This window comes from Catharus ustulatus, chromosome 26, assembly GCF_009819885.2.
Source record: "Catharus ustulatus isolate bCatUst1 chromosome 26, bCatUst1.pri.v2, whole genome shotgun sequence".
NCBI classification, from domain to species: domain Eukaryota; kingdom Metazoa; phylum Chordata; class Aves; order Passeriformes; family Turdidae; genus Catharus; species Catharus ustulatus.
This window is the reverse complement of record NC_046246.1, coordinates 1-61242: the sequence shown is the minus strand read 5'-3', so window position 1 is coordinate 61242 and position 61242 is coordinate 1. Positions and strand designations below refer to the sequence as shown.

At 48.2% G+C, this 61242-nt stretch overlaps 1 protein-coding gene and 1 long non-coding RNA gene across 9 annotated transcripts; both read right to left on the bottom strand.

Annotated features, from left to right (window-relative positions):
• Positions 1-32393: 32393 nt before the first annotated feature.
• On the bottom strand, positions 32394-35962 carry LOC117007552. 8 transcript variants are annotated; one of them, XR_004420165.2, is made up of 4 exons: positions 35787-35962; positions 34663-34785; positions 33526-33608; positions 32394-32844 (listed from the first exon to the last, which is right to left on the bottom strand). It is a non-coding gene; the product is annotated as an uncharacterized LOC117007552 (long non-coding RNA). The 8 variants fall into 8 exon arrangements; XR_004420166.2 differs by having other exon boundaries at positions 35807-35962; XR_004420167.2 differs by having other exon boundaries at positions 35819-35962.
• A 575-nt stretch (positions 35963-36537) lies between these two features.
• On the bottom strand, positions 36538-53586 carry LOC117007550 (potassium/sodium hyperpolarization-activated cyclic nucleotide-gated channel 4-like). Its single transcript, XM_033080799.1, has 9 exons — positions 53330-53586; positions 53001-53069; positions 50714-50850; positions 47041-47120; positions 45478-45532; positions 39217-39291; positions 38637-38743; positions 37127-38277; positions 36538-37048 (listed from the first exon to the last, which is right to left on the bottom strand). Exons 1-8 carry the CDS (start codon positions 53360-53362, stop codon positions 38192-38194), a joined length of 642 nt encoding a protein of 213 aa, XP_032936690.1. The 5' UTR covers positions 53363-53586; the 3' UTR covers positions 36538-37048; positions 37127-38191.
• Between the last annotated feature and the right edge of the window lie 7656 nt (positions 53587-61242).

Here is a 61242-nt window from a genome sequence, read left to right as displayed (position 1 = left end):
GAACTGCAGCCCACTCTGTGCCCTGACACTGGTGGCAGCAGCCTCAGGAAGCCAAGGGAGGCTGTAGAATTTGATTTGCTGGAGATGTTGGAGGCCAGACTTGATGACTGGGCATGCTTTAGGCATAGTAAATCCCAGTTCCTAAAGGGAGATTGGACTAAATGACCCACCAGCAGCTCCTGGCCTCCTGGAAGTTCCAGAAATATGGTCTGAGCTGTGCTGGCACGAGCAATTCCAGGCTGGAAGAATGAGAGGGGTTGTGAATCCTGCATTGTTTCAGGCCAGAATTGATGGCTTTGACTTTTAACTCACTTGCAGCAGGATCAGGGATGGGCTCTGTTCTGGTTTCCAGCTGGGAGCCCAGCAGCTAGTGACCCACATTCCCTGGGGTCACTCCACTAGCTGTGATGGTGCTCCATGAATGCCATGGCAGCTCACCACACCAGGCAGCATGGGCGTTTGTGCGAGAACAAAAGAGTAAACAACGGAAACTGTGATTAATTAGTGCAGCTAATTAGCAATGTACTTGGCCTGGGCTGGAACTTGGTGAGGTGCCAAAATCAGAGGAGAAGCCACAGGAGGAACTCTGGAACCACTTTGGGAAGGGAGCAGGGAAGGGGAGAGGATGCTTTCCCAGCACCTCTCTGCAACGTGCCACACAGACAAGTCAGCCTGGGACTATCACTGGCCTTACACCTTGCAGGTGCTGCTGTTGCCATCCCCAGCAGCATCCTCCCATTCCCTGATGCTGCCTGTACTGACAGATCACTTCCCCAGCCACAATCAGCATCAGGAACTGGGTGTTGCACCAGTGCTGCAGGTGTTAATAACTGAGCCCTAGTCAGGGTCGGTGGGGTTGCCTTGCCCTTGAAATAGAATCCTGCTGCCTATCTTTCCCTACACTGCCCAACCACCTTTTTCTTTGCTCTCCATTTGCAAATTAGCGCAAGGACCACGATCAGCAAACAAATTTGCAGCAAGCTCATGGCGGGCTTGGAGATTTGGAAGAATCCTTGGCAAGTATTTGCCAGCCTCCACCGCAAACCTCATGAATACTTTTCATGACAGAGAGGTGCTGAGCTTAGCTGCCAACTTGGGGTAGGATGGCAGACCTCGGGTAGGGGATGGCTGCTAAAAAATACCTGAGCCAAGAGGTGTTTTTAACTTGCTTTCACCCCTCCTGTCCCCTGCCCTCACCATGTGCCTAAATGCCATTTGCTCAGCAAGGTCTGAGGCAGTGCCCTTTGGAGTAATTGGGAAATGTGGCCCCTTTTCTGAGGACAGGACAGTCTATTTTTCAAGGTGCCATGACATAATAATTAATTTGTTAAACACTGACTGCTCAAAACTGTTTGAGATGCAAAAAGAGGGTGTGAGTTCTGCCTTGGGGACTGTCCTGGGGTGACGTTATGGTGGCTTGTATCCCCAGTCGTGTGTTCTGTTTAAGCGAAAGTTTGTTTTGTCTACTTACCAGTTGGCTCCCCTCCCCCATCGTCTGTGCTTGGGAGGCTAGCTCTGCTGGCTCAGGCTGCTTGCTGGCTTTGCTTGCTTTTGCTTGCTTTTGCTTGCTTTTGCTTAGCTTTACTTCACTTGCTAGCTTTAGTTTTGCTTTTGTTTATTAGTTAGGCAGTCCAATCTCTTTCCCTGGACTGTTTTTTTGTTCTTTCCCCCCTTTCCTTTCTGTATACCTTCTGAACCTGTTTGGACCAGACCTGGAACACCGAAGAACACTGGGACCCTGCAATTTGAGATCTGCAGCAGCCATTCTCAACGCCAGAGACTGATAACACCCGCAAGAGAGATTTTCTGAGTTTGTCACCCTCTCACACCAGTGAAAGAGTTTTTTTGTCATCCAGGGTTGTTCATTTTCTTCTCTTGTGTTGGGGAGTGTTTTGTTTAATTAATAAACAGGTTTTTTCCACTTTTCCTCTGAGGAAATTCTTCCCGAACCCAGTGGTGGGGGAGGAGTCTTGGGGGATTTGGTTTTTTTTCTGGGGGCTCCTCTTGGAGGTTTTCCCTAAATTTGCCCTAAACTAGGACAGGGACCTCACCACTAAATAAATGTATTAAATCAAACTCTTGCTGGAGAGGAGAGTGCTGCATGTGAAGGTGAAGCTGGTTAGAGGACGGGTGGATGTACCACCCCCATCAGCAAAGGGTCTTGCTTCCCTCTCAGTTTTGAATTCGGGAGGAGTGACCACAGATCAGCAGGTCAAGGATCTGCTTTCTCTCAGCATTTCCTAGGTGTCAGTGGAACCCCTTGACTTGTGAGCAATGGCGAGAGCTCCCCTTTTCTTGTGAGACCCTTGGCTGGGCCTGTTGAGCTGGGGGGTCCTTCCCTTGCATGTTCATGGCTGGTGCATCAGCATGGGCCAGGTGAGCTTGTGACTTCTCTCCTTCCCCACTAGTGATGCTGGAAGCATGTAGCACCCTCTGGGAAATTGCTCCCAAGAATCACCCTGTGCCTGGCAGGAGCCACTCAGGGGGTGCTGGACCCCTTCAGCTGTCCACATCTGCTTAGTGTCAGATCTCCTTGATGATGGGGAGGAGGGGAAATAAGAGCACTACAGAAAAATATCAATGTAGTAAGTTCTTCCCCTTTCTAACTTCCAAGTCAGCCTTTCTGTGGGGTAGGATTTGCTTGGTGTGTGCTTGAGGCTGTGTGTTTCCAGACTGACACCTTCTTTGCTTCCCACCCACAGCCCCCTGTGCTCTTTTGGGATCCAAGGTCCATGCTCCTGGTGGCATGGGGCCTCGGGTATCTCGCACTGAAGCATCAGGAAGGGATGGGTGTAAATCTGGAGAGCACAAGCTGCCGTCCGCATTCCTCAGATCAGCGATCTGGTGTGTGCTGTGCGATCCAAGGGTGGGGAGCGCACCTGTCCGCACGTCCCAGTGAGCTCCTGTTGGTGCTGCTGATGAAGAGGATGATGGCGTGGCATCCTGGCAGCCTGAAAGCCATCCTGGTAGGGTGGCTGGGCTCTGACAGCTCCATCCCATCTTGCTGGGCCAGGCACTGGGGGATGCTACTCCTGGTGCATCACGTGCACGAGGGGCATCTTCCCAGCGCTCTCCATGGCTGCTCCTGTGCTGTTCCTACTCCCCATGGCTGCTCCTGTGCTGCTCCTGCTTCCCATGGCTGCTCCCATGCTGCTTGGCTCTGGCAGCGTGCAGCTCTGCCCTTCTCCTGGCAAAGCCAGTGGCTTATTGAAATGTGACTTTTGCCTGGTGAGGAGACAGGGAAACTTGTGAGGAGCAAAAACTAGAGAAGTCCAAGGGGTGAGATTTAAATGCCTACAAGATTAGAGCTTTTTTCCTTTCATTCTGGGAAGAGAAGATTTGGGAAGCCTCCACTTGCTAAGTATTCCCCCAGAAGAGGCTGAAACAGATTTTAAGTTAAGCACTTTGTAAGTCTCTTGGTACCAGTAGAAGTAGTGCTCTCCACGGTGTCCTCATCTGCCTGGTAGCCTCATGGCAAGGAGCATCCCCTTGGAAATGGGTGTTTCTGGGGTCCTTCTGTCCCCCATCCCTTGGGTGGACAGGAGTATTTTTGCACCTCTGGCACCCAGGGGAGGAGTACTAGGCCCTCCCAGTGCTAAACACAAGATGCTCTGCTGTGTCCCCCAGGGCGAGGAGGAGGAGGAAGAAGAAGCCAGTGAGGGATGGGATGGGATGGGATGGGATGGGATGGGATGGGATGGGATGGGATGGGATGGGATGGGATGGGATGGGATGGGATGGGATGGGATGGGATGGACCTAGGGTGCCCCGGGGGACTTGCTTGTTTCTGCTAATTAGCAGTGTAACCAGCCGTGCACAGCCCGAGGCTCCTGGCAGATAATTGCCGTGCTTGGTGCTGGGAAGGGAACAGAAGGACTCGCTGTCCACAGGGACTTGAAAACTTCCCCATTCTTGAACAGATTTGGGAAAGGTAACTCAAAAAGAATAATATGGGTATTTATTTCAAGGGAGCAATTTCTGCCAGGCAAGCAGGCCAATTTGTTACTGAGGTGACACATTTGGTTTTAGCTGTAAGAATCAAGATTTTTTTGGCTTTTCTCCTTTTTCAGTCCCTAGGGCAGGGTTGGCTAAGTCGTAGGGAAGCTGGGGGTCTGCATGGGAACAGGCTTGGAGTTCTGGCGTCCTCCTGACCGAGCATTTATAAGCTTATGGGTGTTTCATGGAGCAGGGGGAGAAAAATAAATGTGGGAGTGCCCCCAGTCAACTCATTGCAGCTCGGTGAGGTTTCCATTGGGCCGGGGCATCATGCCATCCCTGTGCTGTGTGTGGCTGTGCAGACACCGCCCCAGGGCTGCCGGGGGGGCCCCGGGGCTGGTTGCTCTGCTGTCCTGGGGACAGCTTCCCCGAGCTGCCCGCGGGTCCCTGCCAGCAGTGCCAGGGCTGTGCTGGGCAGTGCTGTCCCTTGTGTGCTCCCTGTGCCTGATGGGTGGGATCGCTGCCAGCCAAGGAGCATCTGTGCTCTCCTCACACCTCTCGTCGGGGCCAGGGACCTCATTAGCTGCCTCCATCTCCTCTCTCCTCTGTTTATCTCCAGTTTTTCAAAGGTTTGCCTGATTTTTTTTTTTATTATGTCTTTTTTTTTTTTTTCCTGGCTTGAAGGGAGAAATGATTGTGTGAGTCATGACAGGGCCTGACAGCTCCCTGTGTGCCCCGCCAGGCTCTACTGAAATCGGGGCTGGGGGGCAGGGCTGCAGTGACAGCTGCCCAGACAGGTCCTGTTGCAGGGGGACAGGGGGTGGGGAGTGGGGAGCAGCCTTTCCCCCTCATCACCCATTAACCCTTTGGTCTGTGGTGCTTGGCAGTGGGTCTGGCAAAGCTCAGGCCTCCAAGGAGGGACTGCAGGCAGATTTGTGATTCTCCTTGACAGAGCAGAGGGAATGTCATGACACTGGGTGGCAGGAGAGCAGCAGGGTGGGAACAGTTTGAGCTGAAAGCACAGTGTAGCCAGCCCTGCTTCTGTCCACTCTCTGTAGGGAGTTTGGGGCCATGCTGAGCTAAAGGAAAACTCTTGGCCACATGCAAGTCCAGAAATAGGCTGAAATGACAGGTTTGTCCCCATTCCAGTGCACTCAGGATGTCTGCTTCCACACAGAATGGGGTCCCAGGCTGGTGCTCCCCATGGCATCTCCCTGCTGAAGGAGCACAACCACTATGTACCGAGCACAGAAAGGATGCAGGGGATGGCAATTCCACCTCCTTGGTTAGGGCTGGGGGTGCCAAACTGCATCTCTCCATCTGCCAGCCCTGCCTTGTTGGCAGCCTCAGTCCCCCTTCCTCCACACCGCATCTCCCTCTGGAAAACCAGCAGTAACTCTTAGTGCTGCCTCACAGATCATTACTCTGGAAACCTCAGGGAGAAGGGTGCTTGCCCATGGTCCTGTGTGGCCAGTGCCATCCTCTGCAGCACATCGTCACCCTGGAACTGCTGACATAGAGGGCAGGGCCATCCTCACTTCTTCCTCACTGCTCTGGGATGATCCACAGCTTTTTATAGCCCGTGCTTCCCAGTAGGCTCACCAGCTGACCTGGATACAGCCACATCGCATTTGGGCTGAGCTCCCCTGCTCCCTCCTTGTGCTGGGGTGGTCTGGCTTGTCAGTGCTCGTAGGCACCCTGGGTTGCTCTCACAAAGACAGAGGCATCCGTCATCCTGCTCTTGCGTCAAGCATTTCCAGTCCAGGCTGGGTAATAGCGATTGCTGCGAGCCCGCACCACCGGATCTCTGCTCCACGGGGATCCCTTGTCTTTAGCAGGTGCTTTTTCTCCCAGATGCTATTCTGCATAGAGGAAACAGGGATAAATTAGCATCCCTGGCATTTCTGGCTTTCCCCACTCCTTGCCTGTCAGCTTCCCCTCCCTTCTCTGTTTGAAGAGATTCAGGTTATCCCTGGAATTAGGAGTCCCTGAATTGCAGTGAAAGAGCATTTAAACTGCTTACCATCGATTAGATGGAATAGTTGGGGTTTGGTTTGTGCCCCAGCCCTGTCCTCAGCTTTGGATGGGTGTTCACAGCACATTACTCCTTCTTTCAAGGCCTTTGCCATCATGGGCTACTCTTCCCTGCACAGGTGGGTCTGGGACCCTGGGGACTGCTCCCCACTTTGCACCCCACCAGCAGCCAGCTGCTCTCAACACAGAGACCTTGCAGGAAGGCATTTCATTTAGCTGGCTTCGTTTATCGCAGCGCTCCGACTGGGATTAGACACAGATAAGACGATCAATAAATCCTCCTCTTGGCTGAGATGTGCCGTGAATTTTTTGGGAAAAGGTAGTGAAAGCAGGGCACCCATTCAAAGGCAGCAAGACTGACTGGAGGTGAGGGAGGGGACAGCTAGTACTTCGAGGTGGTGGCACAGAGGGGACCCCACCACGATCCCGTTGACAGTTTGTAGGAAGACGTCTGTGTGTGGTAGAGGAGAAAAGCAAACCCTCGCTGCCGCTGCGGCTGGTGTAATTGTACTGCCTGAGAAAGTAGGTCAGGCTGTGCTGCAGAACCCCCAGTGCAGCGGGACTCCCACCTCTCCCCAGATCCCCTCAGCTCTGCTCACAGCCCAGCACAGCCAGCCCAGCACCAAAGGCAGACGCTGTGGGGCTGGGTTGGCAGCAGCCCCTCACCCCGGTGTCTCTGGGGGGCTCTTTGGTCCTGCTCTGGTGGCTCTGGGTGAGGGTGGCAGTGTGAGTTCTGTGCAAGAGGAGAGGCAGAACTGGTGGGAGGACAATGGGAGGGAGAGGAAGCTGTGCTGCATCTCCCTTGCCTGCATCCTTCAGCTGCTTTCCTGTCTCCAGTGAGGATTTGGCTGCAGGAGGGATGTAGGATGCAACCCCAACACCAGAAAGGAGCAGCTGTTTCTCCATCTCCCAAGAATTTTGGGGTCTCCCACTAGCTGCATTTGGCTGGGTCTTGTGCCTTTCCTGTGCCCATGCCCACTCCCAGCAGGGCTTTCCAGAGGGCAGCACCCCCAGCCCGTGCCCTCTGCCCCTGTGGGCACTGTCCAGGAATGTCCTCGCAGCAGAAAGTGCCGGAGAGAGCCCAGGGCCAAAGAGTCCTGCAGTGCACTGCTTCTTTAGTGCATTGAAATATTTCCAGTGCTGCAGTGGGCCGATGGGTGTTTCCTCATCCCACCCCAAAAGAAGCGGATGGTTGGATATGATTTGAGAATTTTTCTCAAGTTGAGCCTGGTAGGGGGTTATTTACAGGGAGAAGCTGTCTCAATAAATACCCCAGTGCCTCCCCCAGGGTCCGTGCATGTTTCAACACTCTTGGGCTTTCTCGACACTCCTCAGATGTAAAGAAATCCCTAGGCAGTCTTTTCCTTGCTGGAAGCTGGAATTCCAGCCCATTGCAGAGTGTGCCATGGATCTAGAGGGCAATTACCGAGGCTGCCAGGGTGCTGCTCCTGCTGTGCCTCCCAAGGGAGCTGTGCAGGGCCAGGGTCAAGGCCCAGCAGCTGGGTGGGCTCCCAGAGCACACAGCAAAGGTTGCTTTGCTGCATATTCTCCAGCTGGAAGCAGAGGGAAGTAGGGAAGGGAGTCCCTGACAGGATCCTGGAATGCTTGTGGCTGGGAAGCCTGCCTATGGTTCCATCCAGGGTTAGGATGTCATGAGGGAAAAGCACCTCTGCTGCACTGAAGACATAAATGAGACCATAGGAGGACAACAAATGGAGTTTATTTGACATGGATTTTATTCAACAAGAAATGGGAGCTAGGGACATAGAAATATTTACTATTTCTTCATCTTCGTCTGTCTCCTTCTTTCCCTTCTTCTTTGTCTTCTTCTTAATTGCTTCTACTACTCTTTCTTCTTCATCTTACTCTTAGTCTTCTTATTCTTCTAATTCTATTCTTCTTATTCTTCTAATTCTTCTATTCTTCTTATTCTTCTAATTCTATTCTTCTTCTAATTCTTCTATTCTTCTAATTCTTCTATTCTTCTTATTCTTCTAATTCTTCTATTCTTCTAATTCTCCTATTCTTCTATTCTTCTAAATTATCTTATTCACTTGTTATACTTATCCTTATCATTCTTACACTTTTTATATTCTTATATTAATAACTATTTTTTCATTTACCACTACTACTATTTCTTATTCTTCATCATCTCTCAAATGTTGGAAGATTGCACTGGTACCCAGTGTGCCCCATGGGTGCTGTTTGTGGCCACAGCGGTGACTCTGGGTGTTGGGGAGAAGGCCCTGGGCAGTCTAGGCTGCGGAGTCATGGCCAGGCCAAGGTTGCCTGTGTGTCTCCCTGGGGCCCCGCGCAGTCCCCGGGCCAGCCGCCATCTGCAGGGGGCCTGGTGCTGGCAGACACTACTCCTGTGTCTGAGGCCTCAGGCAGGGCCAGCAGAAGAGCGCCCGCAGCGCCCGCAGGGCCCGCAGCGCCTGTCTGAGGCGGCCGGGCCCTTTGCTGGGGGCAGCCGGCTGCTGCCTGGGGGCCTGGGGAGCTGAAGGGCCAGGGGACCCCTGCTGGGCCATGGAGGCTACGTCATTCAGGAAGAGAAGCGAGCCTTTGGGTGACTCTGGTGCCTGGCCCTCAACCCACGCGTCCCGAGGGAAAGGCACGGTCAGCCCATCTGCCGCGAGAGTCCTGCCGTCTACTTCACGGAGCTCAAGGACGCTGAGTTTGTCCCAGTCATCCTCCTCCTGCGGCAAGGGAATGTCCCCGAAGCTGAAGACGCTCAGCTCCGAATCGGAGGAGCTGCTGTTGTCTCCCTCCCAGTTCATGAGTGCTTTCTGGCACAGCTCTGCTTCAAAGCAGTCTTCCCAGTTGGACTGGCTTTGGCAGGTGCTGGCCTCTCCGTCGGACTGCTCTCCTTCCTCCTCGCCTTGGCTGACCGTCTCGGTGTAGCACTCCCAGTCATCATCATACTCAGCTGGGGTGCCCTCCTCACTCCCTCCCTCTTCCTGGAGTGACTCCTCCTCTGCCTCCTCCTGCTGCTCACTGGGGGTCTGGTTTCCCAGTGAGCTGGGTGAGGGGCTGGGGGTGCAGCTGGAGCTATGTAGGGCAGGGAATGGTGCCCCTGCTGATAGCACCACCTTTTCCCATTCGGGCTCCTCTACCGGTGGCATACCTCCGTGCTGCACCCGCACAGCCACCATCTGGTGGTACAAATCCCCTGCTTTGCCTGGGGACGCTGGCTTCACTGATATCACATGTACCACTGGGTACAATCCACAGCGTCCCCATGGGGAGGGCTTGACATCAGTGTCATCTTCTGTGAGGGCAAAGGGCCCCTCCTTCTCCTCAGTGTCTGACTGAGGCCAGACTGAGGCACCCACCGCCCCCACCAAGGGCCCACTGAGGGCCTGGTCTCCCCCCCAGCTGGGCAGGGGGCTGGGTGGCTGGGAGGAGTTCGGGTTTGCCATGCCGTCTTCCATTGCTGAGGTCCTGCAGGACGGACAGATCCCAAGAGCTGCTTCCTTATGAAAGCGTGGCTCTCACAGGACTGGACACCCCAGGGCTCTGCACCTCTTCTATAACCCTCAGCCAGGGTGGGGCTCTCTGATGTCACAAAGGTCTCTGGACTCCACATGTCCCGCATCACCAAGTGTCACAAAGGGCCACACCCGGTGTCCCTTCAGCAGCTGAGCCCATTGGAAGTTCCATGGAGCAGCCCCCCTCCACCCTCTCCCCCTCCACCCGCTCCCCCCCCGGACTTGGGCACTTGTAGCCCTTGGTGTGCCCAGCCCCCACCCCCAGTGCCCACTGTGCCACAGTCCCCCTTGACAGCCTGACCCCCACCCTGCAGAGCCCTGCCTCTGGAGAGTGGGCTCCTCTGGGCACGAGCCTTTGGCCAGATGGCTGCAGCCAGGGACTTGTGGCTCCATGTGCAGCTGCAGGCTGGGGATGAGGGGTGTCCCTCAGGGCTCTGCTTTGTCTCTGGGGCTCTTGTGGCTTCCCCAAGGACACAGGCAGTGAATCAAACTCCCCCTCAGCACGTCCCCTCAGCCAGGCCATGCACACGGCAAACCTGAGAAACCTCAAGAGGTCCCACAAGGCCGAGTGCCAGGTGCTGCACCTGGCCCAGGGCAATTCCTGAGTCCTGGATTCATCCAGGCCAGAAGAGGCCTTCAGACCTGTCAGTTTGGTGCCACACCTCCAGAACAGCATTTGGCTGGGTCTTGGGCCTTTCCTGTGCCCATGCCCATGCAAAGCTCAGGGACATGCCCCCTCCACCCCTACTTCCCTTCTGGGACTGTTTTCTGCATCGTCAGAAGGATTTGGGGAGGAAGAAAAAATGTTTAAAGGCAGAGGCTAATGCCTAAATCTGCAGGGATTTTGGGTGTCTCACATGGATTTCAAAGCCTCCTCAGAGGGGAAGGGGGAGCAGGACAGGACAAATGATGGGGTTCCTGTGGACAGGGCTCGGGCAACACTGGCTCAGGAGGATGACTCTTTCCATTATCACTTCCAAAAAGGTTTCTTGGTTGCTGAGGAGAGGGGAAAAGTAGGATATGTTTTCAAGACAGAGGTGTTCCAAGTGCAAATCCAGAGTGTATCTCTGGCACAGCACTGTGCTGTAGCTGTAGGAACCCATTGGGAGATGGAAGGGAACTTTGGAATTGCCTTTGCCACTGGACACAGCTGAGCTGTCGCTCCTCAGCACTTTGTGGGGAGGGATGCTGTGGGGCTGGATCACAGCCACAGGAGCATGGCTTGCTGTAGCTGGAGGCCTGGGACTGCCACGCTCAGGGAGGTGACAGCCCCACGCTAACGTGGCTCTGGTGACACCAGTGCCATGACCCAGAGGTGGGCAGGGACACTGTGTCCTCCAGCAAGGACCTGACTGATCTGAGAGGGCGGGTGGTGAAGATACAGTGAGCTGAGTGAGGAATAGAGTGTGTACATCACAGACAGGTCTGGGCTTTATTGATTTTCAATGAAAGGCTGTGTCATGAATTTTTCTTTCCCACTGTATTTGCTGGAAAGTTGCATCTCGTCTCCAAGCATTAACCACTAACTAGAGAGCTCATTTTTCGCCCCCCAGGAGATGCCCTGGGGGAGGCAGGTTTGCATGTGGTCTTTTTAAGTGTGTGATGGATGCAGCAGCTTTACTAATCCAACAGCAGAAAAGAAAGCTGGAATTAGCAGTGGAAAATGTTATGTCCAGCAGTTCAAGTGACTTACTGCCAAGGGAATGCGCGTGTGATGCATCTTATTTGATGGGCTGCTCCAGGATCCATCTGGGAATGGTGTCCTGCTGTCCCCGAGAGGGACAGGGCATCATCTGGGTGTTGTCACTGCTTTTGCTGGTTTGCCTTTCCTCTCAGTGACAGAAGGACTCTCAAAAACAGGGAACATATTCCCTATGGTAAAACCCTTTTGGAAGCTCCTGTTGCATCCTGCTTTTAAACTGGTGTTCAGAATTTGGAGCTTCTCTTTAATCTTGACATCATTGTTTTTAAACATTAAAGAACATTTGGGAATGAGTATAGCATGAGATGTTTTAGGAGACATTTCTCCCTATCTTCAGAAACTCTTACAGATCTTCTTTGCTTCCTTATGAATGTGTTGAGGACTTAGGGGAAAATGTTGAAACCAGCTGAGGGATTTAAAAACAGATAATCAATGGAGAAAGCTGGAGAGGCTTAGGATGGGTTTGTCTGGAAAAAAGGGTAATAGAGAGGAGGTGTTTGGCTAGAAAAGAGGTGATGGAGAGATGTTTTACCAGGTTTAAGGCAGCACCGTGTAGCGAGATGTGCAGCGACAGCAGCTTGTGTCCTCACAGGGAGAGGCTGGGAAGCCTTGCAGAGTTGGGAACTTGGTTGGAAGTGCCCTGGAAGGGTTAATTCTGGTGCCTGGATATAACTGGATGCACTGAAGCTGAAGTGGAGCAGCATGCAAATCTATCCACTTTCATAAACTGCTTAATTAGGCAAATGTTAATGAGACATTAATTACTGTTGTGCCGGCAAATCCCACGGAATGGAGATTATGTTTCTCTTCAAACAGTCTTAATTATAACTTGTGCTTAATTCCACTGTCTTGCTTGGGATGGAGCTGGGTAGGGAGGATGAGCACCAGCTCCCATGGCTGTCCACCTGCAGGGCATCTCCCATCCTTGCCCATGCCATGGTGGTGGCTCTGGGAGATTGGGGATGGAGCCAAGGGTGGCTTGGGGACACTGGCTGTGAGCAAAGCATCTCCTTGTGCTTGGGTCCAGCCGGGCAGCAAACCCTTTGTGGACAAAACCTTTTGTCCTTTGTGGGCTTGAGAAGCCTTTTTGAAGTCCCTACTGGTGCTCCTTGCACTCCAGGGATGCCACATTACTCTGGTCTGGAGGTGCCTGCCCCAGACTGGTCAGACTGGGGTAGGGAACATCAGCATCCAGCATGTGCCTTGTCCCCTTGTTATAGGTAATAACCGAATCAAGCCGAATTAAATAGTAAACCAGCAATTTTTATTTTTGCGACCGAAAATACGGTCCTGGGAAGCCACAAGCAAAAACAACAGTACCGAGCCTGGGAAATCCGTGCTGGGTGACACACACGCTGATCTGACCTCTATCACATCAGATCCCCCTGTGTTCACACTGCCATCCCGGGGAGCCCAGCTTTTATACAGTTTTTTCTGGCCTGAGGCGAGAGTTTCCTTTGTTTCTGCTGCAGATTCTCACATTTAGATTAAATCCTTTTTCTGGTGCTGCCCTGGACAAAGGTCCTTCCTGTGTGTTGATGAAGGCTGTGTCTGCTCCATATTGATGTGTAATTTTCCTCGGGAGTGCTTACGGGAACCAGTGGAGGTGATCGGCTATGTGGTACTTGGCAGGTCTTTTATCGATGATCTTTTCCTGTCCGTTGTGGAGATCGCTGGGCTAGGTTGATATGCTAATTAGGGCCGTTGTCTATGGCCCCGGGTGCTTGGTGTTTAAGAGGTTCTTTTTATTTTATTTTATTTTATTTTATTTTATTTTATTTTATTTTATTTTATTTTATTTTATTTTATTTTATTTCATACAACCTTCTTATATTATATAAACACGAATTATAACAACATATGCATGGTCCCTCTGCCCAGTGACCCTGGCTGAGGCTGTCCTGCTCAGGGCAGCTTTGCAAAGACAGACAGAGCTTTCCTGGCTGCCATTTAGTAGCTCTAGCTTTTCAAGGAGGAGGGGATTTTGTTTTTGCTGCCAGATTTGGGGCAGACCAGGCAGGATCTCCTCAGCCTGGATTTCAGATTGTCTTACAGCAATCCTGCCCGGAGGCAGAGGACGGGTAAGGGTGGTGAAAAGGGTGGTACTCCCCATATCCCGCTCACAGGGTCCCTAGAGGTCCTCACACCCCCTAGTGTCCAATCCCACTTGTACTGCCTACCTGTGCGGCACAAGCCCCGAATAAGTAACCTAATTTCCTCCGTAGGCTCGGAGGAGGGGAACTCTGCCTATCCCCCTAGGAGACGCCTCTTTCATTCCCTAGGTCTTAGTAGGCCTCACCCACTTCCCCCTGTTCCTGGCCGGCCCCCTTATGGGAGTCTGGAACCGCAGTACTGAGGGTCCACACTCACTTTGGGAGGCCGAGCTTCCGGCCCCCGTCTCACTCACGGACCACTCGCTCGCCTCCTAAACCCGCCACCAGTCTCTTACCGATCCCAGCACTCCTCTGTGTCGCAGGTCCCAAGCTGTCCTCTTGGGTCCGGCTCAGCCAGCTGTCTCCTGGAGGCCCAATAGGGCGGGTGGCGCCATCCTGTCCTCGGTCCTCTTCAGGTGCGGCCTGTCCGGACTGAGCCCCCAGGCTGTTACAAACGGGCCAGGAGACCTGCTCCTTTGTACGGCCTTTATTAGAGGTCAGCTTTGGGTGGGGAACCTGAGGGGCTGCGCACACCACTGCTGTTCCCTTTGGACGACGCGAAGGAGGAAGAGTGCAGCTTTGCCCTAAGACAGAGCTGAGGCCTTCCGTCCTCACGGGGTCTGTAGGAAGACTGTTCTGGCTCATAGTCAAGGGCGAGGTCATGTTGGTAGGGTGCTCTTCAGGTCATAGTGACGGAACAAAACAACGATGATAAATTCGTGTTCTGAGCTGTTTTCTCAACCTGGGAACACTATTTTCAGTTCCAGATGTCATTTTGGGCTTGTTCTTTTAAGAGGTTTTTAGCGCCAAATAGTGTCTCAGTGTCCTTTGCACTCCTTTCATTGGCCTACAGCTCGATAATGTCACCCTCCTCACAGACACCATTTTACGGGAGCAGCAGAGGGATTACCCGGAAAGGAAAGGGCATATAGGTGAGATAGTTGGGGACCAAAACATTAACCGCATATGGTAAATATTAACAACAATTACATTTAACTGGGTAAACATACACAAACGATTCATCAACAGCTCACCCACAACCCTGTATATGGCTGTGAGAATAATGACACTGAGCTATCCCTGAATAGGCTGTATGAGAAAGTTCAGTAAAGTAACACAAGCAAGCGGATGGGAAAGAACCATAAAGTTACAACAGTAAGCGGATGAAAAGGTACATTAATGTAGCAAATAAGCAAATAGACATGCAGGGAAAGTATAGCAAAGTAGCAAATAGATAGAATGAATGTGACTAGACTAGGGTGCTAGACTGCTTGAGCCAAGGGGTGGGGAAGATGCCGTAAAAGCGCGTGAAACCAATCAGTAAATAATAAGTAGTATGTGGATAGTGCTTAATAACCAACTGTACACTTTCTAGACTCGTGTGATCATTGCAAGAACCCTGTAAAACCCTATAAGTATGTATGCTTTAAAGCAATAAAGCCAGCCTTTCAAGGTTCACCCATGCCTCCATGAGGATTCTGTGATTACTCGGCTTAGATCTCCTGCTGTCCGGAAAACTCCTCTTTTTCCCCAAAACTTCGAGGAGACGGAACACACCAGAATCCTACTCCCGCAATCCCGCTCACAATTCTCTGACCTTTTTGCATAATTACAACCATTTTTAATTTCTAGGGGACAGGAAACACAGCCCCAGAACATCAGAAGAAGCTCACAGATTTGGGGGTTGCAGGGGGCACCCCAAAACCTCAGTCTTGCAATTCCCTGATCCCAGAATTCCGTGATCCCACTCAGGATCCACCAGCCTCATTGCATAATTTTAACATTTTTAATTACAGTAATTTCACAATTATAAGCCGCACCATTTTGACTAAAATTTTGATCCTTACCTGGAAATGCGGCTTAATATCAGGAATGGCTAATATATGAAAAAGTTCTGAAATTTCCAAACCCGGAAGTGTGAGCTGAAGTGCCGAGCCGAGCACCAGCCAGTAAAACCCAGGATTGTGCGATGGTTACAAATTGGTTACCCTGTTGCGTGGTAGGTGGAGGCGGGCTCCGTACTGACAGCGCAGGGTGGGGAGGCAGGGGGTTCCCTCCTGCCGACCCCGCGGCAGGGGGCGAGGTGGGGGGCTCTGTCCCCACTTGCCGCCATGGGAGGGGGCAGGCTCCATCTCCGCCTGCCACCATCGCAGCGGGAGGAGGCGGGCTCCTTCCTTGCCTGCCACCACCGCCGTGGGAGGGGGCAGGCTTCGCCCCTGCCTGCCGCTGTTGCTGTGGGAGAGGGTGAGCTCCCTCCCCGCCAGCCGCCGCGGGAGGGGGCGGGTTCCATCCCTGCCTGCATGGCCACCACAAGAGCGGGTGGGCTCTGTCTCTGCTTGCTCTGTCCCCGCCTGCTGCCGCGGGGCAGCGCCGGGCTGAGGCGAGCGAGACCAGCGGCGGCGGCAGTGGGGGTCGGCCCTGAGTGGCCCCGCCGAGCTGGGCCACCTGACCCTGTCGGCAGCCCCAAGTGGGCCGAGCCCTCACGGCCCGAGTTGAGCCAGTAAACCCCGTGATCCCGCAATTCTATTACTAATTGGCAACTTTGTTGCACGCAGGTCCTTCGCTGCGAACGACAGTGCGGCTTATAATCAGGTGCGGCTTATGTATGGACAAAGACCTAAAGGTTGCCGACACCTGGAGGTGCGGCTTATTATCAGGTGCGGCTTGTAATCGTGAAATTACTGTACTTAAAATGGTTGTCTGCCTGCCAGAGCAGTGTCACCTCTCACGCATCCCTCCACCCAACCATCTCCTCCTCGCATCTCGCCAGGCAATCACTACCTCATGCCCAAGGGGACCATCAACTCATTCTCCAGCCATCTGACCTGCAGCTGAACCCCTGAATGCTTTTTGGTGAACAAGAGTCAACAAGATTTAACAAATGTGAAAATGGTCCTTATTCTGTCCCCCATGTTTTCTGCATGATTTTTTTTATTTTGGGTTTCCTGCCATGTAACAATAAAACAAAATGTAATAAATTTTTCAAAAACAAAAAATGGTTATACTGTGTTGATATGTATTTGGCCTGAATTGCCCTGTATTGTTTTGTATTTGTGTTTGCTACCACTCTGTATGTAAATTGTACTTTTACCTGTGCGTATATGGATTGCATTTGTACTTGTATTGCCTTCCAGTTAGGAACTGTATTGATTTCTTTACAGAAAAAAAAGCAAATTCAAGAAACACAGATGTTTAGCATTGTACAGCCTTGTGTTTCTATATATTGTTATTTCTGTGTGTTTTCCTGAAGCATAAATAAAAAAAGTAATTAATGAAAATTGAATAAACCTTAATAAAGATATTCCCCCACCCATTTTGGCTCCTGACTTTCTTTGGTATGGTTTAGTCTTTTTTCTATGTCTCCTCTGTGTCCTCTTTGTCTTCATTCTCTTCAATTTTTCCTTCCTTCTCATTTCTTATTTTGTCTGGCTTTTTGTGATATTTGTTACTTTGCTTCTCACTTTACTTTTCAGTCTGTTCCTCACTTTACTTTTCTTTATATCTCGCACATAAACTGTGCCAGGACAATGAGCTTGCCCAGAGCTTCCACTGGCACGTGGAAACTTGTATTTGGACCACATTGATCAAGGGGCAGTCCTCTTTCCTTTACAGCCTGCAAAGCACTGTCAGATTGCCGTGCTCTCTGCAGCGTCCTTCTCAGCTGCGAGTCTCACCATACACATTACAGACTCACAAGGAACAAAGCTCTGGAGAGACGTCTTGCACAGAAAAATGTGCCACAACAAAAACATGTTCTTCATGTTCCCTTTTCATCGCCCAGATTGTGGCGCTGTGTTGGAAGTCTTGGACATAGAAAAATTAATGCAGCAAGTGCTTCTCTCCGGGCACATTTCACTGAAGTGACAGCTCCAAGGCCAGTTTGGACTCTGAGAAACACAGAGTATGATTGGCCTCACAGTTGAGGAAAAGCCATGCATAGCACACTATGGATATGTGCAGTACAGACACTGAAAAGCAGCAAAGCTGAATGCCATCCCTGGGCCTCAGCTCTGTCCAGATGACATAAGGCGAAGAATGAAGCCGAGAGCTTCTTTCATGTGTGGGTAGTGCACCGCATTGCAAAAGCCCAGCAGCAGCTCATTCACAGTCAGAGTCATCTGAAAATACTCTTGCTGCTTCAACCTGTATATTGCCACATTGAACTCCCCCACACAGCCTAGAGATACGCACTTTCATACACCTTCAGGGTTTCACATCTGCTCCAAGCAGCTATAGCTCCAGAGAGAAGTAAGCATTAAACAGAAAGCATTCCTAAATCACTCGCTTCTCTAAGCAGCCTTTAAACTGCACACAACAGACTGCAGCTCTGCACCTTCCTCCTCAAATAGATGTGCCATCACATTTTTCCCTCTTGCACCTCTTTTGCCAAAGTCCAGAAGCTGCTGCCATCAATGAGGCTCTTGAAGAAAAAGCCAGTGCTGGGCTGCACCTTCCCCTTGCTGCATGTCCACCACACCAAACACACTTCTGCACTATGTACTTACCCTTACGGCATCTTCTGACATCAAAGGTTTTGAATCTTGACATCTAAAGCTAAATGGGAATGACATCTAAAGCATAGGGCTCACATTGGAATATGTATGAGCACAGGTAGTGTCGCAGACCTTCCCCCTTGTAACTTGATTTTGGCAGGCAATCCAGTGGCAGTAACTCTCCTCTCGCAGCCTGCGTGCACTGCAAACACGACCACAGTGCTCCACAGGTTTGTTCTCAGCCTTCTGAAGCATCATGAAGCATCATGCCTTTTCCTTCTCCCAGAGTGCAAACCGTCCACCTACTTCTTGCGCAGGTCACTTTTTTGTTGGAAAGAACATGGACACGTTGGTCTCTGCAAATTTGACATTTGCGTGACCTTACTTGAAACTGAGCAGAAAATTGCAGAGCAGCAGAGTGACACTGCAGTTCATACGATGGAATAGGAAAGAGAATTACATTTGTGGAACGAATATATCTTTTGTCACTGTAAAAAATTTGTTTTCATATTCAGACTGCAAGAGAGACAGAATGTAATGGTACGTAGAAGTGAGAAGGAAAGTGCATGGCCCAGGTGTGTTTTGACAGTAGCAGTGCACTAGACTGCTTCTGTGCCAGCACAGTGTGTTCTTTGTGAGAAGTAGATGGATGTTTCGCACTCTGGGAGAATGAAAGGGTGTGAAGTTACCTTAAGGAGTAGAATGAAGCCACAGAGCACAGGGCTTGCATGTGAAGTGTATGGGCTGGAAGAGGAGCATGGCTGCACACTTGCTTGCCTGCCAAATTCAAGTTTGCAGTCATAAAAGAGGAAGTGCAACAAAAGGTATTCGTGCTGGCATATATTCTTATCCAAGCCCTAGGGGAAAACAATCCCATTTAATGAGACTCCGAGATCCAGAGAACACGATGGTAGATGCAGTGGAGAAGTACAGAGTGCAGTGGCAAGTTTGATGCAGATGACAAGGGGAAGGTGCAGCTCAGCACTGACTTTTTCTTCTAGGACTTTTTATAACGCAGCAGTTGCTGTATGTTGGAAGAAGACCTGCAAAAGTGGGAAAATACGATGGTACATATATGTCAGAAGGACAGTGCATAGTCCCAGTGTGCTGGGTGCAGTTTAAAGGCTACTAGAGAAAGAAGGAATGTCTTCTGTCCTGGCACTTCTTTCTCTGTGAGATACATCTGCTTAGACTCAGTAACACTAAAGGTGTGTGAAGGTGATTGTGCTGCGAATATCAGGTTTCCCAGGGAAGAGGGAAGGTCAGAAAATGCTTTCTCTCCTGGCAAATCTTTCAATCTGAACTGCAGCTGGAAATGTTTTCCTGTAGCAATGGACTCTGTCACCTTAGGAAAATGCGATGATGCAATATAGAGAGTTGAGAAAGAAAGTGTGAATCTGTAGTTTGGTCTAGTTTCAACAGGACAAAGGGAAGATGAAGGCCAACATTGGTTCTGTGTTCTCAAACTCCTTTGGGAGCAGCTGCTGGATGTTTGGAAGGTGTTTGGGTGAGTGAGAGTGAGAGGGTGAGATAGATACATAGAGTTTGAGGGAAAGTGTGTATGTCCAGGGAGTCTGATGTAGTTCAGTTGGTGTGAATTGCACGTTGAGCAGCTGATCACACAGAAAAAGTGGTAAAACAAAAAGGCAATACTGGAATTGCCTTTTCTTTCGCAGTCTATAAAGTGCACAGCCAACAATGAAACGATTCCTCCTCCTTCCCTGCTGCATGCAGGAGCACATTCTGTCTGTCCCCAAGAGCCAGGATCCACAGCAGAGCTCTTTCCCGCACTGCTCCCGCACGAGTGGAAGCGGGCCAGGAAAGGTCTCAGCTTTCTCCTGGGCATTGTCGGCACTCATCAAAACAACCCCACCATGGCGCTGTCAACTCACAATAGAAAGACTCGTGCCGAGCCCAGCTCGAAACCCCCAGCTAGTGCAGAGCCAAGCTGCAAAACGTCCCTGCTCTCAAATCTACAGCGTCAGCACTTCCTCTTCCAAATGCATACTTTTCTTTGCACCACACTCGAAGGAAAACATGAACTCCATTGCCCTAATAAATCTCTTCACTCTCTCAGAGTCTGGTCGCTAACTTGAAAACATCTGGCAAAACCAGAGCTCGCGAAAGTGCCAGGTGAGAAAGATCTTGCTGCCTACACTTCCAGCTGCACCCTTCAAACTACTAGCACACACCCAGCTTTCCTTCTCAGCTCTAGGGATCAGCCTAAGCCTTCAGTCTCACAGAGTCAGGATCCAAACAGAACGGCACCAGGGACTGCTCACACTCTAAAGCTACCAGGACAAAAAGCTCAACAGCTTGGCGTCTGCATTCCCACTGACAGTTCAACTGCTCCAACCCAGACACCTGCCTTTTGGAAAAAACTTAAATTCACTAAATTCACCCAGGTTGTACATTTAAATTTGCTTATTTTTACCAAAGAGAGGAACTAGAAGCCCATCTCAAAAGAAATGGCATCCCCTCCTCCAAAATGCAAACCATCTGGGGACTGATCCCATACCAAGGTGGCAGAACACTGTTACTGAGCATTACATGCCCAGGGCACTAGATCTGCTGCACACCAAGACTCAGCATAGCTGCTTACCTTGTCCAAAGGATGTGTGCTGCCAGAATTTCAAGAAGGCCCCCTATGAGAAGGGGAAACCACATGCTAAATTAAATCTTTCAGGACACCACCTTTCACAGAATGATACTGACTCCATAATTGTACAAATTGAGGCAGTGCTCCAACACCAAATACGCCAGGACAGAAAGTTGCCAGGACAGGAAGTCTGACTTGCATTAGGGAGCTTCTTATCCACACATGAAACACCGGGGTTTTGTGCTTTCCTTTCCATGAAAAAGCATTGCCATTCTCACAGAGGATCTTACCAAGTGAAAGTTGCATACCACCTGCAGTATTGCATTCGTCCAGCAACTGCTCTTGCATAGAGCACAGAATGCTTTTGCATAGGACAGAAATGTCTTGCTGGACTATTCCTCCCCTTGGTACCTCATTTGGTCTTGCCTTCAGTACCTTGCCTAGCTTTCCCCTAATTTTTTACCTTTGTTATTTCCCTTGCCTATGTCTGCCTTGCTTTGCCTGTCTGGCTGCATGGGACCTCCTCTGGGCTCTCTCTGATGTGCTCCCAAAACACTGTGGATACTGGACAGTCTTAAGAGTCCTTGAGGGACCAGGCAGGGCAGGACAAGGCCAGAAAATGTCTCAAAAAAGAGATCTTGAATTCTAGGTGGGGAAGGCTGAGGAAGGTAATGCAAGGCAAGGAATGGTCTCAAGGGCAAGGTAAGTCAAGTGGTGGCTTGGCAAGGCAAGGCAAGGGAGAGCTCGGCAAGGCAATGAGAGTCCTAGAAGGAGTAGGAAATTAAAGGGTGGACCTGGATAAATGGGTAAGGAAGTCAAGTGGGGAATGGTTGAGTGAGTCAATGCAAGGCAGTGGAGAAAAGACAGGCTGAGGGAAGGTTGCAGGGCAGCAAGGCAGTGCAAGGTGTGGGAGAACATGTGAGCAGTGGGCTCTACCAGCCAGCTGTGGTAGCAGGAGCAGGGCATTGCGAGTGGCACAGCAGGGGTGTGTGTATGTGCAGGGGTTTGTGTGTGTGCTGGGGGGTGTGTATGTGCAGGGATGTGTGTGTGTGCAGGGGTGTGTGTGTGTGCAGGGGTGTGTGTGTGTGCAAGGGATGTGTGTATGTGCAGGAGTGTGTGTGTGTGCAGGGGTGTGTGTATGTGCAGGGGTGTGTGTATGTGCAGGGGTGTGTGTATGTGCAGGGGTGTGTGTATGTGCAGGGGTGTGTGTGTGTGCAGGGGTGTGTGTGTGTGCAGGGTGTGTGTGTGTGCAGGGGTGTGTGTGTGTGCATGGGGTGTGTGTATGTGCAGGGGTGTGTGTGTGTGCAGGGGTGTGTGTGTGTGCAGGGGTGTGTGTATGTGCAGGGGTGTGTGTGTGTGCAGGGGTGTGTGTGTGTGCTGGTGTGTGTGTGTGTGTGTGCAGGGGTGTGTGTGTGTGCAGGGGTGTGTGTTCGTGCAGGGGTGTGTGTGTGTGCAGGGGTGTGTGTATGTGCAGGGGTGTGTGTGTGCAGGGATGTGTGTAGTGTGCAGGGGTGTGTGTATGTGCAGGGGTGTGTGTGTGTGCAGGGATGTGTGTATGTGCAGGGATGTGTGTGTGTGCAGGGGTGTGTATGTGCAGGGGTGTGTGTGTGTGCTGGGGGGTGTGTATGTGCAGGGAGTGTGTGTGTGCAGGGGTGTGTGTGTGTGCTGGGGGTGTGTATGTGTGCAGGGATGTGTGTGTGTGCAGGGGTGTGTGTATGTGCAGGGGTGTGTGTATGTGCAGGGATGTGTGTGTGTGCAGGGTGTGTGTATGTGCAGGGGTGTGTGTGTGTGTGCTGGGTTGTGGGTATGTGCAGGGGTTTGGGTATGTGCTGGGGTGTGTGTGTGTGCAGGGTGTGTGTGTGTGCAGGGGTGTGTGTATGTGCAGGGGTGTGTGTATGTGCAGGGGTTTGTGTGTGTGCAGGGGTGTGTGTATGTGCTGGGGTGTGTGTGCAGGGGTGTGTGTGTGTGCAGGGGTGTGTGTGTGTTACACATTTGGGGAAACGTCTTTGGAGAAAAGGGACTTGCTTCTTGTCTTGGGGTGATTTTGTGATACAGTATCCCCTAGCACCTGCTCTATGCCCAGACATGGGTCTGCAGTATTTAAGCTAGGCCACAGGGAAACAGGAGGAGATGGAGGAATTCCTTCATTGTGGTTTCACACATCTCCCCTGTACTCAGCTCTGAGCTGAGCAAGTACATCTTTGCTTCTAGCTGCCTTTTTTTTTGTTAGCTAAGAAGTTTCCTGTGACAGTTTCCTCTAGCTTTCCCTAGGAACATCAACACACTCTTCAGAAGCCCTGGCAAGGCTGAATTACTTCTGGGCCTTTCAGAACAGGCACTCCAGCTCAAGTTTATATTCCCCCAAGTGTGTTTCTAGGTGGAGGTTCAGATGTGCAGCCCCAGGCCCTCTACAAACTCAAGCTGCCCACTGCCTCTACCCCTGCCTGAATTCCTGCCTGTGGTCACGGAAGCAAAAGCAGGCTGTTGCTGGCCAGAGAGCAGAGTCCTGTTCCTGCAGGACGCTCTGACCACCACCTTGCAGGTCTGAGGCAGGGGCTGCGATTCCTCACTCGTGGTTAATGCTGGCCCAGGGTTTATATACCGAATGACGAACAGGACGGGACTGCTGTGGAATGCATTATGAGCTGCTTTATTATTATTTTTCCTTTCCTCCCAAGCATCAGTCTCATTATAAGGTTGGGACAATGGGAAGATGCCAGAAGTTCACATCCTCATCAACAGCCAGAGAACATGATGTTACAATGCACTTTGAAAGTTTTTTGACCAATCACAAAAAGCAGAAACATATTGACAGTAGTTCTATCCAACCACTATAGGTACATGTACCTTTGATTAAAACCATGCTTGCTTATTTTTAATACAATACCTACTTGTAAGCCTTAAAATACGATGTATTGAGCTCCATTATTAAGCTTAGATTTTTCTAATATCTTGCTAGATATGCTTTTCTGCAGCTTAGAGACTTATTCTAGCCAAGCATTAATACACAGACCATTGTTCTATTTGTCCTTACTTTCTACATCTCATATATTTTCTACATCTTATATATTTTCTGCTGACATGCCTTATGCTTTCTGCTTAGCTCTAATTGCTGTTCTGTTGTCTCTGAGGCCTGCTTTTTTGCAGCTTTCCCAAAAGCCTTCTCATTTTAAGGAATCCCACAATTCCCCCTCTCGGTACAACTAAAAAGAAACTTCTCAACTCCTTCTTGGTAGAACTAAAAAGAAATTTTTGTAACCTTGTTGTTTATTAACTACGTTGCATTTCATAGCTTTACTATAATATATCTGTTTATACTTACTGCAACGGTATTGAAAGCAAAACCAATGAGAGACTCCAAGTCAGAAATACAATTTAATAGGAAAAAAGAGAAAAATAAAATACATGCAATAGTACAAAAGAAAAACCACTGACAGAGTCAGTATACAATCTGACACCCCGCTAGATATCCTGGTGGTAGCAGTCCAGTTAAATGGTGGCTGCAGTCCTCCTGGAGCAACAGATGTGGTTCAGTTGAAGCAGTGGTCCTGTAGAAGGGTGCAGTTTTGCTCTGAAGGTCCAGTGATGATGTGGAAAGGTCCAGTTTTCCTGTGGAATCCAGTAGAAAAAGACTGCTTTGGTGTTCCAAATCTCAGATTTTTATCTAGGTAGGAAATGCTTGGCTCCTCCCCCTGGTTGGAGCATCTGCCAATGGCATGATGTAGTTTTATCAGTCACACAGTGGGGCTCAGTGGGCCATTAGCAGAAGATATCTTCCTGGAGGAAGGGTGTGTTGTGGGAAAGATAAAGAACATTGTCCCATCTGTTTTTTAACAGATGGTCCATTAGTAGAGAATATCTTTCCCACAGAGGTAAGAATCACTGCCCCACCTGGCTTCAGTAGATGGTGATAGATACATACTTTTGGGTACATCTTTACATTGTGACCAAGGACAAGTAACAACAACAAAAAAATTTTTCCTAACTCAATAAACCCATTATGTTTCAAACCATCAAAACAAAAATACCACCTATAAATAAACACAAAACCAAAAGATATATTTAACTATAAATAATAGCTCCCAAATTATCTATAACTATAAAACGCATACTGCGTACACAAGCCACATAAATAAAACCCCCATGATATAACAATCTAATATAAATAATATATAATAACAATATTATATACTAATATTCCAATTATAAATATTTAAAAACCTAATAAATCAGCTCCATGACTCTACCTCAAAACCATCAAAACAAACACGACATACTCACAATAGTAAAAGCCATCACAAAATAATTTAAAACCTACACTACACCTCATGTTACAGCCCATAACACCATCGTAAACCTTAAAAAACACAGCCTTTAGAAACAACACCCCACCAAAAAAAACCAAGAAAAAACTCAATTCAGAAAAAACCTTTTTAATACTTAAACTAAAAAGCATAGTATTAAATAAATAGACTATAACCCTGCTCATATACCATCAACAAACAAAAAACTACAGTAATTTCACGAATACAAGCCGCACCAATTTGACCAAAATTTTGGTGGAAACCCGGAAGTGCGGCTAATATTCGAGGGCGGCTAATACATGAACAATATTCTAAAAGCTGCCAACACGGAAGTGAGAGCCCGCGGCAGCCCCAAGCCAAGCTGGAAGCCTGGCCGGCCCCGGCTGAGGTGGGAAAGCCTGGCAGAGGCGGGGCCAGCAGTGCAGGGGGGCGGGCGGCTGAGCCTGAGCCAGCAGGGCGGGGCAGGGGGGGCGGCAGAGCCTGAGCCAGCAGGGCGGGGGAGCCCGGGAGAACTGGGGCTAGCAGTGCAGGGGAGCATGGCAGAAGCAGGAAGCCCGGCGGGTGGGGCTGCCTGGCAGCGGGGGAAGCCCAGCAGAATCGGGGCCAGCAGCGTGGGGGAGCCCGGCGGTGCGGGGGCCTGCAGTGCCGGCCAGGGCGAGCAAATGCGGCAGCGGTGCAGACGGGAGGGGGCAGCCGGCGAGCCTGGCAGCAGCCGCCCCACCGGCAGGGCGAGCAAACGCGGCGCGGGGCGGCCGGCGAGCAAATGCAGCGGCGGCGGCGGCTGCCCCGCCGGCAGGGCGAGCAAACGCGGCAGCGGGGCGGTGCTGACAGGAGAGGGGGGCCAGCGAGCCCAGCGGCGGCGGCAGCACCACCCGGCCAGCCCCGCCGAGCCATGGCGCTGAGCTGGGCCACCCGGCCCCGTCAGCAACCATGAGTGGGCTGAGCCTGCCCGGCCCCGCCCCGAGCCAGTAAACCCCACTATGCCGCGATCCTGTTACTAATTGGCCAATTTATGAAAGCTGCGCACGGATTCTCGCTACGAACGAAAGTGCGGCTAATATTCGGGGTGCGGCTTATCTATTGACAAAGACAGCAACATTGTCGAGGCACCGGAAGTGCAGTTTATACTCTGTGCGGCTTGTATTCGTGAAACTACTCTATATAATAAATTATTAAAAACCATTTAAAAAGCACTAAATTTAAAAAACAAAACAACAACAACAAAAAAAACACTCCAAAATTTAAAAAGGCATCTAACAAAAGCCAGCTAATAAATTCACAACCAGAACTCCACCAGCAGGGCTGGCCCTACCCAAAATCCCAATAGTACATATCAGAAGTCTATTAAAAAAACCTATTTTAAATAATTCTACGTCAAATAGAAAGCCATCCATAAAGCTACCTTCACCCAAAACTGTGGGAGTCAGCCTGGCCTGTGTTCCAGGTCCAGTAACCATATCTGAGGAAGACCTGTACCCCAACCCTAGACCTTGGCAGGCATCTGTTTGAGTTGTGGCGATCCCAAAAGAAGAAGTTCCAAGGAGTTATGGGATCGCCCATGATAATGCCTCATACATATTCCCAACCCTCATTTTCCAGTTATCATCACCACTTCTCCCTTCTTTGTATCCCCATTGGACCCTACCTTCCCTTACCCCACCTCTGCACCACTTTCTCGTATACTCATTGGACCCTAACCTCAGCCCCTTTCCTGCTCCTGTTTTATACCCTGGACCTCCCTACATCTTGGTCCTCGACCACTGACTCCTACAAAGACCTAGTCAGCGTTCGGATTTTTGGGCCTCGTCCCACATTTGTTTTCACTATTATGAAAGTATTTATGTTGCTAGTTGTGGTTGCACCGCTCTTCTTTTATTTTCTGCCACCATCGCCCTAATATCAAAGGAACCCTAAAAAGTATTGTCAGGGACCACCCTCACCCCCAACACAAAACCAAAATTGTACATAGTGAATAACATATAGAATTAAAATACATTAATTTGATCATACAGCTAACAATATGAAATAAATAATAAAGTGTCCTAGAATTATAATAGGATATCCTCTATCATCCTTCTCCAAATTCTCTCTCAACTACATTGTCTAGCACCAAAAAAAAACCCAACAACAACAACAACAAAAAAAAAACACCACACCAAAAAACCCCCAAAAACCAAAAACACAAAAACTTTTTTTTAAACTAACTTTTAATTTACAGTAATTTCACGAATACAAGCCGCACCAATTTGACCAAAATTTTGGTGGAAACCCGGAAGTGCGGCTAATATTCGAGGGCGGCTAATACATGAACAATATTCTAAAAGCTGCCAACACGGAAGTGAGAGCCCGCGGCAGCCCCAAGCCAAGTTGGAGCCCGGTCGGCCCTGGCTGAGGTGGGAAAGCCTGGCAGAGGCGGGGCCAGCAGTGTGGGGGGCGGGTGGCTGAGCCTGAGCCAGCAGGGCAGGGCAGGGGGGGCGGCAGAGCCCGGGCCAGCAGGGCGGGGGAGCCCGGGAGAACTGGGGCTAGCAGTGCAGGGGAGCATGGCAGAAGCAGGAAGCCCAGCGGGTGGGGCTGCCTGGCAGTGGGGGAAGCCCAGCAGAATCGGGGCCAGCAGCGTGGGGGAGCCCAGCGGTGCGGGGGCCTGCAGTGCCGGCCAGGGCGAGCAAACACGGCGGCGGTGCAGACGGGAGGGGGCGGCCGGCGAGCTTGACGGTGGCCGCCCCGCCGGCAGAGCCTGGCAGCGGCGGCCGCCCTGCCGGCCTGGCGAGCAAATGCGGCGCGGGGCGGTGCTGACAGGAGAGGGGGGCCAGCGAGCCCGGCGGCGGCGGCAGCCCTGCCGGCCTGGCGAGCAAATGCGGCGCGGGGCGTTGCTGACAGGAGAGGGGGGCCAGCGAGCCTGGCGGCGGTGGCAGCCCTGCCGGCCGGGCGAGCAAACATGGCGCGGGACGGCCGGCGAGCCTGGCAGCGGTGGCGGCGGTTGGCACGCCGGCAGGGTGAGCAAACGCGGCAGTGGGGCGGTGCTGACGGGAGAGGGGGGCCAGCGAGCCCGGCGGCGGCGGTAGCCCTCCGGCCGGGCGAGCAAATGCGGCAGCGGGGCGGCCGGCGTGCCTGGCAGCGGCGGTGGCGGCTGGCCTGCTGGCAGGGCGAGCAAACGCGGCAGCAGGGCGGCCGGCGTGCCTGGCAGCGGCGGCGGCAGTTGCCCCGCTGGCAGGGTGCGCAAACGCGGCAGCGAGGCGGTGCTGACGGGACAGGGGGCCCAGTGAGCCCGGTGGCGGTGGCAGCACCACCCGGCCGGCCCCGTCGGCAACCATGAGCGGGCCGAGCCTGCCCGGCCCCGCCCCGAGCCAGTAAACCCCGCTATGCCGCGATCCTGTTACTAATTGGCCAATTTATGAAAGCTGCGCACGGATTCTCGCTACGAACGAAAGTGCGTCTAATATTCGGGGTGCGGCTTATCTATTGACAAAGACAGCAACATTGTCGAGGCACCGGAAGTCCGGCTTATACTCCGTGCGGCTTGTATTCGTGAAACTACTGTATTTGCCAAAACAAAAAGTTTTGCCAAAACTTTAACTTCTTATTTTCCTAGAACCCCCAGGGAAGGAACGCCAGGAGTGCTCCTGCACAAGACATTTGGTGCCGGGCAGAGGCATCCCCAGCACAGCCTGATTTAAACACTTCAAATGCTGGGAAAGCTGGAGCTCCCATCAAGTGAACCCCTGAGGCAACAGGGAGTGTTCACGTCACCTTAAACAGCAAATAAATGTCTTCTCATGTTCCATTTAGTCCCCTGCTGTAGCAGAAATACTGGGTTTTCTCAGCCTGCGGCTGCGGCACTTTCGGGACAGACTGGGGGGCGGGGGCCAAAAAGAGAAAGATCCTATCCCATCAAAAAATCCTCCTGAATGAATGCCTCAAAAAAACCCCAGCCAAAACTAAAAAACCCCTACCTGTAACCAAATAAAAACAACAACAAAAAAATTCCTTTACATGTATTAAAAAATTATATTTTTAAATATTGATATTAATATTTACAATATATAATTAATTTTTTATATTCAATCTAACTTATATTCGAATATACTATAAGACATGTATGCAATCTTATTTTTATTATTTATTTTATAAATTTATATTTTATTTTACTACCATTTATTTATATTTTATATATATGTATATATCTATGTCTTTTTATATTATGTATTTGTATATTTATATATTTTTAGTATTACTTATAAAAAAGCTCTGCCTCTAACAAAATAGAAACCAAAAAACCTTTATTTTAAACTACAGTAGTTTCACGAATACAAGCCACATCATTTTGACTAAAATTCTGCTCCCAAACCGGAAATGCGGCTATTACTCAGGAGCAGCTAACATGTGAATAATTTTCTGACATTTCCACCCCCAGAAGTGGAAACCGAGGTGCCGAGTCGAGCAACTTGCCAGTAAAAGTCGGCATTTCGTGATTGTTACAAATTGTTACTCTGTTGCACCACGGGTGGAGCCTGGCTCCCTGCAGGCAGCACGGGGGGCGGGGAGAGAGGCGAGAGAGCTCTCTCCTTCCCTCCTCTGCCACAGCCCGGGGCAGAGATGGGGGGGCCCCGTGCTGCCATCCCCGCAGCCCGTGGGGTAAGCGGGGGGCTCCTGCCCCCGCCCGCCGCGGCAGGAGAAGGCAGGCTCCGTCCCTGCCCGCCGCCACCGCGGCAGGCGTGGGGAAGCTCCGCCCCTGCCCGCCGCCGCTACCACGGGTGCGGGGAAGCTCCGCCCCCGCCCGCCGCCGCAGGTGCGTGGGGGCTCCATACCTACCTGCCACCGCAGGGCAGCACCGGGCTGGGGTGACTGAGTCCAGTGGCAGTGGCGGCCGGCCCCGAGTGGCCCTGCCGAGCTGGCCCCGAGCAGCCCCACCGAGCTGGGCCACCTGGCCCCGTCAGCAGCCTCGAGCGGGCCGAGCCTGCACAGCTTTAGCTGAGCCAGTAAACCCCACCCTGCCGCGGTTCTGTTACTATTTGGCAACTTTGTTGCACGCAGGTCCTCCCTGCGAACGACAGAGCGGCTTATACTCGGGTGCGGCTTATTTATGGACAAAGAACAAAATGTTTGCCAACACCTGGCGATGCGGCTTATAGTCCGTGTGGCTTGTATTCGTGAAACTGCTGTATATTTCTTTTTCTATTTATATTTTTCATATTTATATCTGTAGTTTATATTTATGTATTATGTAATATCTCTATTATGTACATGATATACTAAAACAATATATACAATATTATTTCTAATTTATAGTTATAAATATTTTATATTTACATATATTTATATCTGCATGCATAGTTATGACATATTTATACTTTTATATGTTTGTATATATTTATTGTAGATTTGCATATTTATATTTTTGTGTATGCTATTTATATTATTTACAAAAAGCCCTGCCTCTAAAAAAAAACCTGAAAAACCCCTTTATTTTAAACAGTATTTAAATATTTTTATATTTCTATTTTTCAAATTCATAATTTATATTCATACATTATATAATAATATGTGCAATAATATTTCTATTATATACTATATCTTTTCCATATATGTATGTTACAGTAATTTCACGACCATAAGGCGCACCGGACTATAAGGCGCACCCCCTGGGAGTCAGCAAATTTCGCAACTTTGTAGATTATATAAGGCGCACCAGACTATAAGGTGCACTTTTTTTTTTGCAGCGAGGAGCCGCGTGGCATGCAACAAAGTAACGAATTAGTAACAGAATTGTGCCATCGCGGGTTTACTGGCATGTGCTCAATTTGCAAACATTTTTCACAGATTGGCGTAGCCTTTAAATGCAGTCCCAGGCGCTCTCCCCGTGCCATGAGTCTCGGCACTCCCGTGCGTCCCCGGCGCTGGTTGGCAAGGCGGGGCTCGGGGCGGCTGCGGCTCACGGCAGTCCAGGGTGGCTCGGGGTTGCCCGTGGTCTGGGTTGGCTCAGGGTGGCCACGACTTGCGGCTTCTGTGGTTGCCCGCTCCCGCCTTCCCTGCGCTGCTCGCGCCGGGCCAGCCGTGGTGCTTCCCTCTCTCCCTGCGTGATGGTCAGGGCCGGCGCCACACTGCTCTCTACCCACGCGGCACACACGGGGCCGGCGCGGGGCGCTCCGCCATCTACCGTGCAGCACATACAGGGCCGGGGCAGCGCCGCTCTCTCCCTGCACGGCTCGTACAGGACCAGCGCCACCTCCCTCTCTCCCCGCACGGCTCGCGTGGGACTGGCGCCACCTCCTTCTCTTCCCGCTCCGCGTCCGGGACCGGTGCCCCCTCCCTCTCTCCCCGCGCAGTGGTCGGGGCCGGCGCTGGCTCCCTCCCTCTCCGCACGGCTCCTGCCGGCCGTGGCCACCCGCTCCCGCCCCTCCTCGTGACTCGGCACTCCCACGGCACCGTCCTCCCCATTGCGGCTCACACTTCCGGGGTGGCAAATGTCGCAACTTTGTCCATCAGATAAGGCACACCAGACTATAAGGTGCACTTCTGGGTTCAGGGGAAAATTTTAGTCAAAAGAGTGTGCCTTATAGTCGTGAAATTACTGTACTTGTATCTGTTTGTATTTTATATTTATACAAACAATATATCTATATTTTCATCTAATTTATATTTTAAATTTATAGTATCTATTAAAAAACTCTGCCTCTAACCAAATAAAAACCAATAAAACTTTTATTTTAAACTATATTTAAGTATTTCTTATATTGATATTTTTTATGTATTCTACACCCACCCCTCCCTGTGAAGGCTCTGGCACCCTCGGGTCCCTCTGTGGGAGGGCTCCCAGTGTGACCCACCCCCCATTCCCACTCACCTGCTCCTGCCCCGCAGCAGGGCTCCCTCTCCCAGAGACCTCAGGGTGCCCCCAATGACAGCGCAGCCCCCGAATCGCCACCCCCTCCCCTCAGCCTTTCTTCCTCACCCCCAAAGAAGGCACAGAACGACCCACAGAACTGCCCTGGACAGCAGCATGGCACTTGATTCCAATCCATTCCACGTCTACATTCCCCCAGAAAGGGGCTCTGCTGACACAAGAAAGGGGGGGCAGCCCCCAGAAGGGCTGAAGCTCCTCCCCAGCCCCATGGACACAGGTGACAAGAGGCCGAAAGGAGGAGTGGCAGCAGAGAGGAGACACAGGAAGAAACCAATATCAGGGTGCAGGATGAAATGGAAAAAAATAAATAAAAAAAAACACCAAAAAAACCCAGGGATGCTGGATGGGTAGCATACAGAGAGGGATTGAAAAAGAGCAGGGACAGCAAACGGGACACAAGGATCCTGTGGGAAACAGTGGCACAGGAAGCACTGCAGAGCCACAGAGAATAAAACAGGAACACAAGTGAGACACAGAGAAAAAGAGTGCCAAACACACAGCAAGGACTGAAGGAAACAAGGACACGGAGAGGAAAGGACCACGGCATGGGCCGGGACGGGCAAAGACAGGCGAGGAGCAGCACAGGGATGGAGACAGAGAGGCACGGCCAGCAGGACAGAGGCTTACCAAGAGAGGGGTGCAGTAAGGGAGGAGCTCTGGGCAGCAGGTGCACACAGGTACAGAGGAATTGAGCAACATTTATTAAATAAATAATTATTAAGGGTTTATTCCTTAAAACAAAAAGAAGAACAAGAAAGAGTGAAGTAGTGAAAGGGAATGAGATGGGGAGCACACAGGACAAGAAATTTTTTATTAGCTTAGGAAAATGCACACCCAGTTCAGTAGATATTGAATAGCAGGGAAGTCAGGAGATAAATGCTTTGCTTTCAGAGACAAAAATTTAAATAAATATTTACATGAAACCAAGAGTCCACACCTTGCCTTCTCAGAAGTCCTTATTAAGAAAAAACCCCTGCGGTGTCCTCTCAAGGGACATTGGAAGAACTCCTTGGCTGGGTCACAGCCTGGGTCAGCACTGCTCCACCCGTGGCCTGCAGCCCTTTCACATCTTTGCGAGTCCCCATAGACCCCAGAGGACTGCAGGGCCAAGTCTCACCTTGGCCATTCCCTGCAGTCCAACGTTCATTTCCTGCCAGAGCTGCCTGTGCACAGTAGCCACTCCCCACTCAGTAGTGCTCAGCCTTGTCTCCAGAGATCTGAATGTCCTGTGTACCTGCAAAATAACCAGGGAAAGGTACCTGGTTACTCACAAAATTTGACAACACAAAGAGCATATGTGGACAGCAAAAAGGGCTCAAATCTGATCTCACATCACCAATTCTTTTCATTCTCTCTTTCATTCATTCTTTCCCTGATACTTTCATATTTTGACACCTCACCCCACTCCAATATTCACTGTGCGCACAGTAATTTTTTCAGCCTTGGGAATCGTCAGTCACACACTCAGCTTTTGCTGGACAACCTTCAGTTTCCACAATAAACTTCCTTCACTATTTGCTCTAAGATCTTCCTACCTGCAGTCACAAGATTTTAGTAAAGCAAAATATCAACTTGATTTATGATGTAATATTTCAACACAAAGTTACACAAAAGCATTAAGTCCATTTGCACAAAAGACAGAAATATGACTAAAAGGAGAAGTGAATCAGTAGCTAGAAACAACGTATCAAATGACCGAGACATAAATAGGATCTTGATACACAGAAAATGCTATTTACCATGAAAATGGAAGGAAAAGTTACTGAAAATCTTGCATAACACAAGATACCAATGAAAATGGTACAATGCACGGAACGGCTCTGGGTGAAACAAGCTGCTCTGCAGGATCTATTGAAGCACATTAAGGTTTCACAGAGGTGATTTCAACATAGAATGGTATAAGGTTAAATCTCACCCTTTGCAGTAGGTCTCAAAGACAGCTCAACTTTCAAGAGTAAAGGGATTCCTCATGGATAACAGCTTGCTTTTCCAGGGTTCCTGGAACAGAGCAGAGATGCCACAGTTTAGGTCATGCACTTCCCACTCTGAAGCCAAAAACCCAAACACGGCACTGCTCCAGAGCCCTGGGAGACACCCATGGATTCTGGGGCTACAGGATGCAGTGAAAAATTACAGACACCAAGACCTGTGCAGTGCTGGCTGGGAGAAGCAGCACTACTCTCCAAGAAAGTGCCATCCTGCAGCCAGGTTAGTGCTTCAGAGAATTTGACTGCCATGGAAAAAACAAAGTATCCTAGCTGTGGATTGAAGAAAAAACCCAAAACCACTGTCCAGAGTGTGAGGGTGAACATCCACAGCAATACAGCAAAATAAATAGGAATGTCAGAAAAAAAGAGACATTAAAACTTGTCCAGATGAACAATCATTGTCTATTAGAACAATGCTCGCATAAAAGAACTGTGACATGGAGCCTAAATTCAGGATATAGTTATGGAAGAATACTCTAAGACCACTTTTAAGTGCTATAAACCAACTAAACCTGAGCACACTTTTCATTTTCTAGACAGATATGAAGATGGCTGAGTGAGAGCCTCAAGCACATACTCACTTGTCAGATTTGCCTTTGCTCAATTTAGCAAGGACAGAGCAGTTGTGGCCAGTACAGGTTGGACTCACCCCAAGTTCTGCCCGAGACCCTCTGGCCACACTTGCTGCAGATAATGCTGACCCTCGCTGGCTCCAGCCAGACCTATTTGGTGCCTGGTTTGTGTACTCTTCTGATCAATGAGAAGGAACCCTCCCGTGCCCTGCACCTGGTGATATTTTCTTGGTTGCAATGCAATTTCTCATACAAAAGGCAGACCTGGTTGGTTTCTTGTTTGGTTTTTTCCCCCTAGGATTTGCCTTACACAGGTTCCTCACAGCTGATCGCTATGATGCCAACAGCAGCGATGCAGAAAACCACTCTGGGACAGAGCAGCAGGAAAAGCTACCTTCTAGACTTGCCAGAGTATAACAGGAGCACCCTCAGTGCCATACCTGGTGAGTGAAGTGGGGCTGGCAGGCTGACCCATAAACATTCTGCATTTACCTTTCAACAGAGTAAACACTGAAACAGAACAAATCTCTCTTGCAGTCGAGATGCCTTGAGGTATGCCTGTAGATCCTGCTAAGTGTCCTTGAGCAGCCAGAACAGAATAAGGCTTCTACCATGCTGTAAGTAAGAAATAACATTTATTCAGAAGAAAATAGAAGCAAGCACCTCTCCCCATCCCTTTTCTAAAAAAAAAAAAAAACAGGCGCTAAATTTTTTAAGCATTCATTCTTACTTTACACAGTGTGAATTATGAGCATTCATCTTTCAGCCTGAATTGCAACAGCTCCTAAGGCTGACTGATCTCAGCCAGACCATCAGAATCACTAAACTGTGGAACAGACCTTAAAGTTCATCCAGTGCCACCCCCTGCCATGGGCAGAGACACCTCCCACTGCCCCAGATTGCTCCAAGCCCCAGTGTCCAGCCTGGCCTTGGACACTTCCAGGGATTCAGAGGAAGCCACAATTTCTCTGGACACCCTGTGCAGGGCCTGCCCACCCTCACAGAGAACAATTACTTCCTGATGTTTAATCTGAACCTGCTTTCGTTCATCCTAAGGCTGTTCCCCTTGTCTATCACGACATGTCCTTGGGAGAAACCCCTCTCCCTTGGGCCATAAGCGGAATGTACAGACCATCCCACATAAGTGTTCCAGCGGCTCTCGGGGGCACACGAGCGCTCCGGGCCCTTTACCGGGCTTGTCCTCGGCGCCTTTCCCGGGAACTCCCGAGCGGCCCGGCACTGTGCCCAGCCAGGACCGGCGCTCACCGTCCGCACTCGCGGGAGCTCCGAGCCCTTCTGCTGCCGGTCCAAGGCGGCGCTGCGGCCGCACCCGAGCGGAAGGGAGGGAGGGAGGGAGGGATGGCGGCAGTGACCGCGGGGACGCGCCGGGCTGGCAGGGCCGGCACTCACTGCGCAGCACGGTGCAGCCGCAGCACGCAGGCGTCTCCTGGCCACAGAACGCCCAGCTCGAGGGGTCGCCCCCGGGCAGGGGGGCTGCGCCCGCCGCTCCCGCCACAGCGAGCGGCTCTGGGCACGGCCCCATCGCGTCCCGCCCGCTCGCCGGGGGCGGACCAAAGCAAAGCAAAGGGTGGAACCAAAGCAAAGGATGTGCTTACTCCAGTACACCCTTACGTACGAAGCGTTTTACCCAGTCTCACGTCGTTCAGAGAACATCCGGGGCTGGCAGGGCCCCACAAGGGCCATCCGGTCCAAGCCCTGGCCCTGCACAGACGCCCCGACGATCCCACCCTGGCAGCGCTGTGCAAACGCTCCTGGAGCTCTCTGGGGCCGTGCCCGTTCCCTGGGGAGCCTGGGCAGTGCCCAGCACCCTCTGGCGGAAAGAACCTTTCCATGGTATCCGACACAAACCCCTCCAGAAACAGCTCCAGCCGCTCCTGAGTCCTGTCCCTGTCCCAGGGAGCAGAGAGTGGAGCTGCCCCTGGGCAGAAGCTGCAGCCCCGCTGAGCTCTGAGCTCAGCCTGCCCCGGGCCCAACAGGTCAAGTGCGCTCAGCCCCTCCCGCTGTGGCCCCTGCAGACCCCAGCCCTTCCCATCCAGGTGCATTCAGCAATGTTTTGCAGCCCAGCTGTGCTCAGGAGCACCCAGGAAGGGTGCACTGCTCTGAGAGAAGGGGTTGTGACCCAGCTGGCACTTACCCACCCTGTCCCTAGGTTACAGGACACCCATCTCAGTTGAAAACACGCTGAGGAGTAATGTGAGATGCTACATAGTGATTCGTGTCATTATGGAAATACACCATGGGATCAATATAAACAAGAATACTGAATTCAAAGTAAAACATGGACATGAGACACAGGAAAATATAATAATTTCATTATATTTGCTTAAATCATTATGCTGTGAATTGTTGGCTTTTGTTTGTATGTATTTATTATTTTGCCACTATAATTATGAATTGTATCCACTTTTTACGTATAAGAAAAATACAGGCTTATGTGGACATGAGCAGACTTGCCACTGCTGTTATCTACTTGCTAGGAGTGTAATCTGAGAATGTGTTCAAGCTTTGTCCAGACCTGGTGGGGGCTTGTAGCCACGGCTGCTTGAGTGCTAGCCAACATGTTTGGACTTGCTCGAACTTGTACCACAGCACGGTGGGCATGACATGGGCCCACCAGAAACTGCCTGTAAAAGGGGCAGTGATGAGGGGTAAGACAGACGTGATGGTGCAGAGGGGACTCCCTGCATCCCCACCGCTGCTTGCCCATTCCTTATCAAGGAACTAATAAATTGCCTTATTAATCAACCTACCCGATTTTGGTGAGTAATTTATAACAAATTTGGTGACCTCAACATGACGAATTTCCATTTTTGGGGGGAGAACAACTGATCTCAGGGAGGCGCCCCACCCTTAGTGACTGGAACAGGAAATTCATAAAACAGACAAGGCACAGGCAAGGAATCTGAGCTCCGAGAGGAAAACTGCAGTATGTTACCTGTAATTTCTTGTGCATGAAGATCCAGGCGAGAACAGCAGACTATCGCTTGGTTGGGTGGTGTGTGACTGGTGTATGCTTGAGACGTAAGAGTTACGGGGCGAGTGCGGAGTTCTTGTGTCCAGTCTGGACCTCATCTATTGCCCTTGGCATTAATTTTTTCTTTCTCCAGTTGATTTCTACTATGTGAAAAGGATCCACCATCTCTGAAACAGCCCTGCAATCCCTCCCAGGGCTCTCCTCTGCTGTCCTCAGTCTCCACCCTACTGAGCACAGAGCTTCTTTATCCCTGTATAGTGGTCATGTTCTTGCAGCCTCCAAACTCCACCTGGGGAGATCTCTGAGCCCTCTCCAAGGCGTTGGTAAATGAAAACATTCTGCTCATAGTCTAAGGAAATCACCAGAGGACAGGGCCACCAGACCTGTGTGTCCTGGCTACTTTTGTCTGGGCACAATCCTTGGAGAGATGGAATTTTGGAGGTACGAAGCCTCTGGCCGACCTTAGCCCGGCTATTAGGGTCAGTGGCTTCACTGAACTTAGTGATTTTATCCAGAAAGAAAATCTGATCTGATTGTTCAGGAACTAAAAAGCTTTAATACTAGAAAGCCACAAACAGCAAGCCAAAGAGCTTGTACTGAACGAACTGGGACAGATGGTACAGGGAGGCTTGATCCATGCACGAGGGCAATGGCAAAAAGCAGGTGTTAGGGCAGGGCAGGGGTATTTATAAACTTGCAGGAGTAGGGAGGAACTAGGGTGGAGTTTAGGGAGGGGATCCAATAGAGAAGGGTCATTAGGAATATTAAAATTATTGCAGCAAAAAGGAACCAATGACAACAAGGGAAGCAGAGAACTCTGTGGAAATAGTCAACATACTGGAACTGGAGGATTCTGGGGGTGGTTTTTTACTCACTCCTATTGCAAAGGGTTTCCCCACGCCCTTAAGCCATGATTATCTGCACTTGTATTGGAGCTAACCCCAACATGCACACAAAAATCCCAAATTCCACACAAAATCCACACAAAAGCTCCCTGCACTCCTTGTAAGGCAATGTGGGTGTGTTTTATTGGTGCTGTGGGCGGAGCTTGATCTGGATTGGTCTGTAGGGGTGGGGCTGCTCCAGCTGCAGCCAATGGGAGGCGCAGAGCTCTGGGGGGGGGAGCGGACAGGGCTCAAGGCAAAGGTGATCAAAGGGGTGGGGCTAAAGGGGGTGGGGCTTAAGGGGAGGAGCCTAAATAGGGAGAGATGAAAGGGGTGGGGTCTAAAGTGGGTGGGGTTTTAAGTGGGTGGGGCACAAATGGGAAGGGTTAAGGGTGGGGCTTAAAGTGGGTGGAGCCCAAAGTGGGTAGAGATTGAAACAAAGTTTCTTACAGTGGGTAGGGCTTAAATGGGGACAACTTAAAGGGTGGGGCTTAAATAGAAGGATTTAAGTGCTTGGGGCTTAAATGGGCATGTTTTAAGGAGGGGTGGGCGTGGTTTAGGGTGAAGAGGGCATGGGGAAGTCTCACCCAGGCACAGAACAAAGGCCCTGGCCACGAGGGGGCGGGACCAGTCCGGAGCCACGATGGCACCAAGTTCTGCCCCCTCTGGGGCTTGGGTGTGGTCCAGGATCAGCCTGGATGGGGGAAGAGAAAGAGGAAAAATTTATCCTGAATTCCTAAAAAATTCATCCAAAATTCCTCAAAAAATTCATCCCGAATTCCCAAAAAACTTTATCTTCAATTCTCAAAAAATTAATCCCAAATTCCCAAAATTTCCCCAAAAATTCCCAAAACACCCCAAATTTCTCCCAAAATTCCCCACAGAATTCCCCACATTTCCCACAAAATTCCCCAAATTTAAAAAAAAACCCCAAATTCCAAAAATTTCCACCAGAATTCCCAGTATTTCCTACAAAACCCCCAAGATTCATGAAACTTCTCCCAAATTTCCCCCCAAAAAATCCCAAAATTCCCCATAAAATTCCCAGAATTTGTGAAATTCCTCCCAAAATTCCCTCCAAAATTTTCCCCAAAACTTTCAAAATTCCCAAGATTCACCACGAGATCCCCCAAATTTTCCACAGAATTCCCAAAATTACAGACCCACCTCCTGAGGTCGATCACCGGCATCTCCGGAATCTCTGGCGGGGCCTCAGGGGGCGGGGCCAGAAGGGGCGGGACACTGAGGGAGACAAGCCATGACATAATTGAGCCATGCCCCCTCCCCACTTCTGGTGTAATTTGGGAAAAGTAAACTGGACTAAAACTGGACTAAAATTGGACTTCTGTTCAATAATGATCACTTTGTGTTTAAGCCCCGCCCACTTCCGGTACACCAACGCGACTTCTGGTACTTTTAGCAACACTCACTTCCGGTGTAAATCACACTCACTTCCGGTTTAAACTCCACCCACTTCTGGCCACCATTTTCTCCCCAATTTTCCCTTTTTTTCTCTAAGTTTTCCCAAAAATTCCCTGAATCTCCTCTAAAGACAAACTTCCAGAATTTTTCCCGACTCCCCGCCCTGATCCCGCCCTAAATTCCACTTCTGGTTGAATCTCAGCCACTCCCTGGTTACGCCACGCCCACTGCCGGGTGAGGCTCCGCCCCCACCTCAGCTCCCGCTCCAGGGCCTCCAGGGAAAGTTCTGAGGGGAGAAGGGCAAAATCAGCTCCAAAATTCCCAAAATTCTGCCCAAAAGTTCAGCCAGATTCCCCTCAAAATCCCCCAAAAGTCCCAGATTTCACCCAAATTTCCCACATTTCTGCCCAAACATGTTCCCAAAATTCTGATTTTTAGCCAATTTTTTCAAATTTTCCCCCAAATTTCCCCATTTTCCCCAGATTCTACTCAAATTTTTCCCATTTTCACCCCAAAAACTCCCAAATTTTGTTCCAAAATCCCCCAATTTTTCCTGAATTTCAGCAAATTTCTCCCATAATTCCCCAATTTTCTCAATTTTCTCCCAAATTCATAAATGTTCCCATTTTTACCCCAAAATCGCCACATTTTCTCCATTTTTTTCCCAAAATCCCCAAAAATTTTACTAAGTTCTCCTAAAAGACAAAAACAATTCCCAAATTTTCCCAAAATCCCTCCAATTTTCCCTGAATTACCCAATTTCCCTATTTTCCCATTTTTGCCCCAGATTTCTCCCAAATCCCCCAAATTCTCCTAAAATTCCCAAGCATTCCCATATTCCAACAAAACTCCCAAAATTTTTCCTGAATTCCCTAATTTTTACCCAAATTTTCCCCTGAAATTGCCAAAAATTCCCATATATCTCCCAAAATTCCACTTTTGGACCAATTTTTTTTTCCCTAAAATTGTTCCCTTTTCCACTTTTTCCCATTCCCTCAAAATTCCCAAATTTTCTTGATTTTCTCCCAAATGTCTCCAATTTTCCCCAATTTTTCCCATTTTTACCCCAAACCCCCCAAAATTCCCAAATTGCCCCCAAACTCCCACATTTCTGCCCAAAGTTCCTTGCATTTTTTCCATAATTCTCCCCTTTTTGGCCAAAATTTCCCACAATTTTTTACTAAATTTCCCAATTCCCCCAAATTTTCCCAAAATTCCCTAAACCTTTTCCTAAATTTACCCATCTTTTACCCCAAAATTTTCCAAATTTCCCAAAATTTCCCAAATGCCCCAATTTTCCCCCAATTCCTCACCCGAGCTCAGGGCGGGTGGGGCAGGCTTGGCTCCAGCACCTCCCATAGCCCTGGGGACACAAATTTGGGTCAAAATCCACCAAATTTGGGCAAAAATTGGGGGGTTGGGGGGAAAATGTGGGGGTTTTGGGGCAAAATTGGGGAAAAAATTGGGTATTTTACAAGGCAAATTTCAGGTCAAAGACTGAAAACTTGGGGAATTTTGGCAGAAAATTTGTGGTAAAATTCAGGTTTTTTAGGGAAAAAGTAGATTTTTAAAGGAAAAATTGGGATTTTGGGATCTCAGGGTCAGGAAATTTTGAGATCTCTGGGTTGGGAATTTCGGGGATTTTTGGATCAGGATTTTGGGATTTTTGGAATCTCTACGTCAGGAATTTCAGGATTTTTGGGAGTTTTGGAATCTTTGGGGCAGAATTTTTGAGTTTTTGGGATTTCTGGTTCAGGAATTTCAGGAGTTTGGGATCTATGAGTCAGGATTTTAGGATTTCTGGGTCAGGGATTTTGGGAATTTGGAATCTCTGGGGCAGCATTTTTGAGATTTTGGAATTTCTGTGTTGCGAATTTGGGATTTCTGGGTGAGGAATTGTGGGAATTTTGAGATTTCTGGGTCAGGAATTTTGGGAATTTCCAGTTTTTTAGGATTTTGGGGATTTCTAGGTTGGGAATTTTGGGGATTTGGGAAATTTTGGGAATTATGGGAATTTCTGGCATCTCTGAGTCAGGATTTTGGGATTTTTGGGATGTGGGAGTTGGGAATTTTGGGATTTTCAGGATTTTTGGGATTTTTGGGCCAGGAATTTTGGGAATTTTTGGGGCAGCCCCACCTCCACCTTGCTGGGCAGCTCCGGGGGCGGCTCCAGGGGACCAGGGCGGGGGAGGGGCTGGAAGCAGTGACCCCAAAACTGGAGCAGCTCAGGGGGGAGGGGAGCTGGGGGGGAGAGAGAGAAACAAAAAATGGGGTCAGGAAATGGATCTGGGGGGCAGAGAAATCTATGGGACAGGAACCTGTGGGGCAGGAATGGGGTCAGGAAATTTATGGGGCAGGGAAATCGGTGGGGGAGAAATGGGGTCAGAATCTATGGGGCAGGGAATGTGTGGGGTAGGGAATGTAGGGGGCAAGAAGGGGGCCAGTCTATGGGGCAGAGAATCTATGGGGCAAGGAATGGGATCAATGTGTGGGGCAGGAATGGGATCAATGTGTGAGGCAGGCAATCCATGGGGCAGGAATGGGGTCAGTCTATGAGGCAGGGAAATGTGTGGAGCAGGGATGGGATCCATGGGGAAGGATCAGGATCTGTGAGGCACATTTAGGATCTCTGGGTCAGACTTAGGATCTATTGGACAGGGATGGGATCTATGGGGCTGATTTGGGATCTCTGGGTCAGATTTAGGATCTGTGGGATGGATCTGGGGTCTCACCATGGCATGCTGTGCTCAGCAGTTCACTCAGGGGGCGCCAAGATCTGTGGGGCCGCTCCAGCGGCTCCTGAGGGCACAGAAAGAGATGGGGACAGGGTTTGCGATCTATGGTGCAGAACTGAAATCCGTGGGGTGGATTTGGGATCTATGGGGTCAAACCAAACCTATGGGGCAGAACTAGAATGTCTAGGTTTGAACTGGAATCTGTGGGGCAGGAATGGGTTCTACGGGGCAGATTTAGGATCTGTAGGTCCAGATTGAAATTTATGAGGCAGATTTGGAATCTGTGAGGTAGAACCAAATCTATACAGCAGGACTTGAGATGTATGGGGCAGAACCAAAACCTGTGGGGCAGGGATGGGATCTATGGGGCACTCAGTGGTGACTGGTCACTCAGTGGTCACTTAGGGACCACTCTACGGTCACTGGTCACTCAGGGGTCACTCAGTGCTCACTGGTCACTTGGTCACTCAGTGCTCACTCAGTGGTCACTGGTTACTCAGGGCTCACACAAGGATCATTGCTCAGTGGTCACTCAGTGGTCACTTGTTACTCAGAGGTCACTCAGTGGTCACTGGTCACTCAGGGGTCACTGCTCAGTGCTCACTCAGTGCTCACTGGTCACTCAGAGGTCACTCAGAGGTCACTCAGGGATCATTGCTCAGTGCTCACTCACCCATGGCTGGCAGTCTCTCAGCGGCTCCTGAAGCCTCTCCCGAATTTCCTGGGCCGGGATTTGGGTCTCAGGGTCCCAGCGGGGGGGAGGGGCCGGCGCTGCCAGGAAGGGGGAGGGGCCAGAGGAGGGGGAGGGGCCAGAGGAGGGGGAGGGAGGGGCAGAGGGGGGAGGGGTGGAGCCTCTGGGGGGGGCAGGGCCTGCAGGGGGGGAGGAGCAGAAAACTTCCTGTGTTTTCAACAGGAATTCCCAAATTTTCCCAAAATTTTCCCCCAAACTCATCCCAGTTTTTTCTATTTTTTCCCAATTCACCCCATTTTCCCCAAATTTACCCAAATTTTCCCCAAATTTTCCCAAAAAATTTCACAAACTTTTTTCCCCAAATTTCCCTGATTTTACCCAAATTTCTCCCCGGAATTTTCCTATTTTTTTTCAATTCTTTCACAATTTTCCCCCCAAATTCTTTCTCAAATTTCAACATTTTTTCCCCAAATTTCCCATTTTTTTTCCGATTTTCCCCAAAATTTTCCCCAAAATTTTCCCCCAAATTTCCATTTTTTTCCCCAACTTCTCCCCAATTTTTTTCTAAAATTTTCCCAATATTCCCCATTTTTCTCCCATTTTTTCCCAAATGTCCCAATTTTATCTCAATATTTTCCCCCTATTTGTTTCCTAATTTTTCCCAGTCTTCCCCCAAATTTCCCCTTTTCTCCCATTATCCCAAACTTTTGCCCAATTTTTTCCCAGATTTTTTCCATTTTTTCCCATTTCCCCCCAATTTCTTTCCCAATTTCCCCCATTTCTTTTCTATTTTTTTCCATTCTTTCCGCAATTTCCCCTGAATTTCACCAATTTTTTTCTCAAATTTTTCCCATTTTTTTCTCAATTTTTCCCCAATTTATTCCCAATTTCCCCCATTTTTTCCAATTATTCTTAATTTTTTTCCATTTTTTCAAATTTTCCCCAATTTTCCTAATTTTCCCCAATTTTTCCCATTTTTTCCCATTTTTTCCATTTTTTTCACATTTTTCCCAATTCTCCTGATTTTCCAAAGCTTTCCCCATTTTTCACCCAAAATTCCCTCAAACTCCCTCAAAATTCTCACATTTTCCCCAAAATTTCACCAATTTTTTGCCATTTTTTGCCCAATTCTCCTCCCAAACTTCCCAAATTTCCCAAATTTTTCCCAAATTCCTCCCAAATTTCCCAACTTTTTACCAAAATCCCCCCAAATTTCCCCTAATTTCTCACGTGGGGGAAGGGGCAGCTCCAGCTCCGGCACCTCCACTGGGGGTGGGAAGACAAAAGTGACCAAAAATCACCCCAAGATCACCCAAAAGAACCAAAATAACCCCAAATTACCCAAAAAGACAAAAAGAACGAAAAAAAGACCAAAGAAATACCCAAAAAAAGAGCAAAATGAACCAAAAATGACCCACAAAGAACCAAAATTACCCAAAAGAATAAATAAAAACTAAAAAGAGCTAAAAACAAGCCAAAAACGAGCCAAAAATACAAAACCCACCAAATTAACAAAAATGAATCAAAAATGTAAAATTACCCAAAAAGAACAAAAAAACCCTAAAACCCCCCAAAAAAGAACAAAAACACCCAAAACTACCAAAATGTCCCAAAAATGGCTGAAAACAACCCAAACATGACCCAAAATTACAAAAATCCCCCAAATGAACAAAAATTACAAAAAACCTCCAGTGACCCAAAACCAACTCCAAGTGACCTAAAAATGAACCTAAAAGATCCCAAAAGAACTAAGAATGAACCAAAATGAGCAAAAAAGGACCCAACACGACCAAAAAAGAATCAAAAATGATCCAAAATTGCCTAAAATGGCCCAAAGTTACCCAAAAAATGAAATTACCCCAAAATGACCCAAAACTGACCTAAAATGACAAATAAATGGCTCCAAATTTTCCAAACAGAACCTAGAATGGCCCCAAATAACCTTGAATGATCAAAAATAGGTTAAGCCCCCAAAATGACCCCAAAAAATCCAAAAGTCCCCCAAATTAGCAAAAAAGGACCAAAAAGGACCCAAAGTGACACGAGTGACCAGTGAGTGACCCTGAGTGACCCCTAGTGACCATGGAGTGACCATGGAGTGACCAGTGAGTGACCAGTGAGTGACCAGTGAGTGAGCCCTGAGTGAGCCCTGAGTGACCATTGAGTGACCATTGAGTGACTCCTGAGAGACCCTGAGTGACCCCTGAGTGACCCTGAATGACCCCTGAGTGACCACAGTGACCCCTGAGTGACCCCTGAGTGACAATGGAGTGAACCCTGAGTGACCATGGAGTGACCATGAGTGACACTGAGTGACCCCTGAGTGACCATGGAGTGACCCTGAGTGACCATGGAGTGACCCCTGAGTGACCATGGAGTGACCCCTGAGTTGCCCCTGAGTGACCCCTGAGTGACCATGGAGTGACCCCTGAGTGACCCGAGTGACCCCTGAGCGACCTGAGTGACCCCTGAGTGACCATGAGTGACCCCTGAGTGACCCCTGAGTGACCCTGAGTGACCCCTGAGTGACCATGGAGTGACCCCTGAGTGACCATGAGTGACCCCTGAGTGACCCCTGACCCTCGGCCTCCAGCAGCAGCTGCATCTCCCGCGGGGTCATCTCGGGCAGCTCCACCTGGGACCAAAAACATCCAAAATTCACCCCAATTATCCCAAATCTGTCCCAAACATTCACACAAAATTCCCCTCCAATTTCTACAAAATCTCCCCAAATTTATCCCCAAAATACCCCCTAAAATGATCCCCAAATCCCTCAAATTCCCTCCAAATTTTCTAAATCCCCCTAAAATTTCCCAGAGTTCCCTAAAAATTGTTCCAAAAATTCCCAAAATTTCTCTAACAATTATCCAAATTCCCCTAAAATTTTCCCAAATTCTCCCCAAAATTTTCCCTATATAAAAAAAACCCAAAATTCCCCCCCAAATCCCTCAAATTTTCCCCAAAAGTCTAAAAATTGTCCCAAAATTTGTCCAAAAATTACCCAAAATCCCCCAATTTTTTTTTCCAAAATTCCATTACAATGTCCCCAAACTCCCTGAAATTCCTCCAAAATGACCCAATTTCCCCAAAATCCCATTTTTCAGTTCCATTTCTGCAATTCCCAGTTCCCATTTCCCAGTTCCAGTTCCCATTTGCCAGTTCCACTTCCCATTCCCCATTTCCCAGTTCCAGTTCCATTTCCCAGCTCCATTTGCCCATTTCCCAGTTCCAGTTCCCAGTTCCATTTCCTCATTTCCCAGTTCCATTTCCCAGTTTCAGTTTCCATCTCCCAGTTCCATTTCCCCATTTCCCAGTTCCATTTCCCAGTTCCATTTCCCAGTTCCCTATTTCCCAGTTCCATTTCCCAGTTCTCAATTCCATTTCCCAGTTCCCAGTTCTCAATTCCATTTCCCAGTTCCCAGTTCTCAGTTCCATTTCCCAGTTCCCAGTTCCTTTTCCCCATTTCAGCAGTCCCCAGTCCCAATTCCCAGTTCCAGTTACCTGTTCCCAATTCCATTTCCCAGTTCCATTTCCCATTTCCAGTTCCCAGGTCCCAGTCCCAGTTCCCAGTTCCAGTTCCCATTCCCAGTTCCCACTGTCTCTCCCCGTTCCCAGTTCCAGTTCCCAGTTCTCATTCCCAGTTCCCAGTCCCAGTTCCCGCTGTCTCTCCCCATTCCCATGTCCCAGTTCCCAGTCCCAGTTCCCAGTCCCAGTTCCCATGTCCCAGTTCCCAGTCCCAGTTCCCAGTCCCCATGTCCCAGTTCCCAGTTCCAGTTTCCATTCCCAGTTCCCAGTCCCAGCCCCAGTTTCCATTCCCATTCCCAGTTCCAGTTTCCATTCCCAGTCCCAGTTCCCAGTTTCCGTTCCCAGTTCCAGTTCCCAGTCCCAGTTCCCAGGCCCAGCCCCAGTTCCCAGTTTCCGTTCCCAGTTCCCAGGTCCCAGTTCCCGCTGTCTCTCCCCGTTCCCAGTTCCCATGTCCCAGTTCCCAGTCCCAGTTCCCAGTTCGCAGTCCCAGTTCCCAGTCCCAGTTCCCATGTCCCAGTTTCCATTCCCAGTCCCAGTTCCCAGTTCCCAGTTCCCAGTTCCCAGTTCCCAGTCCCCATGTCCCAGTCCCAGTTCCCGCTGTCTCTCCCCATTCCTGACCTCGGGCGCTGCCGGGGCGGGGAGGGGCAGCCCCGGCTCCCGCAGGGTGATGGACTCGGGAGTGGCCACCAGGGGGAGCTCTGGGCAATGGGGAATTTGGGCAATTTGGGGGAAATTTTGGAGAAATTTCAAGGAAAAATTGGGAAAAATTTGGGACTTTTTAGGGGATCTTTGGGACCATTTTGGGTGAATTTATAAGAAATTTTTAAATGGAAAATTTTGGGGTAATTTGGGTGGAAATTTTCGGTGAATTTTGGTCAATTTTGGGGCATTTTGCTAGAATTTTGGGAAAATTTGGGAAAAAATGGGGGAATTTCAAGGAAAATTTGGGAAATTTTGGGACTTTTTAGGGAATTTTGGAGTTTTGGGGGATATTATGGGAAAATTTGGGACATTTTTATAATTTGGGGGGAATTTTGTGGGTTTTGGGGAATTTTGAGGGAATTTGATGCATGTTTGGGGCAATTTGGGGTGAATTTTAAGAAATTTAAAAAATTTGGGGAATTTTGGGGGAATTTAGGGGAGAGTTTCAGAAAATTTGGGGTGAATTTTGAGGAAAATTTTGGAGAACTTGGGGCAAATTTGGGGTGAATTCTTGGGGGATTTTGGGACAATTTTGGGGGATTTTGGGGTATTTTGGTTCTACCTGGGGAATTTGGGGAAAGAAATTGGGGGAAATTGGGGAAGAAATTGGGAAACAATGGGGAAAATTTAATCAGAAATGGGGGAAAAACTCGGGAATTTAGGAAAAAAAATTGGGGAAAATTGAAAAATTTGGGGGAAATTCAGGGAAATGGGAAAAATTGGGGGAATTTGGGGGAAAAATGGGGTAAAATTGATAAAATGGGATTAGAAAAGGGATAAAATTGGAGAAAGTGGATAAAATGGGATAAAAAATAGGATAAAACTGCGATTAAAATGGGATAAAAATTGGATAAAAGTTTGAAACAAACGGTAAAAAAGAGGAAACATTGGGAAAAATTGTGGGGAAAATGGGACAAAATTGAAAAGAAATGGAAAAAAGGGGAAAATTGGGGAAAATGGAAAAAATGTGGGGGAAAAATGAGATAAAAATGAGAAAAAAAAGGGAGATAAACAGTAAAAAATGGGAGAAAAACAGTAAAAATTTGGGAAAAAGTGGTAAAAATTTGGGAAAAATCAGGAAAAAATGGGATAGAATTGAGGGGGAAATTTGAAAAAATTGGAGTGGGAAATTTGAAAAAATTGGGGGAGGAAATTTGGAAAAAGTGGGGGAAATGGGATACAAATGAGAAAAAATGAGGGGAGGAAAACGGTAAAAATGTGGAGAAAAAAGGTAAAAAAATCGGGAAAAATTAGGAAAAAATGGGGTAGAACTGGGGGTGGGGAAATAAAAAAAACAGGAAAAAAAGAGGGGAAAATGGGGGAAATTTAGAAAAAATGAGAAAAATTGGGGAAATAGGGAAATTCGGGGGTCGTGGAGAGGGGAATGGGGGGAATTCGAAGTTTGGGGGATTTTGGGGGGAAATTTGGGGAATTTTGAAAGAATTTGAGGAGGTTTGGGGGAATTTTGGGGGAAATTTGGGGGAGTTTGGGGGAGTTTTGGGAAAATTTGAGGGAGTTTGGGAGGAAATTTGGGGGAAAATCTGCAAGGTTTTGAGGAAATTTGAGGAGGTTTGGGAAAAATTTGGGAGAGTTTTGGGGAAAATTTGGGGGAAATTTGGGGAATTTCGGGAGATTTAGGAAAATTTGGAGAGGATCTAGGGAGATTTTGGGGGAATTTGGGGAAAATTTGGAGAATTTTGCGTTGCCTTGAGCAAACCTGGGTTAATTTTACTCAATTTTGAGCCAATTTTAGGGGAATTTGGGTGGTTTTTTGACACTCATTAGGAGGCTGACCTCAATCTCCACCAGGGGCTTTTTAATGGGGGGAATTTTGGGGTGAATTTCAGGTGAATTTCGGGGATTTTTGGCACCTCTGGGGGGAGCTGATATCAATGTTCAGCACGCGGTGCTGCGTGCAGTTCAGCTGCTCCAAAGTCACCGAAACTTCCTCTGTAAAAATGCCCCCAAAACGGCCCAAAATGCCCCAAAATCCACCCCAAACCACCCCAAAATCAACCAGGAAAACCAAAAAAGTGGAATCCTGGGGGAAAAAAGCCCAAAAATGCCCCAAAACCAGCCCAAACAACCCAAACATTTCCCTTCAAGACCCAAATTTTTTTTTCCAAAATTCTCCCCAAAACTGCCCCAAAATGCCCCAATTTTCCCCCAAAATACCCCCAAAATCTCCTCCTGAAAATGCAAAATCCCTCACACTTCCCAAAAAATAGCCTCAAAAGATCCAAAATTCCCCCCAAAATTTCCCCAAAAATCCCCCCAAATCCACTCCAAAATTCCCCCCAAACCACCCAAAAATCTCCCCAATATTGCCCCAAAATGCCCCCAAAAATCCACTCAAAAGACACCCAAAATCCCCCAAAACTGCCTAAAATCCCCACAGATTTTGCAAAAAAATGCCCCAAAAAATGCCCCCAAATCCACCCAAAAATCCTCCTAAATTATCTCAAAAATCCCCCAAATTTCCTCCCAACACATCCCAAAAATCTCCCCAAAATCACACAAACATTTTCTTAAGAAATCCCAAAATCACCAAATTTTCCCCAAAATCCACCTCAAAGCCCCCAAATTTCCCCCAAAACCCTCCAAAAATCCCCTCAAAACCCCAAAATCCCCCCAAAATCACCCAAAAATCTCCCCATAATTTCCCTTCAAGATCCTGAAAATTCCTTTAAATTTTCCCCAAAATCCCCTCAAAAATTTCCCCAAAAATCCCCTCAAAAACCCCAAATCCCCCCAAAATTCTCCAAAATTGCCCCAAATCCACCCCAAAATCATCAAAAAATCCACTGAAAATCCCCAAAAATTTTCCCCAAAAATCCCCCCAAAATTTCTTAAATCCATTCTAAAATTCCCAAAAAATTCCCCCCAAATTTACCCTAAATCCCCCAATCTCCCCTCAAATCCACTCCCAAAATCTCCCCTAATGCAACCCACAATTCCCCCAAATTTCCCCCAAAAATCACCCAAAATTTTCCCCCAACTTTCCCCAAAAGCCTCAAACCCCCAAATACACCCCAAAATTCCAAAAATCATCCAAAAATCTCCCCAAATTCACCCCAAAATTTCCCCCAAAATTTCACCAAATCCATTGTAAATATTCACCCAAATAACACCCGAAAAATCCCCCAGAATTGGTCAGAAATTCCCCCCACAAGCATCCAAAAATGTCCCCCAAAATTGCCCAGAACTCCCCTCAAAAACTCCATACAAAATCCCCTCAAAAACCAAAAATTTCCCCCCAGAATCCCCTGAATTCCCCCAAATACATCCCAAAATTTCTCCAAATTTCCCATAAAATCGCCTCAAAAACTTCCCCAAAATGCCCCAAATCCACCCCAAAAATCACCCAAAATTCCCCTCAAAAAACCCAAAATTCCCCCAAATTGCTCCAAAAATCCCTCAAAATCACAAAATCCCCCAAAATCCCCTCCAAAACGCCCAAATTTCCCCTCAAAATGCCCCCAAATTCCCTTCCAAAATCCCCTATAATCGCTCGCTGGAGCCCCACTGAGGATTCATTTGCATAACCCCGCCCCTTCATTAGCATAATCCCGCGGGTGGTGCCCCCTACCGAGCAGGTCCTGGCATTGCCTCCCGTAAACTCTCGCGAGACCGAGCTGCAGAATCGCCCCCAAACAGAGCGCCCCGAGAGGAGGGGGCGGGGCCTCCCAACCACCACGACCAATCACGAACGAGGCCACGGCAGTGCTGGGCGGGGCCAAGGCATGATTGACAGGGGGATATTGCGGGAAATGGAGTTAAAATGCGGGAAAAAGGGGGGGAAGGAGGGAATTGGGGGGAAATGGGGGAAAAAGGGGAAATGCGGCAAGAATGGGAAAAACGGAGAAAAATTTTGGGGGAAATTGGGAATAATTTGTGAAAAAATTGGGAGAAAAAGGAGATAGAATGGGGGAAAAAGGGATAAAATTGGAAAAAAATTGGGAAAAATTGGGGGAAGGAATAAGAACGGGGAAAATGGGGAAAATTGGGGAAAAAAATGGAAAAATATGGAAAAAAATTGAAAAATTGAAAAAACTGAAAAAATTAGGAAAAAATGCAAAAAATGGTAAAAATAGGATAAAATTCGGGAAAATTGGGGGAAATGGGATAAAAATTAGGAAAATTTAATGGAAAAATCAGGCAAGATTGGGCAAAAATTGTATAAAATTAGGGAAAAATAGGATAAAATTGGGAAAATTTGGGGGGGAATTGGGAAAATCTTGGTAGGAAAAGGGGATTAGAATGAGATAAAATTGAGGGAAAATGGAAAAAAATTGGAAAAAATTGAAAACTGGGGAAAAATGAGGGAAAGAGGGATAAAAAATGTGAAGAAATGGGATAAAATAGGATAAAATTTGGGAAAATTTGGGGAAAATTGGACAAAAAATTCTGGAAAATCAATCAAGAAATTGGGGAAAAATTGAGGGAAAAAATTGGGAAAAAATGGGATAAAATTAGGGAAAATTGGGAAAAAATGGACAATTTTGAAAAAAATTGGAAAAACCTGAAAAAATGAGGGGAAAAGAGATTAAAACCACAAAAGAATGGTAAAAGATGGTGTAAAATTCGGGAATATTGGGGGAAAATGGGATAAAAAATAGGAAAAATTAGTAAAAAAATTGGGCAAAAATGGTATAAAATTGGGGAAATCGGATAAAATTGGATGAAATTGAAGCGGAAAATGGAAAAAATGAGAAGAAATTGAAAACTGGGGGGAAATGAGGGAAAGAGTGATTAAAAATATGAAAAAATGGGAAAATGGGATAAAATTTCAGAAAAATTGGATAAAAACTTAGGAAAAATCGATCAAGAAATTGGGAAAATAGGGGGAAAATTGGGAAAAAATTCAGAAAATGGGGAAAAAATCGGTAAAATTGGGGTGAAATTGGGGATTTTTGGAAAAAGGCATAAAAATGGGATTAAAATGGGATAAAACTGGGGGAAAATGAGAAAAAAAATGGGAGAAAAAAAGAAAAAAAAGGAAAAAAGGGAAAAAAATCAGTGGGGAAATGGGATAAAAATTGGGAAAAAGTGAGAAAAATTGGGAAAAAATGTGGGGAAGAAATTGGGAATATTAGGGAAAGAACTGGGAAAATATGAGGGGGAAAAGGGATAAAATGGAAAAAAATGGAAAATTTGGGGAATATTAGGGAAAAAATTGGGAAAAATTGGGAAAAATTTCGGAAAAAATGGGGAGAAAAGAGGATTAAAAAATGCCAAAAATTGGCTTAAAATAGGATAAAAATTGGGGAAAATTTGTGAAAAAATTGGGGGGGGGAAAGTAGGTGAAAAATTGGGGAAAATGGGGGAAAATGGTGGAAAAATGGGGAAAAATGGGGGGGGAAATGGGGAAAAAATGAAGGAAAGAGAGATTAAAAATGCAAAAAAAAAAAAAGGTAAAATGAAAAGAATGGGATAAAAAAAGGCAAAAAAAGAGGGAAATTGTTGCCAAAAATGGGATAAAAAGGAGGGGAAATTAGGGGAAAAAATTGGGATAAAAATGGGATAAAAAAAATGGGAATTTTGAGGAAAAAGAGATAAAATTGGGATGACAAATGCGGAAAATGGGATAAAAAATGGGGTAAATTGGGAGAAATGGGATAAAAAATTGGGAAAAAAGGTGATAAAATGGGTGGGGAAATGAAAGAAATGGGCAAAAATTTGGAAAAAATCGGGAAAATGGGATAAAAATACTGGGAATTTGGGGGGAAAATGGGATTTAACAATTGGGAATTTGGGTTTTTTTGAGGTTTTTCTGAGGATAATTTCTGGGTTTTTTATGTAAATGTGGCGATTTTAACTGTTTGGGGGTGAACTGGACGATTTTGGGGTGGATTTGGGAGTTTTTGGGGCCTTACCTGGTGCTGGGCACATCCACCCCCAGGAACTCCTGGTGGCGGAGCCAAGACAGGCAGGTGGCCGCACGCCTGGAAAAAAAGCCAAAATCACCCCAAATCGACCCAAACAATCCCCCAGATTCCCCAAAAAAATTTCCCAAAAATTCCCCCAAAAATCCCCCCGAAACCATTCCAAAAGTCACTCCAAAACCACCCAAAATTGACCAAAATCGGCCAGAAATCACCCAAATTCCACTCAGAATCTGTCTGGAACTACACACCATGACCCAAAATCCACCCATAATTAACTAAAATTACTCAAAATGACCCAAAAGCCACTCAAAACCCACCAAAAATCTGACAGAAAATGACTCAAAATCCATTAAAATGAGCTAAAATTGACAAAAAATCACTCAAAACCCACTAGAAATGAACTAGAATGACCCAAAATCCATTGAAAATTACCCAAAAGCCACCAAAATTCACCCCAAATCCAGCAACAATGTCTCCAAATCCACCGAAAATAACTTAAAATGCCCCAAAATCCACTCAAACCCCCAAAAAGCTTACTGAAAATTACCCAAAATCCAATAAAAATTACTGAAAATCCAAAAATTCCACCAAAAATGACACAACCCCCCCCAAAATCCACCCAGAACAACCTAAAATTCACCCAAAATCCCCCTAAATTACCCACAATCCACCAAAAAACAGAGAAAATTACCTAAAATCCCCTGAAAATGACCCAAACCCCAAAAATCCACCCCAAATAACCCCAAATCCAATGAAAATCACCCCAAATCCGCCCAAAATGAACTAAAATTGCCCTAAAATGACCCAAAATCCACCCAAAACCCACCAAAATGACCCCAAATTCACCAAAAAATCCACAAAAAGTAACCCAAAATCCACTGAAAATGACCTAAAATCCCCCCAAAATGAGCCCAAACCCCCGTAAAAATGACTCAAAATCCACCTAAATCCTCCCAAACCCGCCCAAATTCTCCCCAAATTCTCCCAAAACCCCTCATAAATCACCCATAATCCACCTCAAATCCATTGAAAAATGACCCAAAACGAGCTAAAAATGACAGAAAATCCACCAAAAAGCCACAGAAAATGACCCAAAATACAGACAATGAACTAAAACTGACTGAAAAAGACCTCAAATCACCCCAAATCCACTGAAAATTACCCAAAATTACCTAAAATGAGTTAAAAATGACATTAAATGCCCCCAAATCCACCAAAAATCACCCCAACCCCCCCCGCAAATCCTCAGAAAATCACCCCAAATCCACCCAATACCCAACTCTCCCAAAATGAGCCCAAAACCTCTGAAAAATGATCCAAAATCCACCCCCAACCCCCCCAAAATGAGCCAAACCCCCCCAAAATCCACCCCCAATCCCCCCAAAATCCACCCCCAACCTCCTCAAAATGATCCAACCCCCCAAAATGCCCACTCAAAGCCCCCAATCCTCCTCCAAGCCTCCCAAAATGCCCCAACCCCCCCAATCCCCCCAGCCTGGCCAGCGCCGCCCCCCCAGGCCTGAGCAGATGGTGCCGGAGCAGCCCGTGTGCCTGCGCAGCACTGAGGGGCAGCAGAACACGCTGCACAGCCGCCCCAATTCAATCAACTTCAGCCAATTGAAACGCTTTGAATTCATTTTGGTCATTTGGAAAAATCGGGGGGGGGGGGGGGAAAAACGAGGCGAAAAAAGGCGATTTTGGGGGGAAAAAAAAGGTGAAAATCCGCTCGGAAAAGGCAAAAATGGAGACACTAATTAGGTAATAATTAAATGTTAATTAACTAAAAGGGATCTTTTTATTATTTAGGGAAAGAAAGAGGCAAATTTTGCCCCTAAAAACTCTAAAATTTAATTAAAATTTGCTTTAGATGCCCAAATCTAATGTAACAATGAATAAATACTTAATACAATAAATTTTATTGTATTTAAGTTAATGGTTAAAACCGGGGATTTTTGACTTTAATAAAGACCCAAAACACCCCAAAATTCAAGTAAGATTTGCTAATCCTGAATAAATGTTATTAAATATTAATTTTATATTAATAAAGTTGACACAATGAAGGCAGTATTTAAATTACTTAAAGACAAAACAGGAGAAAAAGCAAGGAAATTCCTCAAAAAAAGACCCCCAAAACCTCAAAAAGGTCCAAAACTTCCCCCAAAATGGAATAAATAGTTAATTAAGTACTTAATTAAATTGTTTAATTAAATATCAATAAATTAAAGGAATTTTAATTAATTTAAAGTTTTTAAGGTTAAAAAGCAAGTTTAGAGCCTTAAACAAGCACGAAAACCATCAATTAAATAAAGTTCAATCAATTAAATGCTAATAAGAAATATTATTAAACTGGAGAACAATTTAATTTACTTTACTTTAATAAGATATTTAATTAAGGAGGCAACACAGATAAATTGGAGGCAAAAACGGGTTTAAAACGCGATTTTAGCCCTAAAATCACTCCAGCAAAACTAGAAAAGCCTCCAAAAAAAAAAAAAAAAGTGACAAACCGTCGCGATTAAAGCCAATTAACCAATTAAGGAATTAAGTTATTTAAGTGATTAAATTCGGAGAACAGCTTAATAATTCAATTTAAAAGCGCTTTAAATCCGACCCGGGTTTCCCTTTTTAAAACCCAAAACAAACTCAAATCGCCCGCAGCGGCGCCAATGAGCGCCTTAATTGATCGCCGCGAGCCTCCCGCCACTAATTAGGTCAATTAAATTAATTAACTGAAGGAATTTATGGCTTAAAACGCCCCCGGATACAGACGGTCTCCACCACTCCCACCTCCAGACTAAACCTAAGGGCCCCTCGCCGCCCCTTTTATCATCTCAATACCCCGCCCCCTTGGCCGCCTTTCAGCCAATCACGACGCCGCTTGCCTCAGAATAGCCCGCCCTTTTTCCCGCCCTTTCCCCGCCCCATCTTTTTCCACTCAGCCAGTCAGCGCACGGCTCTGCCCTCGGCAGCCAGCACTGGCCAATCAAAGAAGGGTATTCAAATGACGAGAAACTCTCAGCCAATGGGAGAGTCGGGCGCCTCACGGCGCGCGGCCAATCAGAGCGCGGCAGCCGTGAGGGGACAAGTGGGGAAAATGGCGGCCGGGGGCAAGCGGGGGAGGTTTGAGGGATTTTGAGGGATCCCTGTTGGGATTTGGGAGGGAATTTGAGGGGTTTGAGAGGTCCGCAGGTATTTGGGGGCAATTTTGGGCATTTTGGAGGTCCTGGATGGCTTTGGAGTGAATCTGAAGGGTTCGGGGGGGAATCCCTGAGGGGCTTTGTTAAGGATTTGAGCAATTTTGAGAGGTACCAGGTGGGGTTGTGGGGGGTCCCTGAGGACTTGTATTGAAAATTGGAAGAGTTTTGGGGGTTCCAGGTGGGTTTTGGGGGAATTTGAGGAATTTTGGGGGGCATCTCAGATGGGAGTTTGGGGTGAATTTGGGGGATTTTGGGATCCCAGGTGAGAATTTGAGGGGTCCCAGGTGAATTTTGGGTTGAATTTGGGGAATTTTGGGGGTGTCCCAGGTGAATTTTGGAGGACCTGAGATGGGATTTTGAGGTCCTGGCTGCATTTTAGGGTGAAGTTGGGGGATTTTGTGGGTCCCGGGTGGATTTTGGGGTAAGTTTGGGGGATTTTGGAGTGAATTTGGGAGATTTTGAGGTCCCAGGTGAATGTTGGGGCGAATTTGTGCAATTTTGAGGTAAATTTGGTGGATTTTGGTGGTGCCAGGTAAATTTTGGGGTGAATTTGTGAAATTTTGTGTTTCTTAGATGAGGTTGGAGGGGTCCCAGGTGAGGATTTGGAGGGGTCCAAGGTGAGGTTTGGGGTGAATTTGGGGGATTTGGGGGGATGCAAAGTCAATTTTAGGGGTTCCAGGTAAATTTTGGAGGATCCAAATGGAATTTAGGGATTGTAGGGGAATTTTGGGTTGAATTTGTTGAATTTTGGGGCCCCAGGTGAATTTGGGGGCGAGTTTGGGAATTTTGGGATTCCAGGTGAGGATCTGGGGGGATTTGGGGGTTCCCAGGTGGAATTTAAAGGTGAATTCTGGGGATTTTGGAGGAACACAGATGGGATTTGAGGGATTTTGGGAGGTCCAAGGTGGGATTTGGGGGTTCTGGGTGGGTTTGGGGGGAGATTTGAGGGATCCCTGGATGGGTTTTGGGGTGAATTTGGAGAATTTTGGGGGGTCTCAGGTGGATTTTAACAGGGATTTGAGGGGTTTGGGGGGATTCCAGGTGGGGTTTGAGGGGTCCTGGGTGAATATTGGGGGGAATTTGTGGAATTCAGGGTATCCCAGGTAAATTTGGGGGTTCTCAGATGGATTGGGGTGAATTGGAGGGATTTTGGGGTGAAATTGAGGGGTTTGGGGGATGCCAGTTGGATTTTGGGGTGGATTTAGGGGGTTTAGGGGGATTTCAGGTGGGATTTGGGGGTTCTGGGTGGGTTTTGAGGTGGATTTGAGGGATTTTGGGTGATCCCAGTGGGGTTTTGTTGCAGTTATATAGTGATTTTGGGGGTCCCAGATGGGTTTTGGGGTTAATTTGGGGAGGATTTGAGGGATTTTGTGGGTTCCCTGAGGGATTTTGGGGTGAATTTGGGGGATTTTGGGGGAACCCAGATGGCATTTGAGGGGGATTTGAGGGATTTTGGAGGTTCCTGGATGGATTTTGGGGTGAATCTATGGGATTTGGGGAGTCCCGGGTAGGTTTTGAGGAGGCTTTGGTTAATTTTCGGGTGTATTTTGGGAATTTTGGGGGGACCAGGTGAGTTTTGGGGGAAAAATTCAGGAATCTTGGGCTGTCCATGAGGGATTTTGGTGATGTGTTTGAGGGATTTTAGGGATCCAAGTAGGTTTTGGTGGAATTTGTGGGATTTTGGGGGGTCCCTGAGGGATTTTCTTGAGGTTTTGGGGGGATCCCAGATGGAGTTTGGGGTGAATTTGGGGGTTTTTAGGGGGTCCCGGCTGGATTTGGGGGGTCCTGGATTGATTTTGGGTTGAATTCTGGAGATTTTCAGGGTCCCAGGTGAGGTTTACAGGATCCTGGGTGAACTTTGGGGTCCCTGGTGGATTTTGGGGTAAATTTTTGGGACTTTGTGGTGTCCTGGGTGAATTTTTGGGGGGAATTCTGGGGATTTTGGGAGTCCCAGGTGAGGTTTGGGGCTGTCCAGTGAATTTGAGGGATTTTCCAAGGTGGATTTTAGGGATCCCAGGTGAATTTTGGGGTGAATTTGGGAGAGTTGGGGAGTCCCAGGTGAGGTTTGGGTAGAATTCTGGGATTTTGGGGTTGCCAGGTGGATTTGGGGGGGGGGGGGGGGAATTTGGAGGATTTTGGGGGATTTAATGCATTTTGAGGGGTCCCTGAGGGGTTTTGTTGAGGACTTTGGGGATTTTGGGACTCCCAGGAGGGACTTGAGGGGTCCTGGGTGAATTTTGGGGTGAATTCTGTGTTTTTTGGGGGTTCTGGGTGGGATTTTGGGGTGAATTTGGGAGATTTCTGGAGTCAGATGGATTTTGGGAGAGCTTTGAGAGATTTTGGGAGGTCCCTGAGGGATTTTGTTGAGGATTTGAGGGATTTTGGGGGGTTGCAGGTGAGGTTTGGGGGTTCTGGGTGGGATTTTGGGGGTTCCTGGATGGATATTGGGGGTATGTGAGCGATTTTGGGGGTTGCAGATGGGTTTTGGGGTGATTTTGGGGATCCCTGAGGTATTTTATGGAGGTTTTTGAGGGATTTTGGGGTGTCTCAGGTGGGGTTTGGTGAATTTGGGGGATTTTCAGGGTTCCTGAAGAATTTTGTTGAGGATTTGAGGGATTTGGGGTTTGGGGAAAATTTGAGTGATTTGGGGAATCCCAGGTGGATTTTGGAAGGTTTTGAGGTGTCTGGGAGGGTTTTCAGGGGTATTTGAGGGATTTTTTGGAGGGGGTCCCTGGTGGATTTTGTTGGTGTTTTTGGGGAGTCTCAGGTGGAATTTCGGGTGAATTTGGGGGATTTTGAGGGGTCCCAGGTGGGATTTGAGAGAGAATTTGAGGGGTTTTGGGGTGTACAAGGTGAGATTTGAGGGGTCCAGCTGGGTTTTGGAGGGAATTTGATGGATTTTGGGCAGTCCCTGAGGGGTTTTGGGGGGATTTTGGGGGAGATTTGAGGAATTTTGTGGGGGTCCCTGAGACAGGGAATTGAGTAGGGAATAGTTCATCAAAACCCAAGACAATGAAGGACGCCTGACATTTCCTGTGCTTGGAAAGCCGGGAGGAGAGGCAGAGGTTTGTGATAAACGGAACCAGAACTTGCAAACAGGGTAAGGGGTGCAAGGCTACCAGTGCTAAGTGATAAATCCAAAACCTGAAAGCAGCAAGAGCTAATTCCAAGGTCTGCAATGTGCCCAAAGGGCTAATGATGCGCGGAAAAGCACTCTATAACTCACAGAGATAAGTTATAAGAGTAGCTATGTATTTATTCAGCGCTGGGTGCATGGGGGATAACTCCTCCTAAAACATGCACACCTTTGGCGACCTGTGCCTCCCTACAAACTAGGAATATACAATTCACCTAATACATATTCATTGCCTATCCCCGCTTCATATGGAAATTAGTTTCACACCTCTTTTCGACTGCTCATTATTCCTTTTTGGGTTGCTCTGGTGGTCTCCGGGGGTCTTCAGATGAAGTAAATAGTCTTCCTCTCAGTTTGAACTTTTCACCTTGTATTCTTGCGCATTCTCTCTTTTTAGTCCTTTGGTCATTTGCCGGACTTTGGTATCAGTTTTCTCTTCCCAGGGACCCCCTCATCCTGTGGGTCTTTGTTCTTCTATTTTAATCTGCCAACTTCATCCTGCAGCTTGGCTTCTCTTCCTGTTTTGCAAGCACCATAAGTTATAGCTGACACTAAAGTTTTGTCAGTCCCCTTTTCAATCAAAATCTTTCTTAGTATTTGATTCTTAATTCTCAATTTCTCTATTTCAGTCCCTCTTTTCTGGAAAATTAGTAAATTCTTTTACTTAATATCGATACTTGTCTCTTTTCCAGTCTAACTTCACGGCTTGCCCCTCTCGGTATGTATCCCTCATTACATTACCATATACTGTCACTAGGGAGGTCAGTGCCACTATCTGCTTTAACATCCTCCAGTTCCAAACAAGTATTCCAATAGACAGCACCAGACTTACACCTACTGATATCAGCATGACAATGATAGTGTGGCAAAGCGTGTTCAGAATTCCAGTTGCAGTTGGTGACCATCCAAAGAGTGCATCCCACCAGTGATGAGTTGCATCCTGTTTTACTCTTTGTAACACTTTGCTTATCTCTTTTATATCATGGTAGACAGTAACCAGAGTCTTTTGCCCATTTTCCTGAATCTCTTTCAGGATTTCTGTCAGGTCTTGGTGTTTCATTAGCTGCCTTACTAATGTAAGATTCATTCCTATGGGTGTAGGTGATAATCTATGATATATTGTGTAATTAGATCTTATCAACTGGTGGGATGTAACTGGTGCCACATATGAAAAGTCACATCCAACTATCTTAACAAAACTTCAAATACAAAGGTTAGAATGATTCTTAGTGGATAATATTACATTGTTATCTATTTCTACAGAAGCACAAGCAGTTCTTAAACATACACAGCCTAAGCCAATATATACAAGCACAATCTTTTGACTAGTATCTGGATGAATCTCAAAGTGGCAAATACAGTAATTTCACGAATACAAGCCGCAGCAATTTGACAAAAATTTTGGTGGAAACCCAGGAAGTGCGAGCTAATAGTCGGGGGCGGCTAATATGTGAATAATTTTCTGACATTTACAACCCCAGACATGCCAGCCAGGGTACCGAGCCAAGCACCTGCCAGCTAAAAGCCGGCATTTCGCGATTGTTACAGTGTTACTCGTGTTGCCCTGGCTCCCTGCAGGCAGCACGGGGGGTGGGGAGAGAGGCGGGAGAGCTCTCTTCTTCCCTCCTCTGCCGCAGCCCGGGGGAGGACGAGGGGGGGGGGGCGCACCGCCATTGCCGCGGCTCCAGGAGCTGACGGGAGCCCCGCGCCGCCATTGCCGTGGCCCGGGGAGGGGGGGGAAGTGCGCGCCGCCATTGCCGCGTCTCAGGGAGCCGACGGGAGCCCCGCGCAGCCATTGCCGCGGCCCGGGGAGGAGGCGGGGTGCTTTGTCTGCGGCCGGCGCCACGGGCGCGGGGAAAAGCTCTGTCCCCTCCCCGCCGCCGCTGCCGTAGGAGCG

Bases quoted from the DNA above. Each gene is read 5' to 3' on its own strand.
- LOC117007550 (XM_033080799.1), bottom strand. From the start codon at position 53,362: ATGGATTTTGAGTCATTTTCTGTCAGATTTTTG. The intron at 53,070-53,329 runs GTGGGTTTTGAG...CTTTTTTTCCAG, and splicing joins CATTTTCTGTCAGATTTTTG to GCGTGCGGCCACCTGCCTGT. The intron at 39,292-45,477 runs GTCAGGGGTCAC...TGTCTCCCTCAG, and splicing joins GCTGCTGCTGGAGGCCGAGG to TGTCCCGCCCCTTCTGGCCC.